Here is a 72,089-nt window from a genome sequence, read left to right on the forward strand (position 1 = left end):
ATATGGGCCTTAAGTGTTATAATCATGCTCAATGTTGGCTGCATTTAATCAGCATTTTATGCTTTTGGCAACAAACTAATGATAGACAATGTATTTAATGAGGTTTCTTTGTATGTGAATATAAGATGAGGGGCTTTTCCCCCATGCTGATTGGGGAAAAAGAACTTATACTGCATTTGAGTAAATATGGTATGTTGTTATATTGTAAACTATCTAAAAAAACACAATAATCTAAGGAAAAATAATTCAGATTTGCTGTTTCATTCATCCTGGAGTCATTATAATTAAATACATGACTTTTTCAGATTCATAAAACAAAATCAATTTTTCTTGAACATCTGGATAGTGCCTCCAATACTTCATTAAAAGTGATTTTGACACCTGAGTTAATGTTCACCTGAGGTAATATTTCTACACCTGAGTTAAATTTTTTTAGCTAGTTAAAAAATAGTTTGCAGGGCTGTCAAATGGGAGCTCCATAACTAAGAGAAGCTAACAGCAGAATTTCAGAAGGAAGGATACATGGAGTAGTGGAACCATTAAAGACCATTTAAAAGGCAAGGGGGGCTGTTAGCACCTGTGGAATGAAGAATTTAAAAGGGGTCTGGTAGATTATAACACACAATTAAGTCAATTGACTCCTTCAGTGCTTCCTCAATACAAATGTAGTGGCTATTGTTAGTAGTTGCCTTTAAACTTTGGATGGACCAAGAATCAAAGGGAGGTGCAAGTGCACCACTTCACCCCACCCTAGACGGTTCTTGGCTCCCAGATGGACTATTTTATGACTTAGTCCTACTGTTCTGGTAAGGGGAAGTTACGTTTTGAATCTTGTGAGACTGAGAGAAATCTGGAGCCCAGGTATTCTAGTCAAATTCCAACAAGGCATGGCCCCCATCTAACTATTCTGGACAAATGCTTGTCACACTTCTTGAGTGTGTGCTCTAGGCTATAGTGAAAAAGGTTATCACTTGAGGCAGCATTACCCATGAGGTAAGCATCTACCATTTAAATTGGATCCAGAGGCACCTAAACTGAAACCCTGAGTAAGAAATTTGAGGTCTAGAAAGGAGCAGAAATTCAAAACAATATGCAGTATTAAGAATTCTTGCCAAACAGTAGAATTAACATTAAATTAAAATATTTTAATTGAACATATACAGGCCATGAAGTTGCATAAAGTTCCACATAAATTGAAAGCCCTTGCGCTTACTGTTTCTTTCAAATGTACTAAGCTCTAGGCAACTTCCTACTCAGCACCTGGGCTTTCTGAATTGTCCCTCACAGATTATGTAGGGAATCCAGCGTCTAACCTGTGTCTTTGAAGCAGCCTCCTATATCAAGGCTTCAGATTTTTAAATAGGCAAGAAGCTAAATTAAAGGAGTTTAAGGGTAGATGTAAATCTTGTTTCAAGTAACTTGACAAAAGTCGCACAGGTCTCAAACCAGCACAAAATCAATCATGTAAAAATCCTGTGAGGATTAAGACAAGAGAAAAGGCCTGACTACCCATGAAGGCAGACCCTAACAGCCAGATTAAGATCTTAAATGGATTTAGGTGCCTATGTTCAAAATTTTTCCACTTTGTTTGAGCCCCTGAAAACATAGTAGATTGGTCTTTTAGTGACTCAATGGATGCATCTACATGTGCAAGTAATATTATTTAGATTTACTGCTCAGTAAATTACTGCACAGTAGATCAGGCCTGGGAACATGCCTATATGTACACCCTGTTGGGAGCAGATTTAATCCTTATAGCAGGGGGTCTCAAACTGTGGGTCATGACCCCCCTGAGGGTTGCAAGAAACTTAAAAGGGGGCCAGAAACTTCCCTGGGGGTATACACAGTGGCATGGAGAAGTGGCACATGGGGAAGCACAGAGTGGTGGATGGCAGCAGCGGCTGCCGCATGCAAGTTCCCTGTCCCCCACCACCACCATTCATTACTCAGGGTCAAAGTATCACAACGTTTGAGAACCCTTGCCTTATAGGATTACATAGATCCAGGGCTGCTCAGCCCTTTCTCTGACCTCCTGCAGTAGCTAAGGGGAGCTGCAGTTTCTGGCTGCAGCTGGGCAGGTGCCAAGGGCAGGCAGGCATGGGTTTGTGGTGGGGGCGGGGGGGGGGGAGGATAGGCAGGCACAGCCTGGTTATGGTCTCCAGGGGTACACTGGAAGGCTCAGCCTGGCAGGGGATGCTCTTCCAGGAGCCTGTGGTGAGTGCACCATGGATGCTCCCTGCTCCCCCCAAACAGTGGTGGACAGGGCACTGCTGTAAGGCACCTGTGGACCACTTCCTTCCCAACCCAACCCAGTAGGACCCCTAACCCTATATCCCAATAAACCATATGGTAAACTATGTGTCTTGTGGCTCTGCACCAGATTCCCCACTCCCACAGTGCACCCCCAAGACTACACAGACTCCAAAATGTTTCCATTCAATAAGCTTTATTACCCTTCATCACAGCACTCTTCCTGCTGCCCCCACCAACAACAGCCCCTTTGAACCCCAATGCACACTACCAGTAAAATACTCTCTTCCTTATGCTACTATTTACAGGAGTGTGATTGGCATAGTTTGGGGGAGGCAATGGTGGGCTATGGACTAGTTATGGCATGGAGCTTGGGGAGAAGTGTCTGGCACCTGGGCCTCTGGTGGCACCACCACAGGTGTAGACACTGCAGCAAGGCCAGCAGCCCAGAGGCTCAGCCAGGGGTGAGAGCAGTTGCTGATGAGCTTGACCCCCCACTCCTCCATGGGGCTGGGCCCAGTGGAAGCTATCTCCCAAATGGCATGGGGGAGACCAAGGGCACCAGCCCAGGCAGGCAGCACCATTGACCCAGGGCTGGGGTCTAGAATGCTGATGGGGCAGTGGGTGGCTGCCAGGTGGCAGGCAGGGCCAGGGCTGGTGGATGGGCAGCAGGCAGCTGCTAGGTGGCAGGTGGGGCCATGGCTGGTGGCTGAGCAATTAAGGCTGCCAGGGGTAGGATGCTGTTGAGCACCAGTGGTCCTCCTTCATGGTCGCCACTGCCTGAACCACCATGAAGGCCTGCTGCTTCTAGCAGTCACCATCCTCTTGAGGAGGGCAACATGCCTATCCTTGAGTTCTAGGACCCAGGCATGGTATGCCCACTCCTCCCAGTCCCTATCCTGCTCACGGGCAGCCCACTCCTGTTAATGCCCCTGCCTCTGTTGCTTGTGAGCACCCCTCTCCCAGTTGTGTGTGATGTCTGCCTCATGCCAGGCCTGTGAGTTGGCCAGCCACTTGTCCATGATGGTGATCTGCTAGTCCAGCAGGAGGGTGTGGTGTTGTGTCTGCCACTGGCAGAGGTGGCACATGCAGAGGCCACTGGCCATCAGGGACTCTGTCCCTGACGCTGCATCCCTGGCAGTGGCTGGTACCTCTTCCCCATGATCAGCTGCTGGACATGCAGAGCAAGAAGAGAGAGGCTCTTTGTGAGATTTTGCAACATCTCAGAGATAACATGTACTGTACCAAGGGGCTGTGCACCGCCAGCCTCAGATCAGGTGTCGTGTATGCACAAATGCCCAGGGAACATGATAAGTTGGCTGGGCAGCCCCTGCCATAGGCATCCACCAGCCAAGCCCTCCACCTTTATCCCTTTATTGGAGCAGCTGGCCCATTCTGGATCCCCTTCTCAGGCTGAGCAAGGGCTGGCTCCTTGCAGCAGCTGCCAGGGATGCTTTGGGCCAACTCCCCCACTTCTCCTGCAGGCCAGGCAGTTTGCTCTCATGGGATCAGGCTCATGCCAGCCAGGGTTGGAAAGTGAGGGGCTTCTGCCCAGTTGGGATGTGGAGTTGGTGATGCCCCTGCCCTCCTCCCAGTGGGACTCTCCAGAGCCTGTGGTCCAAGCATTCTCCTGCTGAGAGTCCCCCAGGCATGCCATAATGAGCTGTTTGAGCAAACTGAGGGGTGCCTAACTCACTATGTTCTCCTGTTGCTGATCACCGTGGTGCCCCAGGTGCAGCTTAGAACCTGACACAGGGCCCTTAGCTTTGATGGTGCCCCAAGCAAGCCTGCTGTTCCCTGCAATGTGTATCTCTGTCTGGAAGGGTACTTCTGCCTACTCTACAAGTGCCTGATCCCTGCAGATGAGGAGGAGATTACCACTGCCATTAATAAGTTTCTCTTCATGTGACAGGCCCCTGACTGCCTAGCTGGCAGGGTACTGCCTGCTCAATAAAGTTCTTCACTGCCTCCCACTTTCCTGCATGCTGTGGGAAGGAACTCCTAGGGGCAGGGGGAAGCTCACCCATGCAGGGAAGGGTAGGGAGGGGAGAGGGGTTCCTCACCCCCTGTGCAGGGCATCTGACACCAGGTGTGCAGCCAGGGGGAAGGCAAGTGAAGTGGAATGGGCCCAGATGGTATGAGCCACAGTGCCCCCTACCTTCCCCCAAAGAAGGCCTCTTCTGTGTATGTAGCTTACTGGCTGGGCATGGCAGACAGTCACAGAGGTTGGCCTCAGAGCACGGTGGCAGGGAGGTGTTTTGACTGCTGGTACGGTGCCAGGGGGTGGAGGCCCAGCACTTGGCCATATGGCCAATGGCCCCCTCTAGGAAGGAGCTGTAGCTGGCCATGGGTGGCACCCTGCCTGCCTTGTCTTCCCCAATTTGCCTGTGTACCCACAGTTGCCAGGGTGCCAGCCCAGGCTACCTACACTGGATGAGGAGCAGAGAGCATGCTGGCTACTGGTGCTGCTGGTCTGAGGGGCCCTCCTCCAGTGGCTCCTCATCAGAGCTGGGCCATAGTAGGGGCTCCAGAAGGCCACTGGTGCTTGAATAAATATACCTTCCATGGCTTGGGTCCCTGGGAGCAAAGGTTCTGTCCAACTCAGGCTTGCAAGGCATGGTCCTGCAGGTTACCCCGGACAACCTGTTGTGGTCATTTACATGCACCTGTAGTATGAATTTTTGCTTTATTTTTTATGTTTATTTGATAATAGTTTTGCTTTATTTATTATGTTTAAATGATAATAGTATTAAATTGAATCCTCTATGATTGTATGAACAACTAAGACTCTGCTTGTTCTCCAATGACATGAGTGAATGAACTTTGTATGGCCTGTGTACGTGAGTGTCTGTGAGAGAGGGTGAATGGTGAAAGAATGCATGAAAACAGAAGAAGTTTTAATTGATTGTGTAAGCAACAAGGCACCAATGTATGAGTTACCAGACAGTAAACTAATTAAGCTAATTAATGGATGGCTGAAGAACTCATCTGTGATCAGGTGCAAAGAAGAAGGAATTTTGCATATCCTGCCATTTGAACTACACAATACTTCAAGGGAAAGATACCAACTACAATGCTTCAAAGACACAATGCTTCAAGGCAAAGATCAAGACTGAAATACCTACTCTGAGATCACCAACTTTACTGGAAAGACCTCAAGTTGAGATAACCAGAAAAAAAACAACCTCTAATTAAAGACTGAGCATTGAAAAACCCCAATGCTGAACAAAGACTTGAAATCCTTATAAAAGTGAGATGCAGACAAGCCAAGATGGGGAATCCACTCTCTGCAACGTCATGGAGCACAGGCATGCATGCCTGTATATCCCCAGTCATATTCTCAATAAGCCTGGACCTGGCCGTCCAGTGCTAATATTGAGTTACATCTGCTGGTAACTATAACATCTTACTGGAGTGATTTTGTCTGTATGTCTGTCTATGCATGCTTGTGTATGTCTGTTTGTATGACTGATGTGTCCAAGCTTATGTATCTGCTTCATATCATTTTGCCTTATCCCCTTTTTAAGGTCTCACTCTTAATTTGAGCTATTGGCAATTTTAAGTAACACACCCACCCACTGATCCCAGAGGGCCTTCACTTTCATCTAGCACTGCCACCTGGAGTTATTATGCCCACACTGCATAATGCAGGCTGTCACCTCTTCATAGATGTGGGCATTGGCCCACATGCCCCAGCTAAATTGCAATTGCACCTCAGAATCACCCCAAATGGCCACCAGGTCCATAGTCTCTCCCACTACCCTGCTGGGGCCCAGGCTGATCAACCCAGGGTTGCAGAGAGAGGCTGTGGGCTGCCTCTGCCAAGGACTTCAGGTTGGTGCACTACCAGGTCCATTGAGCAATGCCAGGGGCTTGCTCAAGTGCTGGAGTTGGCATGTGCTTCTGCCACAGAGACACAATGCTCAGGGGCCAGAGAACAGAAAAAAGAACCCTCTGGCTCAGGCAGAGGCTGTGCAATACTGCTACTGCCAAGATAGGCCCAACAAAGAAGCCCTCAGTAGCCAGGAGCAGGCATCAGAGCCTCTGGCTCAGTCTTGTGATGTGCAGGACTGCTGGTGCCAAGACAGGCCCACCAAGGAAACCCCCAGTGGCCAAGAGCAGGCAGAAGATGGCCCTGAGGCCCAGAGGGCAGTCCAGGGAGATTAAGACCAGGCAGGGGCTGCAGAGGAGCCATCCCTGACCCTTGGATGGAGGGGTTATCAGTCACAGTGCTCTGTCCCTGACTGGAAGCTTGCCCTCTAGTGGACTGGCTGACCAGGAGGAAATTTGTTCCCGGTCAGTGTTTACATGTGTGCTAGTGTACTTTAACTAATGAACATTAAATCTAGTACTGCTAGGCACCTATACATGTGCCAGGCATCTGCTCCAACGCATAATTATTGGTACACGTCAGAGCATGCTAATTAATGCACTCCAGCAGTCTCCTTGTCATATCTATTCAGCATCCCTGTCCTTCAACATGGTAGCAAGGGCACTTGAACTAAAGCTTGCCATATAAGCTTTAGTTCAAGCACCCCCACTGCCATTTTGAAGTGCAGGGCACTGAATAAACATTCATTAATGGTTTTAAAGATCTTCAGCGGGTAGAAGAGAATTGAATTTAGACACATAAATCCAGCTGGATATTTACCAGATAGAATAGGATTTGGCCTCAAAGGAATCGGTGGAAAAGCAGAGGAGGGCATTGTTGTGAAAATAATAAAAAAATAAATAAAATAATTGTGAAAGGACTTTATAGTCAATAGTGTAAAAAAAAAATAAAGGTTTTTCAAGAGTAGATGGCCAGAAATAACTTCTGAGATCAATTATCATCATAGCAAGTGAATGAAAAGCATTATTTAGAACTCTTGTGAAACAGTAAAAATATTAAAAACAAACAAAACAGCTATTTATATCTAGTTTAATTAACCATATGCATGACTTAAAACTACAGAAATTTCCATGTAAGCTGGCTTTTCTGCTTGGACAATACTTGTTGATACTTAGTCTTGCTTCTTCTAGGCAGTGTAAATTTGTTCCTTCAGAACTCCATGCTACTGTATCTAGACTGCTTTCAATAACTATGCTAGCTTGTGCATATTATAGTGAATTCTGCTGTGTCATGTAAACATAAACGTAATTAGGAAATTGTGTTGGGAGTATTCAAACTGTGAAGGGGCAAGCATTACAAAAACAAACATCTAAGATGCAAATTAAATTAAATACAGTAAACTCTGGTAATTGTGACACTTAAAGGAGAAATGCAGATAATGGTGAATAGCCATTTATGTCCAAACATCAAGAGTGAATAAAGGGGGTGGGAAAGGTGGAAACAGGGCAGAAAGAGAGAGGGAACCATAAAAAACATAAAACAAAATAAACAAAGAAAAAATCAACAGTGAATTGAATGGTAAATTAGCCCATGGACAAATCACCCAGTATTTATTCTAGTTATGTTAGTATCAATGCCACCTTTTGGAAAAAAAAATATTTAGAAAGTTTACCTCCTAAAGAATGATCAGGATATTTAACAAAATTAATGATATATTGTTCCCACATGTTTCATTGAGTAGATATCCAGTACTGGACAGATCAAAAGCAATTTTCAAGTAATACCCATAAAACACATCATAGTCCCTAACAAGCGTCCTTGATCAGAAAGATAAATTAAATTGCTTATATTCAGTATATGTCTGATTTGATATAAAAACTGAGTTATGTGACAGTAGTAATAGCTGTATTTTACAAATGGGACTTTACCATGTCAGTGTCTTTCAGAAAATGGTAACGAGAAAGACACATTTTCACTTGCAATGAGGTTTCCTGCCCACGTATAACTTTTTTTAAAAAATTGCATTCATGACTGACAAAAGAAAGTTAAAGTTTGGCTCAGCAAGTGGGCGGACGAGAATCTGATGGTGTTCAATGCTGATAAATGCAAGGTTCTCTACCTTGGGAAGAAAAACCCGCAGCATCCTTATAGGCTCGGCAGTACTATATTGCCTAGCACTATGGAAGAAATAGACTTGGGGGTGATCATTGACCACAAGATGAACATGAGCCTGCAGTGTGATGCTGCGGCTAGTAAAGCGACCAAAACGCTGGCTTGCATCCATAGATGCTTCTCAAGCAAATCCCGGGACGTCATTCTCCCCTTGTACTCGGCCTTAGTGAGACTGCAGCTGGAGTACTGCGTCCAGTTTTGGGCTCCACAATTCAAAAAGGATGTGGAGAAGCTTGAGAGAGTCCAGAGAAGAGACACGCACATGATCAGAGGTCAGGGAAGCAGACCCTACGATGACAGGCTGAGAGCCCTGGGGCACTTTAGCCTGGAAAAGCGCAGGCACAGGGGTGATCTGATGGCCACCTATAAGTTTATCAGGGGTGACCACCAGTACCTGGGGGAACGTTTGTTCACCAGAGCGCCCCAAGGGATGACGACTAGGTTGAATGGTCATAAACTACTACAAGACCATTTCAGGCTGGACATAAGGAAGAATTTCTTTACTGTCCGAGCCCCCAAGGTCTGGAATAGTCTGTCACCGGAGGTGGTTCAAGCGCCTACATTGAACACCTTCAAGAGCAAACTGGATGCTTCTCTTGCTGGGATCCTATGACCCCAGCTGACTTCCTGCCCTTTGGGCAGGGGGCTGGACTCAATGATCTTCCGAGGTTCCTTCCAGCCCTAATGTCTATGAAATCTATGAAATAGTGAACAGAGAAAGATACTATAACAGATGGTCCTGGACTGAAGTTTTATAATATACCACTGACCTAGGTTCTCTCCAAGGGGCACATGTGTGCAGCTACGCACAATTTAAAATCTTGCTGTGCACTAACTTAATGCCGCGCACCTGTCCGGAGAGGAGCTGGGTGCAGAACATGGCAGAGGCACCAGGGCTGGCATGGGACACTTACCGAAGGTAAGCTCAGGCAGCAGGTCCTCCCCAAAGCAAGGTGGGGGCAGGGGTGGGGGCAGGGGCAGAGTGCCTCTTCGCCATGTGCCTCCTCACTCCCTAAAGTGAGGGGGGGGGGGCAGAGGCTGGGGCTCATAGCTGGCACCAGGGAACTGCTCAGCCCTGATGCCATGTGCCTCCTCACTCCCCAAGGCGAGGCAAAGCAAGGTGAGGTGATGGTGGGGCAGGGGCTGGATCTGGGGACTGGCACCAGGAAACTGCTCTGCCAGCTCCAGGGAACTGTTCTGCCAGCTCTGAGGAACTGCTCTGCTCCCTAGCCCTGATGCCATGTGCCTCCTCAGTCCCTGTGAGGTGGGAGTGGGGGCTGGGGCTGGGGTCTGGTAAGGGCTCCAGATGCCGCCTGCAGCACTGGCAGCTGCCCTACCCAGAAGCTGTGCACACTGGCTGGGGCTGGGGCCCTCCCACTGGTGTGTGTGGCAGCATATCACACTATCGCAGGTTGAATGGGCTGGGCTTGGCCCCATGTGGAGTCTAGCAGGGGAAGCTGCAGGGCAGGCCAGATGCAATTAATTGGACACCTGCCTGTGGGCTGGATTAATTTGCCTGGCAGGTTAGATTTGGCTTGTGGGCCTGAAGCAAAATTCCCAGGTTTTGTTTTTTTTTTTCTTTTGAAATACATTCCCCACCCCTTCCCCTAACCATTTCTGACTTTCTTTCTGCCCACTCTATCCCTTATAAGTGATTACAAGTAGTACTAGGTAAGCTAAGTTCTTGTATCCTACTATTGTAATAAGCCCCTTTTTATATTGTAAATAGTGTCCTGTTATGTTTGTATTGATTTTTTACTGTTTTATATTGTATTATATTGTATTCCTATCATTTTTCCATTGATTTTTATTGCTTCATATTAATACTGTGTGGTTTATGCCTGTGTCTGTAAAGTAATGTCAAGTTTCTATTTATATGTCAAGCTTCCACCTTGTGTCCCCTGCCATATACAATATGTTGCAACTATGACTCATACCTACCCTTCCTATGTAAACTGGTTTTCCTTGAGTGCCTGAAACAAAAGAGTGAATGAATGAGTGAAGCACAATGCTAGCAGGACCCCCTACTAAATCACCCCACCATCAAAACCAATACCTGGACCAACGGCCCAGCCATTGGAACCACCCTCAGCATTCAAGAAACAAAAGATGAGGCAACCCACCATTGTACCAAGGCTGCACATGCTCAGTATGAACATCTGGAACCCTCTGGAACAGGGCAGACCTTGCCTGGACATGCCCTCCCCTTAGGAGATCAGAGGTAGTCTGCCCCATAAAAGCGGTAGTGAGGACTGACTTCTTGGGACACCATCTTCACCTGGATCAGACATGCTCCATATCACACTGCCTATCAACCCAGAGGCCATGCTGATGACCTCTGATGAACCCATGGGGGTTCCCTGCTGGAGAAAGACCCCAACTGGCCATTGAAATCCCCCCTCCTACCCTGGATAGGTAGTTACCACCCCCACCCAGTCTTCAGCCAAGGACTTGGACTCTGTTTCTCTTTCCTACCTGGACTCCAACCCTTCCAGTCAGTCTCTTTCTCTTGCTACCATTGTGTGTGTGTGGGAACCAAGCTGTACAGTACAATGTTCATTTAATAAAACTGTTATTTGTAACCCTGAGTCGGGTTTTGCTTTACTATGGTTCCAGCCCTGCTCCAATCTCTGCTTCTTGGCCCTCTAACTTCTGTCTCATTTCTCCCTTTCCTGCTTTTGGCTCACCGGCACCTCCAACACCTGTCCCATGCTCCTGTGGCTCCAACCGTCCTGAGCTCCTCTCTTCCTGCAAACTGCTATTTCTTTGCTATTGCCTCATCCCCACTGCCTTTTCCCCTGATCTCTGCCACTGCTATTGCCTCATCTCCACTGCCTTTTTCCTGATCTCTGCCACCTGCTCTTTAGTTACCAAGCACCCCAAGCATAGGTACCACAGGCACCAACACACACACACTCACCTGAGTCATTGTTTAACCTGTGTGTATATGTGTATGTATGTGTGTATTGTATATGATTTCATGTCATTATCACTAGGGTGTGTATGTGCTTGAACTGGTGATATGTGTGCATGTGCAGTTGTATGCCACGCCCTCCTGTCTAACAGCATTATATTGAGATCCTGAGCATTGGCCTGACCCCACAGAGCAACAGGCTGTATTTTGCCCACTCCTGAGATAGGACTTGGGGTTCCCTTCTTTGTTTGTGTGCAGACTCCTACTGTCTTCTGTAACAGCTCTTGAAAGAATCTTACATGACTGATAGCTCGTCAGTGTGAAATAACCGCAGTTCCCCATAAATACATTACTTTGTAATAGCTTAGCTAACTCTAATACTTATTCTTGCAGCCTGGAATTCTAGGATATTTTGAGTTCAATGCTTCACCTCCCAATGCACTCCCCAGCCCCTTTGGGCTCCAGGCCCCTGGCTCTGTTCCACATATTATCCAGGTAGCCTGGGTTCCCTGGGTTCCCTAGCCCAGGCAAGGCTCCTCTCCATCCATCCCAGTCCCCTGGGGGTCCTGAGCCCAGACAAGGCTGTTCACCCTTCACTACAGTCCCAGGGTCCCTGACCCTTATAGGGCTCTATGCAGGGTGCCTCTCAGGCACCTGTGGCTTCCAAAGCGATGCACACCAAAACGGGGAGGAGGGACCAAAGAAGTGCGCTCATGGACTGAAGCGGCGTGCTCACAGGCCAAAGCAGCATACTCACAGATCACTACATCTTAGAGGAAACATTGCCACTGAGAATATCAAAATGAACTACCTCCAGTAGCGAGAGCATAAACCCAAGAGGGTAAGTGGATTTTTTTCTAGTAACCAATGATTTTATCCAAAAAAAAGACTGATGAAATCAAACACTATTATGTGTATTACCGTAGCATATAGGACTGCTTTTCAGGCATCAGGAACTGTGCTTCTGCTGGGAATTCCTGTTCCTAAAACATTTGTTGAAATCCTGGTCCTGCCAGGTCAATGGCAGATTTATACCTAAGTTCTATAGAGCAGGGTTTCAAAAGATGTTGGTTCAAAAGACTGTGACTCTTTCTACAATAGTACAATGGAGAGAACACATTAGGTACAAAAGGAGAGAAAAACAGAAGGATTTTTTTGTATAAGCAATAACGTCAGATATTTAGTTGCATACTAGTGGATGCCACATATATCTATATCTCCTGGGTATATTGTGAAGTAGAAGGCTGAAGGCCAAGTACTATCAACAAACCAATCAATGATAAAGTGTTGTTCTCTGATATAACTGCACTTCTGTAACTGTGTTATTGCTTGTGTTATGGCTTTCATAAAATATAGGAGGAACAATTGGCTGATGAGTGAGGACAGGTGTGATTATACCATGCATCAAATCATATGTTTGTCAGACAAATTTTGCCTTTTCATAAAACTTATCTGATAAAAAGGCCAAGTGGGAATGCATCTGGCATATCATCAGCTATCTCTATATTATGGGAGAGATATTACCAAACGTATGAGGGTACAAAGGGGACTTGTATTTTGGAAAAATTGAGAATACTGATCATGAAACTTGGCCCATGAAGCTTGTAAAATAAGTATAATAAAAGTGATTTAAATTAATATTATATCCTGAATTCTGATAGGAAACAAATGTATCATCACATAGAATTTATTATAAAATATGAAAAAAATGACCACAACCGATACAAAATGTTGTAATCTGAGTTACTCCGTGGCATACTAATGGTCTGTCATGGAGTCATATTAGGTCATATTATATTTTTTTCCTAATGCAATTCAAGCATGAAACTTGGCAAAGAGAAGAAAATAATATTTACCACCTAATTATTGTTTTCCATGATGGCTGATTAGCAGGAATCCTGGCTTTCTCTGATAAAAAAAAACAAACAAACAATTTTTGGATATGAAAAAGTAACCCCTAAGTCACATTTTTCTGTGATTTAATATGAAACATGACTAATATATATATAGTGATGGTTCATTTTAATCACAGAAAAATGTGGATTTGGGGTAACTTTTTTAAATCTGAAAATTGGGGATTTTTTTTAAATCAGAGAAGACCAGGATCCCTGCTGATTAGTAACATGTTAACTGTGATTTTCAAAATTAGCAGGAAATTTTGAGTGATTTTGAGTAATTTCAAATTACTCAATTTTGCATTATTTATAATTCTATTTCACCCTCTACAAATCCCTAAAAATCTATTACTTTCATAACACACCATTATCTTACCCTTATGCCTAAATCCCAACAACAATTCAGCAAGAATGATAGGGATACCCTCACATATTTTATTAACAATTTTTCAGGGTTTTCATCAGAATGGAATAAAACTGCCCTTGGTGTCTAAGTTTACTCACTGTTCAAATAGATGGAATAGAAGCTGGCACTTTAGTTCCTTAAATTTGTATACTTTTGATATTAATGCTATTAGTGATCTTTCTACCTGAAGCAAGGTGTGTTATTTTCAAATCATGCCTTAAAATACCTTAATAGGATTAAAATACATAATCCCAATATATAAATTATAAGAATGATGGTTTTGTGTTGCTCTGGTCACACTAGTGTAATCTATGAATGTGAAATTCAGACTAAAACGAGCTCCATGTCAAATAAACATATTTTTCCTAATATATCCATGTTTTCTGCCTTTCCCTCAGTTCAGCTAAATAGCATCAATAATACTGACAAAATATCATTGAGCGCATGGAGATTGGGTCATCCAGTCACTGATACATCATTGAATTCCCACCTATATAACTGTTGCAAAGATATGACAATCTAGATCTTCAGTATCTTTGGCGGTAAGCAGAGATTCTGGTTTTCTCTGATAAAAAAATCCCAAATTTTTGGATATAAAAAAATAATTAAAATCCATATTTTCCATCGTTAAAATGAAATATATATATATTAGTGGCATTTTATTTTAATCATAGAAAAATGTAGATTTGGAGTAACTTTTTTAACCCAATATTGGGGATATTTTACATGAGAGAAAACCAGGGTTTCTGTTGGTAAATAAGATATTTGGAAGATAGGATTAAACCCTAAATTTGTTGTTTGATCTTTTGGGCTAAGAAGCTGATCCCTGTGATAGCATATCAACTTTTTTCCAGTAGCTACAAAGCACATTGCTGTTTTTTTTTCCTTCCTTTCCTTTCACTTATTATTGTGTACAGTTGTTTTTTCTGATAATTTATAATTGAGGATATATATTTGTTCCTCATATTTGATACTGAAATTAAAAAAAAAAAATCTTGTCTCAATATTTTTTTCTAGATTTGGATTATTCTTTGAGACTCAAAGGCTGCATCCAGAAAAGTATGGATGTTGAGTATGTGGTGCCACAGACCCATCTGTGGCACTGCACACTACATATGCAAGCTTTCCCCACACTGCTATTTTGCAGCACAGGGGGGTTTCTTGATCCCAGCAGATTCCAAGATCAAAGAAACTCACACCAAAAAAAAAAAAAAAAATGCGGAGTGGCTCATGTAGTGCAGTGTGTGCTGCCCAAAGCCAAAGCCTGGCCAGCCAGAGCCACACTCTAGAGAGCTGTTGGCCAGTCTCCCTGCTGCAGAAGCTCACAGGACCCAAGGTAAGGCTGCTGGGCCAGCACAGTTCCTGGCCCCAGACTCCCCTACCTCACCTTCGGTGACCTGCCATGAACCAGAGTGAATGTGGCATGGGCATTCCCTGGGGACAAGCAGCAGCAGCACAAGGTGTGCCACTGCTACTTGTCTCCAGGGAAACACACGTTCCTGCTCATGGGGACACAGCCCAAGTGTCCTTCTGCAGGACATAATTCTATATTTGCGGGTCTGCCTTTGTAAAGCATGAGTGTACTCCCTGACACACACTTTTAGATACACCTTAAGGGAAGGGGTTTTTTGCTTCCCATGAACATATAGTATAACAGGATTAATCATATCATTTATGATTATGAATAAAAAAGCTTCAGATTTTCAGACATGAATTCATTTGAATTTGTGTCCAAGGAAAGCAGATTTGCACTAGTAAAAATATTGGAGTTTCTGCTAAGAAGTGTTTTATGGTACAAAAAAAGATTTACAATTTATTTTAAAACTAACAACTGAAAAGTAAGAAATCAGGTATTTTTTTAATATATGATAAAATTTGGAAATATTTTATAGGACCTTTCACTAACATAAGTCCATTAATATGATAAAAGATAAGACAATCTGTCTTAGAAAACAGGAGAAATAAGATTCAAGAGCTAGTCATTCAGGACACCTGTTTGCTAAAAAAAATTAGTATCAGTGCAGTCATCAGCTCTCTGTGCCTTAAAGAAAAGAAAATAAGAAGAAATAAAGATCTTTCCTCAGAGTTTCTCCTTTCTTGTAATGGGTGTTCATGACCAGGCTTTAGGATCCTGTCATAAGAACAGAGAAGATGATCCTGATAGCTAGCTGGAAAGGATTTGCATGGGATGATTCTATTGACTATTCTAAGTGTGATAGGAATTCTCTCCTATGTCAGAAACTAAGTGTGCTTGTACACATGCGGGGAGGATGCTCTGATGTATTGTATGAGCAGTGTGCTGGAGCAGACTTGATTAGTCTGCTGGAACATGCTAATTAGTGTGCTCCAGCTAGCCTCTGTATCCCATGTATCAGCATTCCCGTGCTTCAAAATGGTGGTGGGGGCACTTTAACTAAAGCTCATTTGATGAGCTATAGTTAAAGCACCCCCCCACTGCCATTTTGAAGTGTGGGGACGCTGATACACCAGATGCTGGGGATGTTTTAATTAAAGTGGTTCTCAGAGCCATTCTAATTAAAATGCCTCCAGCCCACAGCATGTGTAAAAATGCCCTAAGTCCTGAAAGCATACAGCACCTTAGTAAAATAATCATCTCACATACCATAGTTGCATACTTATGGCACATGATTATGGGTGATGGTGAGAAACCAGTCACTCCTTACCAGCTCAACAGAAGGAATTATTCTTTATTCCTAAACAGTAATATTCCCCATAGGCAAACAATTTAAAAGTCATTGGGTGGCCTATGACTTAACTGGAAGAGGTAAAGGAAATAAGAGTTCTAAGGAAAACTGTGGTTATATTAATGTATTGCTTGTTTAAATACAGAAAGGGAAAATTTCCATTTATATTTTCTTCATTCATAGATAAGTGTTCCAATATTTTTTTTTTTTATATAGAGGAGGTACTCTGGAGATTAATTTGTCTTTTCTTCTGGTTCTTCTGGCACTCCCCAGTTTCTATATCCCAGTGGGAGGAAACTGTCTACCTGAACCCCTTAGAAACTTGGCAAGATCCCAACCTCACAAAGTCATTTTCATGTTGCATAATTAGAATACAAATTGTTTTGCAACTACTGCTAAACATAGTGATATGGAGCTAAGAAAATCATGGTAGCAGCTGCACTTCACTTCAGCAGTATTTCAAGAAAAGTAAAATTAACAACAATTATAAATAAAGAGGTCTTATATTGCCTAAAACAAGAAAGGATAGTGGAAAACTTGATGATAAGCAGGGATCCTGATTTTCTCTGATTAAAAAAAAAAAGATCCCCAACTTTGGGATTAAAAAAGTAACCCAAAATCCAAATGAGCTGAACCTAGAATTCTCCAGACATCTCTCAGAGGCTGTACAGTCAAGGGAAATGGTTGTCATGGGTGACCTAAACTACCTTGATATCTGCTAATAGGAGCAGTCAGCTAGATCCAACCATTCCCATAGGTTGTTCACCTGCATTCAGGACCTTCACCTAGCACAGGAGGTATATGGTCCCACTAGGGGAAACACCTTACTGGACTTGGTGCTGGCTACAGGGGATGACCTGGTGGGGGATCTACAGACACAAGGTAACCTAGGGGACAGTGACCATCACTTGATTAGATTCACTCTCCAGAGTAGGGTGAGAAATATAACCAGTAGGGTGGAAGTGCTAGACTTCAGAAAGGATATCTTCAGAGTGCTCAGGAGATTTGAGTAAGACACTGAAGAACAGGAGCACTGGAGATGAGAGTCCAGGAATTGTGGTTGTTCCTAAAGGGAGCAATCCTACAGGTGCAGGAGACAATCCTATTGCACAGAAAAGTGGGGAAAGGTGCCAAGAAACCCTCTTGGCTGAACAGGGAAACCCAGGAAAGCGTAGGGGCAAAAAAGAGGCATACAAGCTGTGGAAACAGGGGATAGCTACCAAGGCAGAGTATACTTACTTGGCCCACACTTGCAGGGAGTCAGCTAGGATGGCCAAAGGAGAATGAAACTTAGGCTGGCAACAAAAATTAAAGACAACAAAAAGTCCTTCAGGTATATAGGGAGAAAAAAGAAGTTGCCGCATAGCATAGGACCCCTATAGGACAAACTAGGGCAATTAGTGACAGATAGGGAGAACAAGGCTGATCTCTTCAATTAATTTTTTGTTTGCATATTCCTGAACATGGATCAGGAAAAATATTCCAATTGGACCATAGACAGGCACAAAAGGAACACCAGCCCACCAACTGTTAGTACCAACTTGGTAAAAAAGCACTTGGAAGGACTGAATGTGTTTAGGTCAGCAAGCCTGGATGTTCTTCATCCAAGGGTGCTGAAGGAATTGGCCAGTGTCATAGAAGAGCCACAGGCATAGCTGTTTGAGCACTCATGGTGCTCTGGTGAACCATCAATGTGGTGAAGAAATCAGTAAAGCTAACCGCACTTTGTCATGCATTAACTTAGTGGGTAGTGGAGGAACAGGTCCAGGCAGGTGATACTTTCTCTCTATTTGGATTGGTCAGGCCACATATGGAGTAATGTGCCCAGTTTTGGGTGCCACACCTCAAGAGAAATATGAACAACCTCAAGAGGGTTCAGAGGAGGGCCACTCGCATGGTTAGGGGCCTGCAGACATAGCCCTATGTGGAGAGATTGAGGGACCTAGATCTCCTCAGCATCTGCAAGAGAAGGCTGAGAGGGGATCTTGTGGCTGCCTACAAATGCATCAGGGGGTGGCAGCAAGGAATAGGAGATGCTCTGTTTACCAGGGCACCCTTTGGAGTAACTAGAAACAATGGCCACAAACTGACGGAGAGCAGATTTAGGTTAGAAACCAGGAAGATCTTCTTTATGGTATGGGTTGCCAGAATCTGTAATGGGATTCCAAGGGAGGTGATGTTCTCCCCTACCTATGCATATATTGAGAGAGAGAGAGGTTTTAACCCCTCCACCTTTCTCTAGATATATTTATCTATAGATATATCTATCTGTCTAGAGAGATAGGTGTTTCATTTTTATCACAGAAAAAATGTGGATTCATAGATTCATAGACATTTGGGTCAGAAGGTACCTCAGTAGATCACTGAGTCTGCCCCCCTCCCCACCCCCACCCTGGGCAGGAAAAAGCACTGCGGTTAGTTGACCCTAGCCAGGTGCATGTCTAGTCTCCTCTTAAAGACCCTCAAGGTAGGGGAGAGCACAACCTCCCTTGGAAGCCCATTCCAGATTCTGGCAACCCTTACTGTAAAGAAGTTCTTCCTGGTGTGTAACCTAAATCAGCTCTCTGTTAGTTTGTGGCTGTAGATAGATATATATATATATATATAGAGAGAGAGAGAGAGAGAGAGAGAGAGAGAGGTTTTATTTTGATCACAGAAAAAAATGTGGATATATATATAACCAAAATAAAGGCCACATCCAGATGGTAGTACCCGTACTGTACAGTAATATGTATATACAGTAAAAGCTCTGGTATCCAGCATCCCCCAGGAATGGGGGATGCCGGATGACAAAATATGCTGGTTAATTGAGTGGCCTGGGCCACCGCTTCTCCTGCCATGTCTGGAGGGTCCCTCTGCCCCTCCTGCCTCATCACCGCTTCTCCCACACACCCTGCAGGCCCTGCAGGACAGGGAGGTGGGCCCCACATAACCTGTTATGCCCCCAGGCCATAGGGTTGCAGCAGTGCAGGTTGCTTTGTCCTGGGCCATGGGGGCTTGGAGAAACTGGAAGTGCCACAGTGGACACTTCCAGTTTCACTTTACCTTACAAGCTGGCATGCCAGTTAATTGAACATGCCAGCTTGTAAGATGCCAGTTAACAGAACTTTTACTATATATTAGTGACATTTGATTTTAAGCATGGGAAAATATGAATTTTGGGTTACTTTTTTAAATCTAAAAATTGGGGACTTTTTTTATAAGAGAAAACCAGGATCCCTGATTGATAACTTTCAGAGGAAATAGGAAGCTTGATCAAAAAATCAATAAAGAAAAGCAAAAATCAAATAAGCTACATAAAAGTAAAAAGTAGTCATAATTTAAAGAAATTATCACAAGATTTAATAAATTCTGTTATATCTTGTAAAATTATGAATTCTTATATTTAAAGCATGATTTGTTTACTGATATATACAGTGGTTGGCTGCATCCACGAGTGTGGACGTTTGTTTCCCCAGGGACAAGAAATAGTGCTACACCGTGTACCATGGCTACTAGTCCCCAGGGAATACCTGTGCCTCATGCCCTCTGTCATGTGGCAGGTTAACTCACGTGGGGTATGAGGGGATGGGAACAGCACTGAGCTAGAGGTTGGGGTCATCATGATACAGCATGAAATATAATTGTTTTAGTAGTGACTTTCTCAATCTTGATATGACAGAAACAAATGCCTTCTATCAAAATGATAGTCCCTTGGCATGTCAACATAAAAATACATTCTGAGTCCAGCCTCTCAATGGAAGTATATTCACATAAGTGAAACAACTATATTCTGAAAGGAGTGACAACATTATAGATCACATGTTATTGTTGGGCGGGGTAAATTCTGAAAAAAAAAATACACTGTATGTATCTGATTTTTTTAATTGCCTCTTTCTTGCTGTTTGATTTAATGCTATTTTCTCTGGCAGAAAATTAAAGAACCTGTGACTTTGAAAAACTTTTGGGTGTTTTTCTCTGATATTTATAAGATTAAGGTTCCAATCAAATGACCAAAGTGTAACCTGATGCTTATTTGGGGATCACCTGGGATAAATTATAAATGTTCAAGGCTGTTCTAGGTTGCAGTGGAGTCACTTCACAGAGGCTTATGTTTTTGTAAGGGATGTATCAGCTTCTAGAGAAGACTATAAAAGGAAAGCTTGATATATGAAAGTTATTCTTGTAAACACTATGTAATTAATACTACAAAAAACGTATTTTGTGAGAAACAAAATCTGAGTTTTTAACAAGAGAACAGCCATCAGGAAGTTTTTCCTAATTTCCAGAATACATATACATTATTGGCAGAATTCTACTTCCCTTTGTGCATTTAAATGGCAATTTTCTTATTATGTGAATAGCACCGCCCTATGGTGAGTAAAAAGATTGAGACTATGGAAGTGAATGTAGCCTAAGCATGTATGGAAAGGAACCCACTGGATAATCAGTGACACCATTACATATGTGCACCATTCTGGAAGTGTAAGTGCATATGAAAGGGTCATGAACACATTTAAAAAAATGGAGTCTCCTTTAAAGGAGAAAAATGTGAAAAACAATGGCTTTTCCCACAGAGTTCCAGCCTGCAAGGGGTTGCTCCACACATACCTCCCTCCCACCCCACACACGGGATCCTGGGGTGGGGCACAACAGGTCGGGAGTGAGAGGCACTGGGTTGGGACTGGCCATCAATTTTTACAGATGGGTCCTGGTAAAAAATAGTTTGAGAACCACTGATCTAGTCCAATCCCCTGCCTAAAGTAGGATTATCCCTATCCAAACCATCCTATAAATCCATAATCTAAACTCTTCATAAAACTGCCATCAACTGCTATGCAACACAAGACATAACTTCCTTATCTACCACAGATAATGCATGAAAACCACAGCAGTAAATTTTCTATTTCTATGAAAGCTTGTTAACAGACTTTCAAAAGATCCCAGGTAGAGGGTCGTGTCCTCCTACAGAGGAAGGCAAAAACTCCTGGTTTGACCATGGGGTAAAATTCCTTCCTTGGCCTCAAATATGGTGATCAGTCTGACCCAGAGTAGGATGGCAAGACCCTCTAGTCAGGAACCTGGGTTTTGGTCCCCACACTCTAGTCAAAATACCTAGGCTTGGCTGCAGCCAACACCCAGTGCCTCCAAGGAAGACCTAAAAACACCCTGATACATGTAGCAGAAAGTTAGGGAGGATGCAACTAGCACAACCCAGAAGCACGACAAATACCTATAGCAGAATATAGGCATATCTATGACTATATCATCCTCCACCAGTGGTTGTCCAACCTCCTCTTGAACACCTCCAGTGATGGAGAGTTCACAACTTCCCTAGGCAGTCTATTCCACTGCCTTACTATTCTAACAATGAAGAAGTTTTTCCTGATATCCAATCTAAACCTACTTTGCTGTAATCTTAAACCAGTGATCCACATCCTCCTCTCTAAAATAAGAGAGAAAAGGTTCTTCCCTCTTCTTTATGAAAGTCCTTCAAGTATCATGTCCCCTCTTAAGAACCTTTTCTTCAAACTGAACATCCCTAGTCCCTTCAGACTCTCTTCATATGACTTGCTTTCCAAGCCCTTTATCATCTCTATCATCCACTTCTGTACCCTTCTTTTCTGGCCAACATATTTACAAAACCTCTTCTTGTTGTCTTTAGCCTCCCTCACCAGGTACAGCTCATTCTTTGTCTTTTCCTTCCTGATTTTATCCCTGCAGGTTCTTGCTATTTCTTGGTATGCTTCCTTGGTGATCTTCCCATTTTTCTTTTGCATTTGAGGCACCTTAGAAGATCCTTGTGCAGTCAGATTGGTCTCATGCCATTATTCTTGTGCTTCCATTGTATCAGGACAGTTTCTTTTTGAGCTTGCAATATAGTGCCCTTTACAAGCTCCCAAACATCCAGTGCACATTTATCCTTTAGTTCATTTTCCCATGGTACTGTTCCTATTAATTTCTTTAATTGGATGAACTCTTCCTCTTTGAAATCTAGAATCTTTTAGTTTTCTGACCTCATGGATCAGGATCTGGAATTCTATCATATCATGATCACTACCTCCAAAGTTGCCCATCACTTTCACATCCTCTACTAGGTTTTTCCTATTGATCAGGACAAGATCCAAGATATATGATCCCCTAGTTGTACCCTCCACGTAGAACAGAAAATTGTCCACCACACAAGTTAGGAACCAGGTCAAATTGTGTTTTCAAATTATTCTTTATTTTTAGCTGAAGAAAAGGAAATCTGTTTTGCCTGACTGTGTGATCACTGGGCACTGTTCAGGAAAGCACAGCATAGATTAGATAGGTTGCACACACAGACACCTACATATATACACTCTACACACAGTCAGACACCTTTTCCAGCATAGGAAAACATGAAGTGTGCTGGAAAGGTCAGTGCTGCCAAGTCTGGGAGGGGAGCAAGAGAGGAAAGAGGGAGAGGTGTCAGTTACCTGCCACTCAAGCTGAGATACAGCCTTTTTCAACCAGCCATGAGGCTTATGCTGGTACTGGGAGCAAGGAGGTTGCAGCAGTACCTGAAGCTGCACCCCATCTGACAGCAGATATGATGATAAACCTCAGCACCGGCAGCATGACAACAAGAAGCACCACAGTCTCCTGCATCCCAACTGCAGGTCCCAACGTGAGCCTCCCACTCCCAGTATTAGAGAAATTCAGTCCTGAAGTAGGGGACCTCAGCTTGATAACACATGAAATTCTGGGGTAGGAGGGGGAAGCAAAGTTTGTGCTCCACACCCCTCAAAGTTCCCCTAGAACCAGGTCCCCTTCCCCAAAAGGCACTGCAGAGGAGACTGTCGGGGCAGCTGGCTCAGATCCTCCTGTTGTTGTTCCTCTCCCTTCTGAGGAAGAGGATAAGGCAGGAACCCCACCTGTACCCCAGAAGTGATGGGGTAGTGTGGTCTGGGATAATTTTGAGGTGGCAGATGATCTCACATATGCTACCTGCCTGCACTGCTGAGCCAAAACCAGCCAGGGCAAGGGAGAAAAATGCATGAGCACCACAGGGATGCTGATGCATCCCTGAAGACACCACCCTCTTGCCCTTGCTTCTTCTCAGCCTGGCACCAGTGGGAGCATGTCCAAATAGAAGTCCCTCTCTCAATCAAAAGTCTCCATCCCCCTGAAGCGGAAGCAGGCCACCCTGGAACAGTGGGGGAAAGGCAGGCACACAGGGGGGCATGTTCCCAAGGTGAGCAAGGTCACCCACAGCACTGGGGAGATGCTTGCTGTGGATGGCCAGCCATTCTTCTTGTTGAGCAGCCAGGGTTCAGGTGGCTTATGACGCTCATGGCCCCATCCAGGAGGTTGATGACATGAAGTTCATAGGCTTGTCTGTGAAAAGTGGTTTGTAAATTGCCTTTGAAGATCAGGCCTGAGATTGGAGACAGATAGTTGGCTGTTCTTGTCTTGGATACATTTTTAGTGTGTGCTCATGCTGGTGTGTAGTTGTTGCTTCATGTTTCCTACGCATTTTCCATCAGGAATATATATATGTGGTGTTTTATTTTCATCATAGAAAAATTTGGATTTTCAGTCACTTTTTTTAATCTGAAAATTGGGGATTTTTTTTTTTTAATCAGAGAAAACCAGGATCCTTTCTCAATAACAAGTCAAGCAAATACAGAGTAGATGAAAGTACAGTAAGGTGAGTACAAAACTGTTCAGGTCATTGTACACAGTTAGTAGTCCTCAATGGCTAATTTCCAGCTGATAGGAGGTAGTATGTGGGATTCCCCAGGTGTTTGTACTGGGTCCAGTATTGTTCAACATTTTCATTAATTATATGGATAATGGGATTGAGTGCAACCTTAGCAAATTTGCAGATGATACCAAATTAGGTAGAATTATGGACACTCCAGAGGGTCCATAATCCAGAATGACCTGAATAGCTTGGATAAAAGGTCCATAATCAATCAGATGAGATTGAACAGGGGCAAGTGAAAAGTTCTTTACTTGGGATGGAATAACTGCATGTACAAATATAGACCGGGAATGACTAGCCAGGGTGCAGTACTAAAGAAAAAGCCCTGAGGGTTGCAGCGGACCATAATCTTCATATGAGCAAACAATGTGCTCTTCTTGTAAAAAAAAAGTCCACACTATACTCGTATTGACAGAAGTGTTACTTGTAAATCAAGGGAAGAGATTCTTCTGCTCTATTCAGTAGTAATAAGGCCTCACCTGGGGCTCCACACTTCAAGAAGGTTGTGGACAATTTTTAGAGTCCAGTACAGGGCAACACAAATTATCAGGAGCCTGGGAGACAGGATTTAGGAGAAAAGGCTGAGAGAACTAATTTTTTTTTTTAATTTTGAGAAGAAAAATCCTGAGGAAGGACTTAATAACAGTCTTCAAATACCTGAACAATGATTATATGCTTTTCCCCATGACTGTAGGAGACAAAACTAGGAGCAATGGCCTAAAGCTGCAAGAGGGGAAGTTTAAGATGGAGATTAGATTGTACTTTCTGACTAAGACAGTCGTAAGGGATTGGAACAGGCTACCAGGAGTAATTATAGAATCTCCATTCTTAGAAACTATCAAATGCAGGTTTTACAGACACTTGACAAGGATGTTTTAGTCTTGGATGATCCTGCCTTACACAGGGGGCTGGACTAGATGACCTTGTAAGGTTCCTTTCAGCCCTACTTTCCTATGATCCTATGTGGGGGTGTTTAAGAGAAAAACAAAATTTAAGAAAGGTTTATATAATTTTGAAACTCAAAATTTGAAGTATTGCTCTGTAGCAATGAAGACCATTCCTGCAGGAATCTGAAAATTTCCATTTGTTTTGTACCACTGAAAGTTAAATGTTGCCAGATAATATTGTAATACTGCAAGCCATTTTTTTTTTTTAACATTGCAGAAGGTCATTTAAGAAAAACTGTCCAGTTAGCCAATGACCATATTCAGGTATGGTACGATATGATTGTACAATAAATCTCAGATATGTACAGTGGAAAATACACACATATACAAAGTGAACCATCTTCTGAAAATTGATTTCGTGTTACTTTTAAATGAATGGCATCTCATTTATATACAATTTAGACACTAGACTTTTTTAGACAAGACAAGGTCAGCATGCGGTATTCAAATACAAAAATCCTCTTTATGATTTACAAATTTCAAATTCAGAGAGAAAGCCAATTTTAATGAAGGACTTCTAAATTGATGGGAATAGGAATTAATAGAATACATTTAACTCTGCCCTACTACCTTTTTATTCACATTAATCACTAATTAGAGAGTAGAAGACAAAAATACTAGAATTGATTAAGTGGTCCAAAATTTCAGACTTTTCTGCAAGGATCTATCATTCCTAGGCATTAAAATTCTTGACAAAGAAAATACACTTATAAAATTATTTTAAGTCCTTTAGTAAAATGAACAAAAAAAATTAGCAAAGCAATACTCCATCTGAAAAGGCTGTTCCAGCAAAACTGATTGATTTATTTATTGCAAAATATTATTGCTTTCAATGAAATAATGCATAGAACAATGAAAAATAGCAGAATATTCTGTTTTGACATTCCAGGAATGACACACTTTGATTTGATTCAAAATGTACTTTATGTATAAATAAATAAAGAGGGTCAAAATAAAAATATATATATAGTTTTAGAAACTGAATAATTCAATTTAACCTTTACAAAACATTTTTTTTTTAATGTTCTTCCTATTTAGGGTTAAAAATCAGAAATTTTCCTATGATGGGAAAATTATTTCCTGTATATCTCTACATTAAAAACACTCAATAAAATTGGAGACATGACTGGGGTTGTAAAACCTCAGTACTTTATTTGTAAAATTACACAATGATTGGATAAAAATTATGGAGAAAAAACATACACAATTTAAGTGAATCCTTTGAATTAAGAAAATCACTAAAAGAGTGGATTATATATTAATCATGAGTTTTTTGTTTTTTATTTGGTTGGTTATTTTGAATATTGTAGCATAACAACTATAATGTTTTTTGCAACTTTGATCTGAAGATGCAAAAAAAAATGAAGCCAAGGAGTAAATTGTCCACCTCACTAAAGCCCTAGTGAGATCATATTTAAAATAATTTTGAGCTCAGCTCATGAGAAAATACTGGTGGTATTTCAAATTGAAAAAGTAAACAAGAGTACTGTAAATCATTAAGTATTCACTGTCAAGGACTAGTGAACAATAGGTCATTCAGAAATGTTGGTCTATCTTGAATCTTATGTTAATTGCAGCCAAAAATTCTATAGGTATGTGAAATTTCACTTTTTCAATACCCATGAGGAAAATACCTTCTTAGAAGTTGGTTAGATGACGGCATCCACCCCTTCACAGCAGCTAGGTGTAAGCAATTTTTTTTTCTATCACCCATTATGCCTAGCTCCTTCCTCTCTTAGCAAAGCCCAAAATTCTCAAATCTCTGTCCAAAATTATGAGAGAGAAAAAAATCTCAAGTAATATTACTAGTTCATAGACATGAATCTTCTTGCTTTTTTAGAGTATTAAAAAATCATGTTTCTAGATGCTCCACCTGACTTTCCAACATCTTTCAATAAGTCTGATTAGTCATATGAATTTTTATGGCAAATTTATAAAAACACGTTTTATACCATCACAGACTCATTATGCTTATATCCTATGGTTTTGTTTCCTAATGCAATACATAGTGGAGTGAAGGATGGAAATAATGTTCCATATATTTTAAGTGTAACTTTTCAGACCTACAAAAGGTTTAAATCTGATTTGCTTTCATTTTGGTCAAAGACTTAAACTGGTTCCTGAATGCTACTCTTATCCCTAAAAACAGTACCATTTGTTTTACTTTTTAATTGCTTAAGTAACAGTAGAATATTAAAAAGAGCCAGCCAAAATAAGTACTGCCATAAGTAACAATGGCCTATTAGTCACTGCCAAGGACAATCCTGGTTAATTCCACTCTAATGTCTCTTAGCAAACACAGTCATAATTCATGATATCTAAACTTGTATAAATGATTAGTCGGCAGAAGGAAAGAGCTGCTGATGGTAGAGTTGGAAGTAGGGCTCGTGGCGGTGTGTCAAACTAAGGTAGCCCCTTAAAAAGGATATTCAGATTTGAGCATATATGGAAAGCAGACATTTGGATAGCTTTTCCTCTTTTCCCTTCCTCTTAATTTCAGGGACATATTGGTGCACATACATAGCTTGTTTTCTTTTTTTTAAGCTATTGTTCTATTATTTTACCTTCATTCAGTTCTTTGCATGTTTTTTTTTTCCCTTTGTTTTGTGCAATCTGTATTTTTCCATTACTGCAACTCCTTCTGTTCTTAAAGTCTAATTTTCACTTGCCCAAAGGCAAGGTTCTGGTTCTTGCTTCTTCCCCAACACTTATAGCACTTTTAATATTCTACTGTTCTCCATTGTATCTACAATCAGCTGGTAATCTTTTGCTTTTTTGGTTTTTTGAAAATTATTTCCATTCCTATTACATAAAAGTTAAGCATATTCTTCCAGTGAAACAGTCATCCTCAAAAGCAGCTAATGCAATAAAGAAAAACATTTACAGCCAATTTGCTGTACTTGTATTTGCTTTAATGTCTGCATGCCAAGAATATATAGGACACATGCAATCATAGAGTACCCAACCTATAGTGGCCTGATATTAAAATTAATTACTCAAAATCATCAAGGCAATTATGAGTTTCTAACATACATTAGATTTTCCATTTATGGTTTGAAGATCAACCTCTATGGGTTTACACAACGATTTTGGCTTTAATCTGGCAGTAGATGTAGTCAAACAAATACAAGGGCTTACTGCAATTCAACTGAATCTGGTATAACAAGTTTATTTTTTTTCTTGCAAGCACCGAGCCCACAGTAAGCAAAAATAAACTACAGCAGCAGTTTAATTTATGGATACATTACTGTGACTTAGTTTTGCTTACTTCAAGTTAGGAGAGGACAGATGACACAGTTAGAATAAGTTAGCTGATATGGACTTTCAAGGCACATGCACAAGTCACACTTAGATTAACCTAGTTTAGGTTGACATCAGGTTCCCAGATAGTATACATGTTTGGGAAGTTTAGATCAGGCACAAAATCTAACTTTAGTTCACTTAAGAGGTAAAGTATGTGGATCAGACTAACCCACGTGAAACATGTGTACACATTAGGAGTGCAACTCCCTGGGCTGGGAAAACTCAGCCACTCATTCCAGCCCCAGGGCTGCACTTTTCGTAACTCCCACCATGATAGGGCTATTTTTAGCCTCCGGAATCCTTCACTTCCAGATGGATAACACGCCCTGTCGACCAACCAAGATGTCCTTTAACCCCACCTCCACCCCAGTTTACTTAGATCAGGCTCTTAGTACCAATGAACATCTGCAAGTAAAGTGAGATGCATGATTGTAGATCAGGTCCTTGGAATGTGTGCACATGGTTTCAAGTGATAAATTCACCCTGCCCAGTTGAGGTGATATAATCCTGTGTCTGCTCATGCCCACAGTGTTCAATATTTCGCAATTCTCATATAAAAGCCATCTTTCTACCTAGATTATATATTAATAGTGCCTATCACTATAGCCCCTTATTTTTGCCTGTTATTATATCATGAATATCTCATGGTCTACACTTTTTTTCAGGGCTTGATACTCCAGTCTACTGAAAAACCGTTTCCAGCAACATACTTACGTATGCATAACTTTAAATTTCCAGGCAGATCCATAGCAGCCAGTGGAACTTGCAATATATTTAAAGCAAAGCATGTTTTTAACTGCTCTGCTGGAATGGGACTAAATATGCAGAAGCTTGCAAGATTAATGTTTTATACTTACAAAGAATTAATGCCACTTTGTAAGAAAGACATTGTCATCTGGAAGATAGACAACAATAATCCACAATATTCCAGTGATAGAACCACAACTTATAATTGCATTACTATAACATTTAGGTCATGACAGTAGACTACAGACGGTAATCTGAGTTAGTGAACACCTGAGTTAGCTCTGTTACCCTGTGGGGTCAGGCCAACTCTCAGGATCTCAATACTGTGCTGTTAGACAGTAGGGTATGACACAATTGCACATATACAAACACACAAATCAATGAGGTGCATACGCATGCACACTACCAGCTCAGACACATACACATTCAAACCAGCCTGGGCACATGCATATCTATCACCAATTCAAGCACATACACTATACACCCCAAAAGTTAGACACAGATCACTAATTCGTGTATCATGCACATAATGCTATATATATGTTTATTTATTTATATATACACACACTCACCACACTCATACTACAAACTCAGATACACACACATTCAAAATAACTAGTTTAGGTTCATGCACACCTATCACCAGTTTAAGCCCATACATGCTACAAGCACCAAATTTAGACGGAATCAGTTACCAGTTCCCAACACCTGCACATCCAATACACATATGTGGATTGCTAATGTATATATATATCAAACACACACACAATGATATCTATATCTATATCTATATATGTGTGTGTGTGTGTGTGTGTGTATTCACTAATTCACACACATACCGCCCACCTATACATACACACAAGTGAGTTCCTAAGTTGTGTGTTGTGATATGTATGAATGTATGTATGTGCTTGGTGTACTTGGGATACCTGGGGAAAGGTTAAGGTAAGAAAATAGAAGTGTAGGGAGTGAAAGTCACCGAGACCAGGATTAGAACCGGTAGGCTAGAGGGGCCTGGGTTGAAGAACTAAGGCTGGGGGTAACTTTAGGTTAATTGGTCTTAATTGATTAAAAGACAATGCCCAAAGCCTACAGAACAGGGGAGTGATGCTGGCACACAGGCTGAGGCTGGGACTGGAGCCAGAGCTATGGGGAGCTGAAAAGGTAGGTGAGGAAAGGGAAAGTGTGGGTGTTAAAGAGAGGCTCTGGATGTGGGGAGCCAGAGGATGTCTCCAGGGCAGCTAGAGAAGTTGTAGGGAGTGGTGGTAGGTGCTGAGAGCTGGAGAAAGGCTCCAGCTACTGGAGAAAAGTGCAAGACAGCCACGAGGAGCTGGGAAGCTTCTGGGAGGGAGGTGTGTGACTACAGAAGGTGTGGGGGAAGCCTGAAAACAGAGAGATGAACATCAGAAAATCACAGGAAAAGCAGCAGGAGAGACTGAAAGGTGTCAGGGGCAGCAAGAAAACTGAGAAAGGCAGCAGAACATCACAGGGAAAAGGCAGTAAGAGCATGGCAAATGGGGGGACAGCAGAAAATTGCAGGAAAAGTGGCAGGAGAAACTGAAAGGTGGCTGAGCCAATGGGACAGCAGAGAAATGCAGCAGAAAGTCACAGGGAAAAGGCAGTAGGAATTGAAAGGAGATCAGGAAACTAGTGGAGAGGGGTGGGGGCTGGAGCTGAGAGAGAAAGAGAGAATGAGGCTGGAGTTTAAGATAAGGAAGGGACTGGGATTTAGTAAAACATGACCCAACTCGGGGTTGCAACTTACAGTGGTTTTATTGAACAGGGGAGATGGTGACACAATGTCTTATTGGTTCCCTTGCACCCCTCCCACCCCCTTCCCTCCCACACACACACAATGGCAGCAGGGGTTAGAGAGGCTTGGTGCAGGGCTGAAGTCCTCTGAAGTCCAGGATGAGAGAGAGAGACAGAGAGAGAGAGAGTCCAAATTGTAGGAGGAAGTGTGCTGGTAATAGGGATGTGCAGTTTTGGGTGTCTGTAATGGTTGAAGTTGCTGGTTCTGCAGGGTCTTTTGTCTTTCAAATGCTGGGTTCTTGTCTCTGTTCCTGGGTGAGGTCCATGGTTCCTGGATGAATCAATGCAAAGTGATGGCCCAGTCATTACAAGCCATTCAGTAGAGGCCTGCTACCATTGCATTTCAATCATTCCCAATCATTCTCATTCATTCGGGAACCAATTTACATGGGAAGGGTACGTGACTCATACATTTGCAACATGGGATGCCCAGGCAGAGGACACAAGATGGAGGCTTGACATATAAAATGGAAACTTGACATGACTTTGGTTCACTTACAAACACAGGCCTCAACCATACAATATCCATATGAAACAATAAACATCAATATGAAATGGTAATAATACAATATACAACAGTAAGAATCAATACAAGCCTAATAATAATACAATATAAAACAGTGGAGTTCACTTATACTTATCTATAGGGAATAGAGAGGGAGAGAAAAAGAAATGTTTGGGGAAGGGGAGGGAATGCATTTTAAAATAAATAAAAGAAAAACTGGGGGTTTTGCTACAGCTCTATGCTTATTTTTACAGCACATAAATATAGTTCTTAAAGTTTCCAGTGAGTCCAAACTGATCATCTTTAGGAAACAATACAAAATGCGGTGGAGAAATGATGCAAAACGAAGGTAACTTTACCTAATCCAGTTGAAAATTATCCCTGAAACAGATCAAAGCTGTGTCATGACAAGCATTCACATGCAGTTTACACACCTCAAGCAGCAGCACATTTTGCCAGAAAAGGAGCCTGGCCAGTCAGAGTCACACTCTGGCTCCCAACCAGGCTCCAAGCAGCTGGCTCAGCACTGCTGCTGCCCAGCAGAGGCCCATAGGACCCCAGGTGCCAGCCCCAGCCTCCCCTACCCCACCCGGGTCACTTTGCCATGTGCCATAGCACATGTGCAGGGGTGTACTCAGAGACAAACAGCTGTGGCACAAATATGTGCTGGTGCTATTTGTCCCACCTCAAAGCACTCTTGACCTAAACCTGTGTTCATTGTTTCAACCCCCATTCTGTTGATATAAGTAGCAATGATCAGATATGATCTAATATTTCTTTCACCAGTAACTCTGTACTCATGTTACACTAGGTTGCTGTTGTGTCAGACATTCAGCATCTTTTTTTTTCTATCTCCCCCACCCCCAATAATTGGCCCTGACATATCAAAGATGTTACAGCCTTTAAATCAAAACTAAAAGCTCACTTTTTCCTCTTCTTTGGCTTTCCATCATTAGATTGCATTGCATGTTGCATTATTAAATTATTATAATTTTTTTTGTGAAGCACATTGAGATGTCTTGGCAAGATGAGGCAAAATTGAAATTAAAGTTGTTTCCATTCCATGCTCTGACCTCTTCTACCATGAATGGCTCCAAACCTTAACAGGGCAAGGAATGTTTAAAACTTTGTTTACCTTTAATATTTTTAAGATGTTTTGACTCATACATGGCATCTTTTGAAGTAATTTTTAACTGTACAAAGTAGATGTAAGAGACCAAGGGCACCTATACATGTGATGCAGCTCTGTTCTGATGCACGCTAATAAGCACACATCGGAGCAGACTCAGTTAATTGAGTCTGCTCAGAGTTTGGTGGAGAATGCTAATTAATGCACTCCAGCAAACTTCAGACATCAGGTGCATTCAGCATCCCTGCACTTCAAAATGGTGGCGAGGACATTTTAAGTAAATCTCATTGAACGAGTTTAAGTTAATTCACCCCATCACCATTTTGAAGTGCAGGATGCTGAATACATGTGGCTCTGTGGGTGTTTTAATTAGAGCATCTCTCAGAGCCACTCCACTATAAATTAGTGTACCCCCTTCCACCCCGGCGCACATGTATAGATGCCCTAACATTTTGCTTCTGTAGTGTTTTACACACCTGTGAATTCTCTTTTCTCAGGTATGAATATTTTTGTACATAAAAAAGTGGGGATTCTGGCTTAAAGTTCTGATTAATATTCAAAAGATTAATTTACCAAAGACAGGGATCATATTCTATTTTTGGTTTTGTGCTGGAAATGTAAAAAAAGGAGGGATATTTTAAACCTTTTGTTAACTACCACTAAGCTTCCAAGAACATCAAAGGCATAAACATATAATTTAAAAATATGATTAACTGTGGTTTCAGGGCCCTAGGCATTCTGTTACCTTTGAAACAACATGGCAAATTCATCCCCAAGGTCTCCTCATTAAGGATGAATTGGGTGTATTTTTTGTCCAGTGTAGGTTATTTAGTTTTCTATAGCAAGAAAAGGTTTAGTTTGTGAAAGACTGGTCAATATTTCAAGAAATATTTACATTGAAATGCAATATGAGAGAAAAGAGCCTTAGCAGAAGTGTTAAACAGCATTGCCAGTCAAGGCTGATTCAAGGACAATTATGTACCTGTTCGGAGTTATTTATTTGGGGTGTCTTCCTAAAAAAATATTTTTGCTCTCCTCTTCTAATGCATATAATAAATATTTAACCCGTAAGTAGTACTTCTCTTCTGGAAATATCAAAGCACTTTCCCAGATAATAAAATTGAGTTTCAGAAAGGCAAAATGACCTGGTGGCATTTGCACAAAAACCCAGGGATAGAGATGAGAATAGAATCCTATTTTCCCAAATATCTTTACCTAGAAAGATCCACTTTGCTGAATTTAGAAAGCAAAGAACTATGTCTGTAGACATGCCAGTGCCTGAAGACATATGGGACATATGTTCTAACATGCTGTAATTACTTACTAAATCGAGTCTGCTGGAACATGCTGATAAGCATGTTCCAGCAGACTCAGTTTCTCGTGTACTTAGTATCCCCGCATGCCAAAATGGTGGCGGGGGCGCTTTAACTAAAGCTCATTGAACATGCTTTAGTTATAGTTTCCCCACTGCCATTTTGAAATAAGAGACACTGAATACACATGGCCAGGAATCCCGGTTTTCTCTGATAAAATATCCCCTTTTTTTGGTTTAAAAAAATAACTCCAAATCCACATTTTTCTATTGTTAAAATGAAACACCACACACATACATATATATATATATATATATATATTCCAGAGAAAATCAGGATACCAGCACATGATGCTGCCTGAGGACCATTATAATTAAAGCACTTTCCCCATCCTCACCACCACCATCTCTAGAACACATGTAAACACACCGTATGATTTCAGGAATACTCTAGGGGAATGCCAAAAAGAGAAGGAGAAAAAAAAAAAATAAGCAGCAAAGAAGTTTTGAGGATGATGGAAGGCTAGTTCTTCAGGAAGGCAGCATCCAACTGCAGGAGAAGATCAGTAGTGTGAGAGCCAAATGGAGAATGGGGCAGTCTGGGATGCCATAATTGACATAGAAAAGGGTATACATGGGCAGCAGTGACCATAAGATGATCAAGTTCAGAATCCTGATGAAAGGAATAAAACAGAGCAGCAGAATATGGACCCTGGACCTCAGAAAAGCAGACTCTGACAGCTTCAGGGAGCTGGGAGGCCAATCTGAGGGGACTGGAGTCCTGGCTGTATTTTAAAGAAACCTTCCTGCGGGTGCAAAAACAAATCATCCTGACATGCAGGAAGAATAGAAAATGTGGCAAGTGACCAGCTTGGCTCAGCAGAGAGCTCTTTGGTGAGCTTAAACACAAAAAGGAAGCTGGAAGTGGAAGTTTGGACAAACAACTTGGCAGGAATCTAAAAATATTACTTGGGCATGCAGGGATGAAGTCAGGAAGGCCAAAGTGCAATTGGAGTTGCAGCTAGCATGGGACATGAAGAGTACCAAGAAGGATTTCTGCAAGTATGTTAGCAACAAGAGGAAGTTCAGGGAAAGTGTGGGCTCCTTACTGAATGGGGGAGGCAATCTAGTGACAGATGATACAAAAATGCTGAAGTATTCAATGTCTTTTTTACCTCAGTCTTCACAGGCAAGGTCAGCTCTCAGACTACTGCACCAGGGAGCACAGTTTGGGGAGAAGGTGAGCAGCCCTCAGGGTGAAAGAACAGGTTCGGGACTATTTAGAAAAGTTGAATGTGCACTAGGCCTGTGCGAGTTGGCAGCAATCTGATCTGGCTTTGGATCTGGCTGCTTTGGGTGGCTGTGATCTGATCTGGAGCTCTGGACTGGGTTTCCGCTTTGATCTTGGCCAAAGTGGCTCCGAAGCTTCGGAGCCGCCTCAGAGATCCGGCCATAGGGTATAATGGGGAATCAATGAACTATCTATAACTTTGGGGGATTTTTGTTTGATTTGGATGAAACTTTCAGAGGTTGTAACCTCTGCTAAGAGCATGAAATCTTCCAAGTTTCAAGAAGTTCAGTGCAGGGGTTTGGGAGGAACTGTACACCAAATTCTTGAAAGCCAAACTCATGTCACAGCTGTGTGTTACAACACAGGGGAGTCAAAACTGCAGAGGTGGTAGCTCTTACTGAGGCTACAAAGCCTGCCAAGTTTCAAGAAGATCGGTGCAGGCGTTTGGGGGGAGCTTCCCCTCAAGCTGTGGACAAAAAAACTTGTACCATAGGTGACACTGCATGTGTTAAGGTGCAGTGGGGTGACAGCTTCAGGGGTGGTGGCCCCTGCTGTGGCCATGATGCCTGCCAGCTGTTGAGGAGATTGGTGCAGGGGGGTTCTGGGGCCCTTCACCCCTAGCTGCTGACAGGAAAAACTCGTGCAAAGACTCTGTCTTGGGGCAATTTATTGTCTGTATTGATTCTTTCCTCTCCTTAGCCTGGTTTTGTAGGTGCTAACTGATGCTCATTAAGTCGTTATGTACTAGCTAGGTCCTGTGTATTGAACTGGTCCCTGAGTGAACCATGACTGATTGATTGGTAACTGGTAACACTTAGCAGCCAGGCCTGCCCTCCCTGCCCCAAGACAGTCCCACAACCACCCATGGCATGAGTTTTGCTTGTCTGCAGCTTGAGGGGCAGTTCCTGCCAAACCCCTGCACCAATCTTCTTGAAACTTGGCAGGCTTTGTGAGTCTAAAAATATTACTTGGGCATGCAGGGATGAAGAGCTCTTTTATCCCTTTCATCAGGATTCTGAACTTGATCATCTTATGGTCACTGCTGCCCATATATACCCCTTTCTATGTCAGTTATGGCATCCCAGACTGCCCCATTCTCCATTTGGCTCTCACACTACTGATCTTTGCTAATTGTGTGATAAAGACTGCTATCAGCCTCCTGGCTGGCTTGAACTGTCAGTTTGCTGTAGACAGTATGACAAATCAGGGAAGGAGATTGAAAACCTCTGTATCATCAATGGATTCATGCACTGCACCCCGCCACCCCCTCCACACACTCTTGCCTCAGAGTGTTAGCTCAGGGCTGGGGTCTGGTAACACTCCCACCCTACCCCTTGAGCAGCCAGCAGGGGAAAGCCTGGGACAGTGCAGGCAGACATCTCTAATGAGGGAATTCTGCTGGATCCTGGCCATGCTCCCCTCCAGTTCAGCTCCCTGCAGAAGGGAAGGGAGGGCTGCTCTAGCACCCCTTGGCTTCTAACCTGAACCACTGAAGGCATGTGCCTGAATTTCCTCAATCCAGAGATAATGTCTGTCCAGTTGCAAATCAGTTCAGCCTAGTCAGGTTAGACTAACCTGCAAAGATTGAATCAATTCAGGCTTAGGCTTTTTGAATGTCCCTAGACATATTGATTAAAAGAGCTATACACAGGGCCCTTCATTTCTCCTACCCTTCTCCAACATGAATTTAAATTCTAAATCTGCTGCCTGCTCATCACCTAAGAATAGTTCTCCAGCAGGGCTTTTGATTATACAAAGAAACTTAACACTATAGAGAGGGCTTTCTTGCATTAGGAGATAAAGCCCATACTGTCATCATACAGTTTATGCACAAGTACCTGTTAAGACAATAATCAAGCCAAACAGAGAACATTGGGGAATTAAGACAACAGGGGCTATTGAGATATAATACCCTGATTTGTAACAACTACGCTCAGCATATGGAGCTTCCTTTGCTAAATTAAATATCCTGAGCCAAATAATCCTGATTTCTGATACCTTTCCATTGTATTTATATTGAGGAAGGTGTTTGACTACAGAATCTACTCAAGGTAAAAATGTTTTGTTCCTGAATTTGAGTGGCAGACACGATCTCTTTGTTGGTGGTAGAAATTACCAATTATTTCATTATATGTAACAGTATATGAACAGTTTATAGAAAACAAAAATTAAAACAAATCTTAGGTTTATAGACTGCTCTGAAAATTAGATAAAAACATACTCTAAGGTTCTGTTAAGTCATCATTTTAAATTCTATGGTAGAGATTTAGTTTTACAGTAGGTGGCACTGGATGGTCCAACAGGTCCATAAAAATGCTAATGTTTATTTAATAGATTCATAGATTCATAGATTCATAGAATCGGATGGGACCTCAGTGGGCCATCTAGTCTGACCCTCTTCCCCTGGCAGGCAAAAAAAGAGTCATCAACCCTGGGGTCATGTGATCCCAGCCAGGTGCCTGTCCAGTATTCTCTTGAAGACCCCCAAGGATGGGGTGAGCACCACCTCCCTTGGGAGCCCATTCCAGATCCTGGCAACCCTGACTGTGAAGAACTTTTTCCTAATGTCCAGCTGAAACCTTCTCTCTAGTAGCTTATGGCCATTATTCCTTGTCATTCCAGGAGGTGCCCTGGTGAACAGATGGTCACCTACTTCATTTTGCTCTCCCCTTATGAATTTGTATGCCACCACAAGGTTCCCTCTCAGCCTGCTCTTGGAGAGGCTGAAGAGGTTAAGGTCCCTTAGCCTTTCCTTGTAGGGTCTTCCCTGTGTAGTGCGTAGGTTTGTCATTACCCTGAAATAGAATAGTTTTCTGAAAGCATACTGTTAGGTTTACAATAATTTGGATTTTTAAGAAGTATTAGCTTTACAGCTGAATACAAGGCATGACCTGTGGCCTAGTAATGCAGCTGACCACAAGGCAGAATGATAGCTAGGCCTTTGCTTGTGTCAAGTAATCATTTTAACTGCAACAAGCATTTTCTGAGTTAAAAAGTGAATCTGTGTCTGTGTGCTAAAAAAAATCAGCTACAGCTAGAAGTAAGATAAGACAGAGAAACCATTGTTTGAGCTTACTGGTTGTGTCCTTGAGAAGTATCTTCTACTGTGTAAGGTTTTGTTAACATAATGTTACTGTTACTTAACTTTTAGCTTTTAAAAAGTGCTAGTTCAGCTTAATAGAAATATGCTGTTACAAAGATTTGTAGAGCACTGCCCCAAGTATTGCTTTTTGTTAACCATATAGTCTTGCTTTGTTGTAAGAAGTATAAAAGATCACCTCACCCTTGAGGGGGGGCCATTTTGCCTTTGCTGGCTTTATGGTCTTTGCTCGAGCAAATAAACAGCTGTCTTTCTTTACCCGCGTTGTCTGTCAATCAAATTACAGCTAGACAACGGACCTTAGGGAGGTTTCTCCCACCACACCTGCAGGCCTGTAATCGGGAGAGTGGCCCTTCTTTGTACCCTCTCCAAGTTGTCCTCATCCCGCTTGAACTGCAGCATCCAGAACTGGACACAGTACTCCAGCTGCGGTCTGACCAGAGCCACATAGAGGGGGAGAATCACTTCCCTGGACTTGTTTGTGAAGCACCTGAGTGGGAGGGAGGACAGCATGGCAAGGTGCAATTGGCTCTGCCAACTACTTCATCACATTGGCGACTCATGTTCATCCTGGAGTCAACAGTGACTCCAAGATCTTTTTCTGTCTCAGTGGAGCTGACAAGGTCACCCCCAGCCTGGAGGTATGATGGCAGATCTTCCTCCCTAGATGCAGCACCTTGCACTTGTCCTTATTGAATTGCATCATGTTGCTCTCTGCCCACTTCCCCAGCCTGTCTAGGTCATCCTGGATCTGGTTCCTCCTCTCCAGGGTGTTAGCTGCACACCATAATTTTGTGTTGTCCATGAATTTAGACAGGGTGCTTCCCACCCCCTCATCCAGATCACTGATGAACATGTTGAACAGCACTGGTCCAAGGACTGAGCCCTGAGAGACTCCACTGCACGCATCTTTCCAGGTTGACACCGACCCAACCACTACCACCCTATGAGTGTGACCCTTGATCTAATGCGCTACCCAGTCTACCCTGTAATCATTCACGGCAAATATCCTCTGTTTATTTATAAGGATGGTATGGGAAACCTTGTCAAAGGCCTTCTTGAAATCCAGATAGATAATATCCACCTTGACTCCTGCATCTAAATTTATAAATTTTATGAATTATTGTAGAAGTTTTCTATGAGAACATTACTGAATGCTATTTATTAAATTGAACCAACAAAGATGCAATACTGATCATCAAGGCAGATTTCTTTATATAGTGCATACTATTAGCTTTCATCTCTATATTACCTTTTTCACAGTAAACTCTTTCCTTTGTGATTTTGCCTGCTACACACTCATCTATCCCCTAATACATTGTGACTCATTTTTTTAGCAATAAATGTTTATCATTTCAAGATATTCACAAATATTTTTTTTTCTGGACCATTATTGCTACAAGATCACCCTATCATACCATATCTATACTATGTCATTTGGCATTGATTCATGTCTATGAAATAATAGAATGAGGAATGTTTATATGGTCCACTTAAAGCACTGTCACTACATAAATAACTTTCAGCCACCTTAAAAGCAGAGTGAATTGCTATTTAGAAGTATTCTCATTGACTGCATGGGCCCCTAGAAATCTGTTACAGCTTCAAGAAAAGTACTAACAAAGCAACTTGTCACTGGAGTCAAAACATACACTCCCATGACTTCTGAATAGTTTAGCTGTTGTCTTGCCTTGATAAACACTTCAAGAAGTATGTAGTAGGAAAATATTTACAAATGAATGCCATATCAGCCAAAAGAAGTTGATAATTACTGGCATTTTTCAATGCAACTGCAATACATTCTCATTTAATTAGCAAACAATTTGTCCTTTGCAAGGAGAGCAAAATAAAAAGACAGACAAAAAAGAAGACAAAAAATTTAAAAATTAAAACTCATATTTTAAATTATGGAATAATTAAAATAAATCTCAGTTAAGGAAAAGATTAAACTGGGTTGAATATGTTGTACATGGATAGAAAGTAATACATTGGTAAAAATGCTAATGGAGCACTAGAAACACTTTATAGTAAAGTATGCATAGCATATGGGCTATTTTTTCAAACAGCCTAAACACCCTTAAATTAAACCCATTTCCCCATCCCTTTCATCTTTGCATGTTGTACCATTATATGAATTATATAATTTAATTTTCCCATGGGGCTCATACAGTATCTCATGCAGACATGTATACTTCCAATGACTATATTTTAATTCAAAATATATTTGTGTTGAGGACATTCAAGAAACAGAAGTCTGGTGACTTGTTTCCCCCAAAGAGGCTTTTATGAAAAAACTAATTCACATTTATTTACATTAAGTTTCTTAAAACTGCTTTCTTTTGTCTATGATGAAATTGTAACTTCAAAAGAATCCAGTTATAAAAGGTATTTGTTGGACCACTTGGTAAACTGTGTGCTCTTAACCAGCCATTATTTGTCTACTTATAGGTATCACAATAAAATGTTTGGTCTAAAAAGTGAAAACCTAGCTTCAATTTATTTCACAGCAATTTTTAGCAAGGAAATATATTTTGATGTCTATTTTAAATTTATTTTCTTCATTTAAATATTAGTTGAGCTAGTAACTTAGATACGTAGTGTCCATCAAAACAGTTCAAAATAAATATTGGCATTCACAGAATTAAGATATCCATGTTAAAAAAAAAAAAAAATCTCTTAATTCCTGTCTCTTTCTTGCCCTTCTCTACATCTCTTTTTCTATTTCAACACATTATGGTTGACAGAATTAATGCCAAGGAAACAAATTAAAACAATAACAACAATTTTTTCTATATTTTAAAACAAACTGGAGCCTTGAGTAGATTTGGAAAAAAAGCTTCAATAAGAAATGGTTCCTTTTCTCTCTGCAGTCCCCAACAGGCTTGTGATTTACTAGTTTGTGTACCTTTTGTGAAAGCCTATTCATGCTGTTTTAGCTTTTCCTCCATTACTTCTTCTATAACCACCACATGCCTGCATAGCCTTGTGTATATGAACTTTAACTAGCTCAAAGTCAGTTTGCCTACAAAGAAAAAGTGCACGGAGTATTCATTTCTGTTGCCTTGGAGATACCATGAGGAAACATTTACATGTTCTACAGTGCCCGGCTGGAATATTCTTACTTAAAAATGCCTACTGGTCAATCTGTCGTATTTCTTGGTATTATACAGAATAAAAATATAGATAATGTTTACTACTGGATGTAACTGTATCTGTCCATGTCTCTTCACAGATTAACAAAAAAAGTATTAGGTCTATACCCCAAAAAGCTTTTAATCTGAATTAAAAATAACACAGCCCAGCTTGTTAAGTTAAAAATATACATACTGATATATCTGTCTATGTCTTCTTATGATAAATATTTCCCAATTTCAAAATACATTTTGATAAAGAAACAGTAGTAGAGTTCAAGATTTTTTTGCACTTCTAAATTCATTTTTCATCAAAAAAGCACTTTCTTCAAAATTTATTTTTTTCATTTTTCAAATGCCCTTTTATAGCCTTTCTTCATTCTCAATCACAGTAAAAACCATGTTTAAAATTGTTAGCCAAGTTACAAAATATATTACAATATATATTGGTCGATCCACAGTACATAACATAAAGTTGATATATAGATCTTAAAACTAGAAGGGACCTTAATAGCATCTAGCTTTATTCTCTCAGCTCTCACATAATGTAGAGATTTCCTTCACACAGTGATATTCACACATGCACCAGTACTCTATTCACACTAAATTAACAACAGCCTATCTATTCAAGTTAGATGACTGTTGCCCAACTTCCCAGCCTGCTTTGTAACCCTGCATTAGTCCTAGTGACCGCCCATCATTGGCCCCAGGTGGGAGAGGCAGCCTGAGATTCCTTTCATCTGGGGCACAGATCTGGGGGCTCTCACCCCTGAGAGGGCTGCCAGGCTGTGCCGGACTCCTTCTGGGAGTTTGGCCCCGGATCTGCACTGGATGACAGGAGGCTGCCACTGCCACCTGGGACCAGTGCTGGGCATAGCCTGTACCCAGCGCCTGGGAACACAAATGCTGCTACTGACCCCAGACAGCAGTGGCAGCCTCTTGTCATCTGGGAACAGATCCAGGGGCCTGCACCCCCGGAAGGGCTGCAGGGCTGTGCCGGACTCCTCCCAGGGGTGCAAGCCCCGGATCTGTGCCCCAGATGAGAGGAGTTTGCCCTGTCCCCTGCGACTGGCACTGGAGTGCAGCCCAGTAGTGGGAGGTGGACAGAACCGGGGCTGCACTCTGTGGGGCTGGCAGAGCTGATTGGAGTGCAGTGAGCCAGAACTCCACTCCAATGAGCTCCACCAGTCCCACAGAGTGTAGCCTGCTGGTGGGAGGCAGACAGAGTCAGTGTTGCGCCCTGCCTCCCTCTGCCAGGCTGAGGTCCATGGGGCTGGCGGAGCCGACTGGAGTGAAGCCCAGCAGCGGGAGGTGTGCAGAGCTGGTGCTGCACTCCCATCAGCTCCACCAGCCCCACAGAGAACAGGCCAGTGGTGGGAGGTGGGGAGAACCAGGACTGCACTCCCTGCTTGGCTGTGGATCTGCTTAGAGTGCAGTACTAGCTCTCCCCTGCCACCCACCACAGGGCTGCTTTGAAACTCAAAACTTTCAAAATGTTTCAAGTGCCCTTATTTCGTTTTGAAGCTGTTTTGATGCTTTTTGTTTCATTTCAATTTCGCTGTTTTGAGTTTGAAACACATTGAAACAGCTTCAAAACAAAGTACTTAGTGAAATTTTGCACCGCCCTAGTGGCCAGGTGCCATGGTGCTGCAGGTAGAGGTCAATGGACATTTTGAGACAGGAGTATGGGATATTGCAAGCTTCATGGGGATGTCTTCTAGAAGCCTTTGGAAAGTTTGAAGTCATGGGGGTGGGCTGGCCAGTGAAGCCCTAGTCACTCTGAAGCAGAAGCCACAACCAGCTGCAGGGAGAGGGAGGGCCATGCACCAGGGCCTGCACCTATGTGCACCCACTGTTCTATCCATCCATCCAATATTGTAAAATGGTAATTTTAATCGTCAAACTATTTAAATGAACTCAGTCAAGTGCCTTGCAAAAGTTTATTACTCTATGCTATTCCCTTTTATTAACAACAACAACAAAAGCAAGAAATATCCTGTTAATTAATATTAGCAACAACAAAAAATCTATGATAGGTAATAATATTACTTGGGAGAACATGACAAAAAACCCATTAATTACCAAGTTACTGTTGCTTTTTCCATAATTATATTGTTCTTTTAACGCTCTTAATTACAAACGGTTAAGACTGGTGCTTAGTGAAAAAGATTGGAAGAAATACCTGTATTACTGGAAGCCCACTGACTTTATAATCAGCTTTGTAAATTGTGAGCTGTTGAAAGCCTAGTAGTTTAAAACTTTGTGAAATATAGATTATGTCAAATAATAAAAATGAAAGAAAAGTAGGATTTGTTCCTTCAATTCTGGATGTATAATTATGTAATTGAAAATAAAATACTGAGTTAGTGGTTCTTTTTCCTTTTTTTATTTGAATAAAGGATTTTTGTTTCCTCTTAAATTTCCCTCTTTTCCCCGATAAAAGCAAGCAGTCTCTGAGAGTACAGGCATAACTTACATCTTTATAGTCTGTTAATACAGGTAGTTAATAATTACAGAACCATAGAAAATTAGGTTTGGGAGGGACCTTAGGTGATCATCTAGTCCAACCTCCTGCTAAAGACAGAAACATCCCTACCTAGATAAATGTTTACTAACCTTCAATTAAAAATTTCCAGTAATGTAAATTGCCCAGCATCTTTGGAAATATTTTTTCCCATTTCTTATTGAATCTTATAATCTAGAAAATTTGCCCTTTCATCCATTTCATTCATCATTCCCTGGCTGTAACTGATATACATACTTTTGTCCTTTTCAGTATGGTGAGAACAGATGATAACTATTTTCTTTAAAACTTTTTGAAGACTGTAATTAAACCCACCTTGAATCTCTTCTTCTCTAAACTAAATAACAAGAGTTCTTTCAACATCTCTTCATATTTCATGTTTTCTAAACCAACCTTTTTTGTGACTTACTGCTGGACTCTTTCCAATTTGTCCACACTTTTACTGATGTATGATACCCAAAACCAGATAAGGTGAGGCCTCACCAGTTGTGAATAATTTAAATTGTGGGTGTTCAACCTCTAACCTGTGGGCCAAATTCAGCCTGCTAGAGCCATGGCATCCAGCCTATGTGGATCCACATGGGTTTTAAAATTTAGCAGTGGGAGAGCAGTGGAAAATCTGAGGGGTTGGAAACAGTGCCACCTGGGCCATTGCTGTGCAGCAGGATCAGGGCTGGGCCTGCCCCACACACTTCCAGATCGGGACAGGCTGCTTCCCATTCCCCTGCTGCCCCACATATCTGGATCAGCACTGAGATGCTTTGCCCCTGCCCCCACATGCATCCAGATTAGTGCTATTCTGTATCACCCTGCCCTGCCCTGTCCTACTTCCAGGCAGACAGGTCAGTATCAGGCTGAACCCCACCCTCCCATGGTTGTATCAGACCCCACCATGACAGCCCCACAATTGAGCCCTCCAGTGAAATCTGGCCCATAAATGGACCTGGAACTGCCCAACTGGCCCACAGGGTGAAAAGGTTGGACTAAAAAATCATTTGCCTTAGCCTGCCTACAACATTCCTTTTACAATATCTTAATTTGATTCATTGTGTGTTTGCTTGTTTGTTTTGCGACAATACTATAATTGATATGATGAAAAAAATATGTTACTTCATTTTATTAAGCAAGCTCTGCTAACAGCCTTCATTTACTGGCAGTGACAATGGTATCATTTCCAAGCCCCACTTATTTATAATCTACTGCAGGATCAGAACAAGTTCTTGAATCTGATCCTAATAAAAGATAAAGACCCATTTCGGTGATATGTTAGACTGGAAAGTGACCTTAATTTCCTCATGCAAATCTATTTGAATTTCAAGTGATACAAACAAAATCTAAAACAGCCCTTTTATTTTTACTAAGGACAAAAGAAGGCTGTATACATAGAATTATTCTTTTTTAATGAGCGAACAGAAAACATGCTACACTTGTTCTGAGAACCAAATTAGTAGGACCCTAATAAATTCAAAGAAGCTCTGTATGAGCTACATGTATCATGTAGTTTGTAACACTATATGTTTTTGTTGTTGTTCTTAGACTGAATATCACAATATTATACTTGACCATGGAGTATCCCAGTTATCTAAAGATCATTAATCTGCAGTCAGTACAGAGGAGGCAACCAGTGTCAAAATAATAAATATTAAAATGCTTGTTAATCAACATATTTCTTGACTTGGTTTACATCAGGGATATGTCGTTATGGCTTTTCAGGCCTAGAGCTGGTCCAGGGAGGACAGAAAGTAGAGATAAGAGAGTACTCCCAGGGGGGACAGAGTGAGGGGTAGAAGAGTAGTCTTAGGGAATAGAGTATGCAGAGCATAATCCCAGCGCAGGCAGAGTGAATTCTCAGGAAGGACTAGTAAAGTTACACAATAAAAACTATGGCACCAACACAGACCCCAGATTGATCAATACAGATCAAACATGAAATGGGCAGTCCCTAGTATATATTACATTTATTGGGCAATTGACTGGTCAATCACAAAATAAATTTAAACATGCTACGCATGTGAAGTGATGTTGTATGCCACCAGAAAAATGGCAAATCAGCTATGACAATGTTGCTTGGAAATTGTAAGACATTTTTGTAGCTGGTTTCTATGAAGCTTTTATTTGAACATGTGAACATGTGGCATGTCACATGTAAGGTGCTGGCATTTGACCAGACGCTCCTGCATCTGAAGGTAGACTGCTCTCTCTCTCCCACCATTCACCACTCTTACTCTGTAGATGCTATGATTCCATGTCTCCCTTTGTCCAACAAGCCTTCAAATTTACTTCTTTAAGGACCATCACAATCTCTTTCCTGTGAGAAGCAAAGTATAAATAGACATTCAAGGTGATAATTGTATGTTTTCCTCACATCCAGTTGTAATCTGAAGTGGGTGGGGAGCAGAATTTGTTTGGAAAACTGCACATGGGGACAAGATAAGGAGAGAAGAAAATCATATACAGAAAAGCACTTCACAAGGTGCCCCAGGGAACTTCAAGCTCCACTGCTCCTGCTTCCCCCTCCCCCCCCCCCATTTATATGGATCTCCCCTGTTCTGTGCAAGTGTTAGGTGAGCAGCTTGTTTGCCTAGGGGACCTCAAAGGTCACTCATTAAGGGCAAAGACAAAGGTGCATGAGAGGGGCTGACAGCCCCAGGCAGCAGCTCCAGCTCCCCTCTCTGGCAAGTGCTGTCAGAGCAAGTTCCTAGGACATATTTTTTTTTTCCTTTCTGAATAGCTTGCCCTGTAATTGTGAACTGGGTTACATAGTGCGATAGTTTCTGTCAAGCAACATATAACGCTGCTTGATGGAAATAATATCTGCCAGGGGTTGAAGAGTTAGAATAATTCTTCAAAGCCTCAAATGCAAAAGATGCAGGAACACTTCCAAAATTAAATTAATTTGAACATGCTTAACTAATCCACAGCAAGATCAACAAATATCCTCTTAAATCTTTTGGAATGTTAAAAAAAAATCAAGAATTAGCTGGTGTACACAAAATAGTGGCCTTGATTAAATCCATAAATGGATATATGAATGTACAAAAAGCTTGCTAACCAGGACAAGCAACTCTTCCTCACAAGAGTGCATTCACAGATGGACTTGATCAAGAACAGCTATTGTGCTTTAAGATTTAAACTCTACCTTAATCTTCATTAACAGACAACATCTATCTTGTATGTATTATAACATAGACACATATACATACTCTTATTCCATGCATAAAAGTTAAAGGGAGCAATATGCAAGAACAGATAGATAGATAGATAGATAGATAGATAGATAGATAGATAGATAGATAGATAGATAATACGAGGGGTGAAAGAAATATACTTCAAGTCACAAATGTCATCCTCAAAGCTAATCTAAATTAGATCCCAATGCAGTCAATGGAGAAAGTTTGTTGCTTTTGTTGTTGCTGTTTCTTTTTCCCCTGAAAGTGATGGAACAATCTATCTATCTATCTATCTATCTATCTATCTATCTATCTATCTATCTATCTATCTATCTATCATTATTATTATTATTATTATAAGGAATAAAAATTGTGATATTTGGTTTTATATATAACAGCTTGTTTTTAATATACCATATATGAGAAATAAAAAGTGTGTACACAAAATCCATAACTGTTCTTTATTACAGCAAGTGTTCATATTTATGTATTGCTCCCTTTGCTTGTAGAGGTGATTGCAGAAGTGACTACCTTTGTAGTCAGCTGGTCTCAGGGAGAGAGCTAGCAGTCATGGCTATTGTCAGATACTGTTAAATGAAAAGTTAACAATAGATGTAAAGTTCTTCCTTTGGTCACTTAATCAATTTACTACCCATTTTGTACTCAACTCTGTAGAACACAGACTTTCAAAATATTTATGTTGTACACTGCTGAAAGAATTGCTAAAATCTAAGGACTGGTTTGACTTGAAAAATGAATTGAAACACTCAGGTTTTGGATGTGCTTAAAATGTAAGCCACTTTTATAAGGCCGCTAGCCTCTATAAAATATTGGACAAAAAAGAAAAAGTGTCAGGCCATCTATTTCTGGAAAGTCACAAGGGCTTGCACTTAAAACCTCCGTATTTTGAGTTTGTTTTACATTTCGGTTTTGTCCCATCACTTTCAGGGAAAAAAACAAACAGCAACAACAAAAACAACAAACTTTTTCCATTGATTGTATTGTATTTAGATTAGCGTTGAGGATGACATTAGTGGCTTGCAGTATATTTCTCTCACTCCTCGTACCATTATTTGCATGTGTTATCTTTGCTGCTAGAATTTCAGGAAGCTTCATAGCTTGTGGCAGTGAATTCCACAAGTTAAATATGTATCGTTTAAAAAGTATTTTCTCTCTTTAGTTTTAAACCACTCACCTGCTAATTTCAGTAGGTGCCCTCTAGTTCTAGTATTCTGAGACAAAGAGAAAATAGTTCCCTATTCACTTGATCCATACCCTTCATGATTTTATATAGTCTATCATATCCTTCCTCACCCTTCTTATTTGCAAACTGAAGACTCCTAGCCTTTCCTAGGATAGCAACTGCTCCAGGCACCTAATCATTTTGGTTGCCCTTCTTTGAACCTTTTATAATTTTACTACATCTTTTTTGAGATGTAGGGACCAGAATGTTACACAGTATTCTAGATGTGAGTCACCATAGTTTTGTATAATGCCATGATGATGTAAGTATGAAAAGCTTAGTTTGCTTTTTAGGGAGGTTTTTATTCATGAATTAGAAACCTTAAACTCATGCATAGACCTGTTTAACCTTACTCTGCTCTAATTGTAGGTAAATATTACACAAGGAACTTAAGTATTGAAATGTAAAGCAAGACCTAAGCACTACCTTAAATGCTAAAAGTTAATTAAAAGTATAACTTACCTTGAAGGCTCCTCTTTAAAGAGGGGGACAGCAAACTACCTGAGAACCAGGTATCCTTGTTTTCTCTGATAAAAAAAAAATCCCCAATTTTCAGATAAAAATAACTATAACCCAAAATCCAAATCTTTCCTTGATCAAAATGAAGCACCACTATATCTATATCTATATCTATATCTATATCTATATCTATATCTGGTGTGAGAACTGACTTGTAAACTACTTGCAAACTGCCCTGTTTGTTCTATGCTGTCTCTTAGGGGGTCTCTTTTTGTGCTCTCCTTGGCCTGACCTAGCTCCACTTCTTTGTTAGGGCATTTGTCAGCACAGAAAATAATCACTCTGAAATCAGGAGTCACAAACTGCTCAGGGCACATAGCCCAAACAAACAGACAAACAAATGGTCACCAAACACACAAACTAAGCTCATTTTCTTCAGGGGGAGGATCTGCTACCTGGCTCATCTTTCTTTGCTTGCCACCAGTGCACCACTTGCAAACTGCCCTGTTTCCTCTCCTCTGTCCCCTTGAACAAGTATGGCGCTGGGGGGAGGAGTGGGGGAGGAACGGAAAGGTGGTTGGTGTAGAAAATGTGGGAAATGTATACTTTTTACTAGGGGTCCTAAAATAGCATCTTCCTTATTCCTCCACTCAGGATGCTTACAGTATATACAAATTCATTAAATGGAAACTAGGAAATAACTAGACTTTATCAAACATAATGATGATAAAATATCCCAACTAATAAATACTCCCAAAATACCATCTGGGAAGTTGCTACCCTACCCAGTCAAAGCAGGGCTAAGAAGTGTGTTTTTTTGGGTAGCTGGGGAAGATCTTGACCCACCAGCTTCTGCTTCGGTTTGCCACTGTTAGGGCTGGCACTGAAGGGTGCCAGGGTAAAACCAGGGGTGCACCACCTCATGCCACCATCTGGCTCACTCTTACTATTGAATTGTCTGTGCTGTCTGATGCTCAGGGTCACTGCTGAATTCCAGCTCAGGGTCTTCCTAGTCTCACCACTGAGGGTTTACCAGATTCTGAGAGACTGCTCCCTAAGAAGGACTCCACTCTAGGGTCCCGTTGGGTTCTCCAGACTCTCCAGCCCTAAAGCTTTTTTTTCCTTGACCATTCTAAAGGTCTTCTCTGCTCCCAGTTGTCACCTGAATATAATAGAATCTTCTCACCGTGAATACCTATTGATGGTATGCGAATCCATAGTGGAACAGAGGACTAATGTCAGAGCACATGATCAAAACTTATATACCACATTTTCTCAAATCTAATTCCTTTAAGCACCTTGCTTAAAGTACAAGAAACCTGGGTTCTATGCCTTTCTAAAGCAAAGCATATTTGAACATATATCTCCCATGTGTTGACACTTGGTCTCTGTACCAATGGTTTTTCTGTCTGTTTTATCCAATGTTCATTGGATAGAACAGATAAGTAATTTCTTTCCTATAGTAGACAAGGACTAAAGCCATAACTCATTTTTATAACTTATCCTTTCTAGGACAGTATTCTTAGAATCAGGATCCTGGTTTTCTCTGATAAAAAAAATCCCAATTTTCAGATTAAAAAAATGCATGTTTTTCTGTGATTAAAATGAAACTCCACTAATCTGTCTATCTATTTGTACATCTAGATCAATAGTGCTGTTTTATTTTGATCACAGAAAAATGTGGATTTGGGGTTACTTTTTTAAATCCTGTAATTGGAGGATTTTTTTTTTTTAATCAGAGAAAACCAGGATCCCTACTTATCATTTATCTACACATGCACCACCTTACTTTTTTTGCCTTGGCCTCAAATATCCTCCATACTTGACTTCCCTGTTGGGTCATTTTCAAGAGAACAACCAGAGTGGCCTTGGGAATGTTTAGATCATGGTCTAGTGGTAAAAAACATTTGGCTAAAATATAGTAAATAGATTTCAATCTCTGGTGAAGAGGACCAACACTCCAAATCTCCAACTTTCCATTGGGGTAAAGGTTCTAGGTTTTCCTAAACAGTCATTAATTATGCGGGGCGGGGGGTGTTCTGTTTTGTGACTAAAGTGTCAGGACTTACACAGCCTTATACACATGCCTAAGTGATTCTATTCTGTCTTGGAGTCTTTTAGGGTCATAGTGCAATGTTTTGAGTATGGCCTGATTTAGAAAGGTCAGGAAGGGCCAACATAGCTGATGCATGTAAACAGAATCCGTTCTGAAGTATTAAAAGCTACAGTTATGTAGCTACATAAATGCTATTTAGGCATCTAAAGTTGAAATAAGATTTAGCTCAATAACTGTACATTAGTGAACACATAACTTCAAAAAGTAGGGGGAGCATTAAAATGTGTAGGTACCAATCTCTAAAGAAACACAAAATATGTCTCTGCTTCTGATCAGGAAATTGATATTTCCATTAAGTAGTGCTCAACAGAAAAGCCCCTTGGAATAATGCTATCACTTTTAGTTCTATATTGCTCTTTTCCCACAATAAATATTTAGTCAAAAATTTCATTGTGCTAAAGACAGTTAAATCCACAAAGTTTCCAAAACTATGTAAATAGTGTCTTAGCTTTTTAAAAATGTGGTTAATCCCATTTATTTTTATGGGACTTCATAAAAATGAAGCCATTCCTCATGGGAATACTTTCCTGAATGAGTACCTACAAAGAGTACATCCCCTTTAGGGGCTCGATACTTTTTAGCACTTTTCTTTCCTTACAAATGTTCTTTCTAGTAACAGTGTAAGATACATCACATCTTTACCATAATTTCATTCATAGCCTCTGCTGCCTAATTGAAACCTATCAAAAGCATATGTGGACACAGGTTGTTAAGAAAGTGTATGTATCAGGTAGCACAAGACCCATGTATTTTTCTTTTATTACTGTATCTTGAAAAATGCTAATTTATTTACGCATCATAATCTCATCATCCTAAAATATTCAAGATACAGGGAAAAAATTAGAAACAAACATTTTGCCTCTTAGGCCCAGACACTTTCAGTAATAGTACATCTATTGTTTAAACATTTCCCTTACCATTTTTAAGAATAATTGTTTAAGTGTCTTTTAAAACTTTTAAAAGTAGATAATACTAGTTTTCTTACCTCCCCCCGCATCCCACCCCCAAGTATGAGTACTGTTCAAAAGTTCATTGTAGTTCCTATCTCTGGGGACCTTTTTTTAAAACAGTATCTTCCATTTTTCAAGTTAACATCCATTGTTTTTTGTCTGAATGCCTTCATTTTGAGTTAATGTGTTAGTGTGTCTCCTTCCTCAAAAGTAATAGTGTAAAATAAAATGAAGGACCTAATGATTTCTTCAAATAGCTGTGAGTCTCATGTGCTCATTTAAAAAGGCATGACTAATTTCACTCTCATGTCAATACTATAACAAAAAAATGTTTGATTGCTATTTAATATGATATTTTAGAAACTACCGACATAAGTGGAACTAACATAGTATTTAACCTACATTGCACAACAGAAAAGGATTTACTGTAGAAATAGCAGTCTTAATATACTTGTGGACCCGATTATATTCCACTTGTAAACATTTAAAAGATAATAAGCTAATAAGTAACTGCCAAAATGGATTTTGCTAGAATGAGTCATGTCCAAGCAAACAAATAGTTAAAAGTTGACCGTAAAAAGGAATGTTATAAACCATCCTTCATATTCCCTGGTTACAGAGCAAGAAGTAATAGTCTTCAACTGTAACAAGGGAGGATTAAGTCAAATTTTAGAAGAAACTTTCTAGTTCAGCAAGAATAAACATGGGAATGGATGTTTGCAGAATATTTATCATTGGAAATTTTAAGAAGCAGGTTAGAAAACATAATGTAGGGTAGCTGAAATGCAATTGATCTTTTTTTAGGGCAGGAGGAATGAAATAATCATGCATGATCCCTTCTTGTTTTCTACATTTTTGTTTGGGGTTTTTTTGCTACATAGCTTTAAGGTTAGTCAGAAAGGGCCATAGTATACTGAGTGCATCAGAGAAAGTGAGAAAATGAGGCAGACTTCTTTTACATGGATGACACCCAATATTCCAATTGAAGCAGTTTGTCATTTTTGCCTGTAGAAATAAGTATATGTTCTTAGCCAAATAAGATTAAATGAGGACAAAACTGTACTTACTGCCCCAGGGGTGCTCAATCCTTGACCTGTGGGCCAGAACCACGTGTTATATGAATCATCTTGTGGATCTCCCTAGGGGCTTGAATATTTGGTGGCAGGAGGGTGGTGACACTGCTACCTTGCTGCCAAATTCTTGGACGAGTGTGGAACCCCATAGGCTGGATACAGTGGTCTACACACTAGAGCAGGCATGCACGGAGGTACAGGGCCCATTCCTGGTGCTTGGGAAGTGGGAAAGCAAGGGGTCAAATCCAAGTACACAAGTCCCAATCTAGGTGATTCAGGGTTGGGAGTGGGATCCTATGGCCTAATTCCAGTACACAGGGAAAGAAAGGGGTGGAATGAGACTTAATCCCAGCATATGAGGCTGGGTGGCAGTGGCACAGGAGCTCATGAATTGATCCTGACATGCAGTCCCTGTTCCCATTCCATGGGGCTGGACAAAGGTGTTGTAGGGTCCCAGGACCTCCACCCAGCATACAGGGCTGAGCAGGGGTGGTGTGGGACCCCAGAGCCCAATACTAGGATGTGGGAGTCAGCTGTGACAGTGTGGAACCTAATCTGAGTGTGTAAGGCTAGAAAAAAGCAAGTCAAAGCCCAATCCTGGGGCATCAAGGCTCAGTCCACCTCATCAACTAGCCCCATACTTCTTATCTGCTCTGTAGGGACAAGACATGGAACAGTATTCACACTATGCCTTAATTAAGTGTTAAACACAACCCAAATCTTAGCCATATGCCATGTGGTGATAGAGATATAGATTAATATGACAGGAGAAAAAAAGGACTTTGTCTGTTGTGGAAATCTCTATTTTTTTTTCTGGTTTTATATGTAACTGGTGTGCACCCAAAAATCTTTTGTTTAAAAATATTTATTGTGGTTGGGGGGTGTTGGTTGTAGGCATGCTGGTCTAAGGACATAGTCAAGCAAGATGTTTTGAGTACTGTATTTCATCAGTCAAGGTTTGAAGCCAAAATATTTACCTTTAAATTTCTACATCAACTTATACACCATATCAGTACTTCAGCAGGACCCCACACTGGTGCCCTGCCACATGGGGAGATATTGTGCTGGCATCTAGGTGCTTCCCCAGTTCAGACTGAGGCCAGACCAGGCCCCAGAAGTGGTGGCGGGGGGAGAACATGAAAAGGCACCAGGGTCAGCCTCCAGGGAATCCATGCTATGGGAGTACTGCAACTAAAACTAGTGTTACTACAGCAATAGCACCTGTATCCACTGTGTAGACATCCAGGAGAAGGTAAGGATTTGCTCCCCCTTCCCTTCCCAGCACTCCCTGCTGATATTCCCTCCCCAGCCCTGCTCAAGGCATTGAGGCATTCACTGTGTCTCTGGCTGTATTTGATGAGCATAATGTGAATCTTGGCAGAAGAACATATTTTCCCATTGCCCCTAACATTCTACTGTGTTGTTCTAAAGTTTTTTGGTTTTTTTTCCAACAAGTCTCATAGAGTAGTGATTCATAGATTCATAGAGTCATAGACATTAGGGCTGGAAGGGACCTCATGAGATCATTGGGTCCAGATGACCCCAGCAAGATAAGCATCCAAACACAATTTGAACGTGTCCAAAGGAGGTGCTTGCACCACTTCTGGGGGAGTCTATTCCAGACTCTGGAGACTTGAACGGTAAAGACATTTTTCCTTATGTCCAGTCCAAAATGGTCTTCCAGTAGTTTGTGGCTGTTGGACCTTGTCTTCCCTAGAGGAGCACTGGTGAACAGACATTCTCTAAGATCCTGATGTACATCCCTGATATATGTATAGGCTGCCATCAATCCCCTCTGAACATATGCTTTTCCAAGCTGAAGATTCCCATGCCTTTCAGCCTCTTCTCATGATCTCTTGACCTCTGATGATGCTTATGGCTCTCTTCTGCACTCTCTTGAGATTATCCACATCCCTTTTAAAATGTGGAGCCCAGAACTGGATGCATTACTCCAACTGTGGCTTCACCAAGGCCAAGTAAAGTGGGAGAATGCCATCATGCCATTGATTAATCTGATTTTTGGATTCATATTCTGCAATAGAATCTCACATTAAGTGTGAGCCTCTCAGAAGGTAAACTGTTCAGTGAAAAATTGTTGAGAAACTGTTACAAACTGGATAGTCTTCTTACCGTGTTCATAGAATCATACAAATGTAGGGCTGGAAGGGACCTCCAGAGGTCATGTTGTCCAACTCCCTCCCTAAAGCAGGTTCATCCCAACCAAACCATTTTATACAAATCTATCATCTAACCTCTTAGCAAAATAGCACAATCTACCTTGACATAACACAAGACATAACATCTTAATATGCCGCAGGTAAAACAAAGAGACCACAGTAGCTAACATCCTGATATTGTAAAGGTTGTTAATATATATAGCATATTAATTGAGATATCCCAGGAAGAGGGCCACACCTCATATTAGAGAGGAAGACAAAAGCCCTACAGTCCAGTGTGATCTGGCCATGGGGTAAAAATCCTTCCTGACCTGAAATATGGGAAATGGTCATAAACTGAGAAAAGGGGCAAGACTTTCTAGCCAGGAACTTCTGGGTTTAAGTCCCAGCAGAAACATTGGCACACCCCAGTCAAAGTCCCCAGTGTTGACTGCAGCCAACAATTAATAACTCATAGAGGTATTAGTTTTTAAAAAAACCCCTGACACATCTTGCAATATGGCCAGACAGAAATTCCTTCTTGGCCCCATGCAGTAGGCAACAAAGCCCAGAAGACAGGGAGATGCTCAGTAGCAATGGATAGAACTAATCTCTTCTTGAACACCTCCAATAATGGAGAGTTCACAACTTCCATAGGCAATCTGTTCCACTATTTCAATGGTCTAAATCTACATTTCTGCAACTTCTAGACATTAGTGCTTATCGTACTCTTTGCAGCAAGATAGAAAAGATGTTTTCCCTCTTCTTTATTGCTGCTCTTCAGATGTTTGAAGCCTGCTATCTTGTCCCTTTATGTGCCTTTACCTCAAGCCTATTTCTTTTAATCTCTCCTCATATGACTTGTCTTCTAAGCCCTTTTTCACTTTTGATGCCTGCACATGAACTCTCTAACTCTTCCAACTTCTTTAACTTATCTGGGTCCTTTTATTATGGGGGGCCAAAAACTGTACACAATACTCTATATGAGGCTTACCTAGTGTCTAGTAGAAAGGCACTGTCACCTCCCATGTCATGCAGCTAATGCTTCTAATGATGAATCCCAAAATCTGTATTCACTTTCCGTATAATTTATAAACACATTGAACATCCTGGAACCCAAAGATATATACCAGGGGAACTCCACTCAAAATAGCCTGCAATTCTGATATGAATACGTTGTTCACTATTGCTGTTTGTTTATGATTATCGCTTATTGATATGGTTATTGCCACTTTATAGTATTTTGATAGTATTTTTTTTCAGCCTACATTTTTCCAATTTGTTTCTGAGATGGTTATGTGGGACTTTGTCAAATGTATTCTCAGTGAAGTCCAGGTGGCTATAGCCACTGCATTCCCTTCATCTACCCAAATAGTTACTCTGCCAAAGAAGAAGATCAAGGGTTTTTTTTACACACATTCTTCTTAGTAAATACATGCTGGCTGCTTGTGATCACCCTTACCTCCAAATGCTTGTAAATGGATTTTGTTAGGATATGATCCAGTAACTTCCTTGGTATTGAAGTGAGGCCAACCAATCTGTAGTTCCCTGGACCTCGTTTATTGCCTTTTTTTAAAGAGGGGAACTATCATGGCCTTTCCCAGTCCACCCGTCTCCCACAACTTCATGAATATTATGTCAAGGGGTCTGAGATCATCTCTGCCAGTTTCTACAGTACCTTGGGATGAAGTTCATCAGGCCCTGCTGACCTGAATTCATTCAGACACATTAAAATCTCTCGCACTGTCTCTTTTACTATATCCAGGGATCCTGGTTTTCTCTGATAAAAAAAAAAAATCCCTAATTTTTGGATATAAAAAAGTAAGCCAAAATCCACCTTTTTCCCATGTAGTGGTATTTCATTTTAATCATGGAAAAATGTGGATTTTGCCTTAGTTTTTTATATCCAAAAACCAGGGAGGTCAGATCGATTTGTTTTGTTTTGTTTTGTGTTTTTTGGTGGCCTATAATAAATTCCCACTATTATAGTGGTGCTGCAACCTTCACCTTTCATCTTCACCCAAATTAATTCTGCACTGCTATCTTCTTCCTCTCCTAACAGGGAACAAGTATATGTGTTTTTGACATATGAGGCAACATCACCACCTTTTCTCCCAACCCTATTCTTCTGAAACAAAATGTAACCTTCAACATTGATACTCCAGTCATAAGAGCTGTCCCACCAGGTCTCTATGACAACAATCATGTCATAATTCTTTTCACAGGCTGAAGCTTACAGCTCATCTTGTTTATTCCCCATACTTCTTGCATTTGTGTACATACATAGGATATAGTTTGCATTTCAACCTCCTGGCTTCCCTTTAACACCACTTGTTGCTTTCCTATGGCTTTCTTGCCCTTTCCTAGAGTTGAGTTGCTTCTTTTTGTCTTTTCACCTCTAGACTGTTTTCTCTGTTGCTGGAGGGTTTTCTTCACTATCCCCTGTATAAAACCTAGTTTAAAGCCCTCTTTACTAAGTTGACCAGATGATGATCAAAAATGTCATTGTTTGGGCATGTTTCGAGTTCTGGTCAGATGGATCTTATCTTTTGATAGCAGTCTTCCTTCCCAGAACATCCTTCCATTGTTGAAGTATCCAAAACCTTTGTGTTCACACCCCTGCTTCAGCTACATTTTTAATTCCACGATATGATGATGCCTGGTGGGCCTTTGCCTACCATGGAGGGGATCTGTGAGAACATCATTTGTGTTTCTTGGTCTTTAACTTTCTGCCTCCTCATAAGAGACCCACCAACCACTACCACTCTTTTCTTTCCTCTTGGCACAGTGGTCCCAGACGCCCCATCCCTGGGGGCCTGTACTCCCTCCCCTCTAGACCTCTGAGTCCTCATCATGCCTCTCCTTTGCCTTTTCTGCACCTGTGCCACTGCAGAGTGCTTAAAAGTGGTTACTGATTTCAATCTGCTCCTCTTGGATTCTGGGGACTCTTGTTTTTCTAGTCATCACATGCTGCTACTTCTTATTTCCCTTTGACCTGTCTGGTATCAATCTATCATAACTCCTGTCCAAGTAAGCTTCATTCTCCTTGATGTAATTAAACATGGATATCCATGCTTTTAACCTTTGAATCTGTTCCTCCAGGGCAAACACCAGCTTACACTTGTTGCAGATGAAGTGGTCTTGGCCCTCTGGGGAGAACACAAACATGGCTGACCTGGCCTGCATTTGTGCTTCCTTTACTGTGGCTCTACATAAGCTATAAATATTTTTTTTTAAGCTTAAAAGGTAAAAAATGTAAAGGGAAATAAAAATATAAAAAGAAAAATACATTACAAAAACCCACATACCAAACACCCATACCTGGGCCCTCATGGATACTTGCACACATACAGTTTCCTGGTCCCTGGCAGTCCTTGGCTTCCTCCTAGAGCAAACTTCCTAGGCAAATTCCTTCTCTATTTGCTACTGAGCAATGAATTCATCTGCTTCAGCCATTGCTTTTGTCACAGTGAAGTTTCAATATTTTAGAAAGTCTCCACAATGTCAGTGTCTTTAGACAGTTCTCAATTACAGATGTGCAAGAGCTGTGAGGAACAAGAGACAAAACCTGCTTAAAATCTCCTCCTGAAGCCATGACTTCTCCTCCAAATGGAGCATTTCAGTGTTAATTATGTCTGAAATGGTCTGTCAAGGTGCACACACAAAGTTTGTTCTAAGTAGGTGGTGGTAGTGTGTCAGGTGAAAATCAGGCAGAGATCTGCTTTGTATGAAATCTCAAAGTGCTGGAAGCCCAACACTGCCTGCCAGATTGCTTAAGGTTTCATAGGTGGCATAACACATGCACTGTATTGAAAAATGTTTTTCTGTGACTGATTTTTTATTAATTTCTCATAATTTTCCACAGATTTTTTGATGAATTTTGAATTTTGTGCACATCTAAACTCTATAAGCTTTAAAATGATATATAACATATGGGGATACATTAAGCATAAATACCTTAAAATATTCTTAGTCCATCTGTTCCTTAGCATATTGATTCAACCCTAAAAATGATAATGTAAAAGTCCTATGTTTTTTATCCTTTTCTACAGTATAGTGTCACAGATGATTGAGCTACAGTAGTAACCTGAATCTTATCTGTCCAGAACCAGTAACATTTTGTTCATTACAGTTGGGGTGAGGACTTAAGACAGAGAAGTGTTACTGTGGCCTAAAACATGCCTATTTTGGGCTGACCCAAGGTAATAATAAAGAAATAGCATGGCAGTGAAAGGCTGTCATCCAGTAAGTGAGGCTGGTGCAGTGACGGTAGTCCTCATGAGGCATAATGGCAAGATGCTATAACTTACTATGGTATTGGGGTAAGAAATGCAGAAAATAGTTGTCTGGTTCACTAATGAATATCAATAAATCTAAGTACTTGAAAGAAAAGAAAAGAAAAAAAAAGCGAGTGGGAGAGGTGAGGTGAAGTGTTGAAGGGTAATTATCTATGAGGTGTTCAAATCAGCAGGTGTGGAGCTGTGTCAATGGATTACCATCTGAGATGTTGTGTGAGCAAGTGATCTACTTACTCCTGTGTAAACAGATGATTAATTTATAGTGCATTTTCCCAAATTAATGCTAAGTCTCTTACCCCCTTATACATTTTGTTTATTTTGTTTTGTTTGTTTCTACTTATTCAGTGTTTCCAAGTGAGGAAGTATTTCCTACTCCTGAAGAAAAAGGCTTAGTTTTCTCAATCATGTTTATTAATTTTAAGAGTAACCTTAACATTTGGAAACCTGGCCCTTTCTGGAAGGGCATTCTTGGCATTATCTATGCCAATAGTGCTTGACAGAACTGATTGAGTTGGTATTTCTAAACACTGCTCTGAGTAGAAAGTTCATAAAGCCTCAGAATGTATTGAGTGACTACAAACTACTTCCCAAGCACTAAACAAATAGAATATGTAACAATTTATTCTCCTCTAATTTTAATTTTTGTACTTTGGGATTACCATTATGTTTTAGGAATCAATTACCACTCCGTATATAAGGGATATAAAGTTATACAGATGTATTGAGTGACACAACTCCTCTAATGTTTTCCCGATTTCTCCTGTCACACAGAATTTGTCCAATGTTACTTCATAAAAGTAGGCAAAATGACTACAGGCTTATTCTGATGTATGTGATAGTAATATAGGGATTATGATGTTTATTACTTCCTCCCTCTATCCAGCAGCCAGAACTAATCAAATTAATCTTTACCATGAAAGAAGTTGAAGTACTTGACATTTTTCTTTCCTCCCAGCTCCCCCTGGTTTTCTGTCCTTTTTTTCTAGACAAATGTATGTCAGTTGCCTACAGTAAGAGTTAAACCTTTGCTCAGCTTGCTGTTGCCTAGATTTCTTTAGGTAGTGTCTGACCGCTCTTACTGTAGCTCCAAATAATTCCTGACCTTTTAAAAGCTGCTTCATTATGGTGTTTATGCTTCTTTGCATTAACATGATTTGCAAAATATGAAAGATGATATTCACAAGAAGTACAGTAAATGGAAAACATAATGTTTTCATCTCCAATTGTCTGAAGGGCCAAATCCATTTCTGTATCACCAAATAGGTGTCTTAATATGATGTTTAATTATACAGAGGTTTTAAGTTATAAGATATCCTGTAATCATCAGCTAAGGCTGCATTAACTATTCTGCTTTCAGTCTTAAGAAGTTCTTTGCAGAGTGTTGGGGACAAGTCCTGGTGCTAGTGCTGGAGAGGCCAAATAGGGGCCGTTCTCTCCTTGATCTGCTCCTCACAAACAGGGAAGAATTGGTGGGGAATGTAGTAGTGGATGGCAACTTGAGCATCAGTGACCATGAGATGATTGAATCCAGGATACCGAGGAAAGGAACAAAGGAAAGCAACAGAGTATGGATCCTGGACTTCAGAAAAGTAGAAATGGCTAACTGGGTGCATCCTGACAAGTGTGCATGTGCCTTTTGCAGCATCTCAAGCCCCTTTCAGAAGCTGAAAGAGGCATGTGTGGGAACAAAAAAAATTCTCCATGTTGCAAATTTGCAATGCGGGGGCAAAATTAGACCCCTTGATATCCAGAGGTCAAACGATACCTGGGGTGGGGGGGAAGCAGGGCAGAGCAGGGTCCCAGACTGTGCCTTGAGGAAACTGGAGGCTTGGTCCTCCACAGAGATGCTCTGGTAGGCAGCCAGAGCATCTATATGGATGGCCCTAGCCCCAGTGCTGAAGCATGCTGCCTCCCTGTGTGGGGCAGGAAGCAGTGCAAGCTGCAGGGACCTGGACCCAGCTCACCAAGTAAGTAGGGGGTTGGGGAGCTGGAGGAGGGGAAGGGGACCATGGGGGAGGCCCCATTCATTTCCCCAACTCCCCATTTTTCCTCCACCCTGTTCATTCCCCCCTCCCCCTGTTTGTTCCCCCTGAGGCTGGAGACGAGCAGGGGAACATCTCCAGCTAATTTCCAAGAGCTTGTCATCAGCTTTTTGCTCATCTCCAGCCCCCTGCTCATTCCCCTGCTCATTTCCAGCCTTGGGAGGCTGGAGATGAGCAGGGGAATGAGCTGGGGGCTGGAGACAAGCCCCTGGAGATGAGCTGGAGACTTCCCCTGCTGTCTCCAGCCTCCTGCTCATTCTTCTGCTCTCTCCAGCCACCTGCTCATCTCCAGCCTCCCAAGTCCAAGAAAAGCAGGTGAATGAGCAGGGGGGCGGGGGGTGAGATGAGCAGGGGAATGAGCAGGAGGCTGGAGACAAGTCCCTGGAGATGAGCTAGAGATGTCCCCTGCTGTCTCCAGTCTCCTTCTCATTCTTTTGCTCATCTCCAGCATTCAGAGGCTAGAGACAAGCAGGGGAGTGAGCAGGGGGCTGGAGACCAGTGGCAGGGCTTGGGGGGAGATGTAGCTGGTGGGGGGCTGGGACCTTGCAGGCAGGGTAGTTTATGTGCTGTGGGGTGGTGGCTCTGTCCTGTGGAGTGCAGGGGACCCACCCTTCCTAAGCAGTCACCACCCACAGTCCCCCACTACCTACCCACACACTGACTTGCATCCCTGGACATCCCTTCACACCCACCTACATCCCCCCACCCCACTCCCACCTTCCTCCGGTGCAGGTATGGTATTGAGTGGTGCAAGGTGGTGCAGCAGGGAATCTCCCTCTCTCCTGAGAGGGGGCAGCAGCAGAACAGATGACAGCAGTAGCAGCAACAATAGTAGTGGTGGTAGTAGTCATCCAGTTCAGCCACTCATGGTGTGCTTTAGGTGAAAGTAGAGGTGAAGGCAGGGGGTGGCCTGCCAAGGCAGCTCGGGCAGGCAAGGCACATTTAGGTTCTGGCAGTGATGGTGGGGGAGGGGCCCACAGGAAGTGCAGTCTTCCTCCCCAGCCTGTCCCCTCACCGTGGCTTGGTGGTGGGCTGGGCAGCGGGCTAGAACAAGACTGCAAAAGCTGGGGTGTGTTTCTGGGGTGCAGTGCAGTGCTCCCCCCCCAAGAGGGGGCAATGGCATGTGGCATGCAGCAGAGGACCCCTCCCATGGGAGGGACAGCAACTGCAGCAGCCCAAGGCAGAAAGGGGTGCAGCCAACTTACCCCAAAAAGCTCTGAGAATAAGCCAGCAGGTGGCAGTAACCAGAGGCAGGAAGGGGTCTGGCCATCTTCTCCCCAGAAGCTCCTAAGACCCAGCTTGCAGCAACAGCAGCAGCAGCAGCCTGGGACAGGAAGGGGTGTGGCCAGCTTCCTCCCAGAGGGTCCTCCCCTAGAAGCTCCTGTGGGTAGTAGTCCTGAACTGCTGGCCAGGACAGGTTTTTATACTCCTGGGGCCAGTACAGGTGCTGGACCCAGGATCTAGCTTCCTCTGGCTGCAGATCTGAAGGAGCCAGGAGGGGTTATTTTACCACAGGTGTCACAATTTGCTCCACAAAAAAGTGCATGTTCAAGCACTTGTGCTGAGGCAAAAAGCCCCAGCTCAAATTTACACCTCTTCTATTTAACCTTCTGTAAGCACATGTGCTTGCATGGGTGGATGCCTCACCCAGGGAACTCATAAGCATGATCCCTTGGGAGGCCAGTCTGATGGGAAGAGAAGTACAGGAGAGTTGGCTGTACTTTAAAGAAACCTTACTGAGAGTGCAGAAACAAGCCATACCAATATGCAGGAAGAATATCAAGTATGGAAGAAGACCAGCTTGGCTTAGCAGGGAACTCTTCAGTAAGAGAAAACAAAAAAAGCAAGCTTATAAGAAGTGGAAGATTAAATAAAGAACTAGGGAAGTATGTGAAAGTATTGCTTTGGCATGCAGGTATGAAATCAGGAAGGCTAAAACACAACTGCAGTTGCAGATAATAAGGGATGTGAAGAGTGACAAGAACTGTGTCTACAAGTATGTCCTCAACAAGAGATGTTAGCACTACTCTCCACCAGATAGTGCTTAGGGATAGTTAAAACACAATTAACCCTTAAATGGAACATGAACATATGAATACAGATAACACAGTATCTTAAAATCAGAGTCTAACTTTATTCATAGTTTCACAGTTTCATAGTTGGTAAGGTAGGAAGGGACCTGAGCAGATCATCAAATCCAACCCCCTGCCATGGGCAGGAAAGAATGCTGGGGTCAAACGACCCTGGCAAGGTGTCTATCTAGCCTCCTTTTGAAGACCCCCAGGGTAGGAGCAAGCGCCACTTCCCTTGGAAGTTGGTTACAGATCCTAGCTGCCCTGACTGTGAAGTAGTGCCTCCTGATATCTAGCCTTAATCTAATCTCCATCAACGTATGGCCATTAGCCCTTGTTACTCCCAGTAGTGCTCAGGGGAACAGGGACTCTCCTATTGCCTGCTGGTCTCCCTTGGCCAGTTTATAGATGGCCACCAGATCCCCTCTCAGCCTTCTCTTGTGGAGGCTGAACAGGTTCAGGTCTCCTAGCCTCTCCTCATAGGGCCTGCCCTGCTGCCCCCTGATCATGCAAGTGGCCCTCCTCTAGACCCTGTGGTTAGCCTTCCTGACTGCATCCCCACATTGGCGGCCCATGTTTATCTTGGAGTCTATAATGACTCCAAGATTCTTTTCTGCCTCTGTGCTGATGAGAAGGGAGTTTCCCAACCTATAGGTATGCTGCTGGTTCTTTCTCCCTAGGTGCAGTACCCTGGACTTCTCAGTATTGAATCCTATCTTATTCTCATCTGCCCTGTAACCTGTCCAGATCCAATTGCAGTCTGTCCCTCCCTTCTAGCATGCACACTTCTCCCAACATCTTAGTGTCATCTGCAAATTTAAATAAGGTGCTTTTCACCCCCTCGTCCAAGTCACTGCTGAAGATGTTGAATAGTGCGGGCCTGAGGACCGAGCCCTGGAGGACCCCACTGCCCACATCCCTCCAGGTCAAAAATAACTCATCCACCACCACTCTCTGGGTATGGCCCTCCAGCCAATTGGTGATCCATCTGACTGTGTAGGCATTGACACCACAATCTCCAAATTTTTAAATGAGAATGGGGTGAGAGACAGTGTTGAAGGCATTCCTAAAGTCAAGAAAGACTACATCCACTGTGACGCCTGCATCCAAGGATTTTGTGACCTGGTCATAGAAGGCCACCAGGTTGGTCTGACAGGACCTGCCTCTAATGAACCCATGTTGGTTGCCCCTAAGCATACACTCCCCTGCTTGCCCCTCGCAGATGTGCACCTAGATAATTTTCTCAAAGAGCTTCCCCAGGACCAAGGTAAGACTAACAGGCCTATAATTTCCAGGGTCCTCCTTCCTCCCTTTATTGAAAATGGCCCTTTTCCAGTCCTCTGGCTCCTCACCAGAGCACCATGAGTGCTCGTAAAGCTGTGCCAGTGGTCCCACAATGACCTCTGCTAATTCCCTCAGCACTCTGATCATCAGTCTGATTTGAACATGTTCAGTCCCACCAGAAATTCTCTAGCTACATCCTCTCTGACCCTGGGCCTGGCTGTGCCTCCCCTGGGATCATTGGTGATCCTGGTGGGGGGGGATGACTTGGTCCCTGCTCAGAAAAATGGAGGCAAAGAAATTGTTAAATAGGTTAGCTTTGTCGTCTGGTGAGACCACCAGATTTCCAAGCATGTCCTGCATAGGTCCAATGTTACCTGGAACCTTCTTTTTACCTGCTATGTATTTAAAAAAGGATTTCTTGTTATCCTTGATCTGGGCTGTTAGTCTCAGCTTCATCTCTGCCCTGGCCTACCTAACAGCCCCCTACAATCCCAAGCAACAGAGGTATAGTCCTCCCTGGTGATGGCGCCTCCCTTCCATTGGGTGTATGCCTCTTTCTTAGCTTTGAGGTGTTCCTGGATGCTTTTGGTGAGCCATGGGGGCTTTGGTGCACTGTTGCCCCCTTTGATCCGTGTTGGGATTGCCACCCTTTGGACCTGGAGGATCTTCTCCTTCAGGAATGACCACTCTTGTTGGACTCCCAACTTCCCACCCATCTGGGACTCCCAACCCCTCAGTGCCTCCCCAACTAGTCTCCTTAGTTGGGGGAAGGGGAGGATGAGGTTAGAGGGAGCCTCGGAAGGATTGGTCTTTCTGTGGTCAGCATACTGTCCATATTATTTTCAATAGACCCATCACGAGCACACCTCTGAATTTGGCCTTTTTCCAGTGTCTTACTTTGGGCATTGTCAATTGGTCTCCCTTATCACCTTTTCTTAATATATCCAATCATTTCATCCCACAGATTCAGCTGGTTAGAGCCAAGTTCAGTTAATCTGAGCTGGTAACAAAATTCTTACTTTGTTGTGTTAGAAAATGTTCTTACAGTGATAGAAAAGGAAAGAAACATCATGCAAGTAAACCCAAAGTCCATAAGCTGCTTGCGACAGGCAAAGCCAGCTGATATTGCAGACACCAGGAAAATGAAAAGTTCAGATAATAATAAGGCTATACAGAACTTTAGCAATGATTAAATAAGGCTGAATATAAAAGAAAACTTTAAACAATATTGTAATTTACCCCTCTATAAACAGGTACACATTTAAAGCATAAAATATGACAAGCCACCCTACCAGAGGAGGATCAGGAAAAGTGTGAATCCTTTATTAAGTGGGGTCGGCAACCTAGTGACAGAGGATGCAGAAAAGGCTGAAGTACTCAATGCCTTTTTCACTTCAGTCTTCACAGGCAAGGTCAAATCCCAGATTACTGCACCTGGCAGTGCAGTTTGGGGAGCAAGTGAGCAGCCAACAGTGGTGAAAGAAAGGTTTGGGGTTCTTTAGAGAAGCTGGATGTGTAAAAGTCCATGGGGATGGATGGGATATACCCAAGGGTACTGAGGGAGTTGGCTCATGTGACTGCAAAGCTGCTGGCCATCATCAGTGAAGTGTACTCTGTCCAAGTTTGCGGATGACACAAAGCTGTGGGGAGAACTGGACATGCCGGAGGGCAGGGAACAGCTGCAAGCAGACCTGGACAGGTTGGACAAGTGGGCAGAAAACAACAGAATGCAGTTCAACAAGGAGAAATGCAAAGTGCTGCAACTAGGGAGGAAAAATGTCTAGCACACCTACTGCCTAGGAAATGACCTGCTGGGTAGCACGGAAGTGGAAAGGGATCTTGGAGTCCTAGTGGACTCCAAGATGAACATGAGTTGGCAGTGTGACGAAGCCATCAGAAAAGCTAATGGCACTTTATCATGCATGAGCAGATGCATGATGAATAGATCCAAAGAGGTGATACCTGCCCTCTATTGGGCGCTGGTCGGACCTCAGTTGGAGTACTGCGTGCAATTCTGGGCACTGCACTTCAAGAGGGATGCAGATAACCTGGAGAGGGTCCAGAGAAGGGCCACTCATATGGTTAAGGGCCTGCAGACCAAGCCCTACGAGGAGAGACTAGAGAACCTGGACCTTTTCAGCCTCCGCAAGAGAAGGTTGAGAGGCGACCTTGTGGCTGCCTATAAATTCATCACGGGGGCACAGAAGGGAATTAGTGAGGTTTTATTCACCAAGGCACCACTGGGGGTTACAAGAAATAATGGCCACAAGCTAGCAGAGAGCAGATTTAGACTGGACATTAGGAAGAACTTCACAGTTAGAGTGGACAAGGTCTGGAACGGGCTCCCAAGGGAGGTGGTGCTCTCCCCTACCCTGGGGGTCTTCAAGAGGAGGTTGGATATGCATCTAGCTGGGGTCATCTAAACCCAGCACTCTTTCCTGCCTATGCAGGGGGTCGGACTCAATGATCTATTGAGGTCCCTTCCGACCCTAACATCTATGAATCTATGAATCTTTGAAAATGCATGGCAAATGGAGAAACACTTGGAGGAGTACTTGCAGGAGCACTTGCAGGAGAAAAAAAAGTGAGTAAGAACAGTCAGCCTAGATTCACCAAAAGCAAGTCATATCTGACCAACCTGATTACCCTTCTATGATGAGATGACTGACTCCATGATGAGATGACTGGGGAGACAAATGGATATGATATAGCTTGATTTTAGCAAGGCTTTTGATATGGTCTCCCACAACATGCTTGCAAGCAAGTTAAAAAAATCTGTGTTGGATGAATGGACTGTAAGATGAGTAGAAAACTGGTTGGATCATCGGGTTCAGAGGGTAGCAGTCAATGCCTCAATGTCTAGGTGCCAGCTGGTATAAAGTGAAATGCCCCAGGGGTTCGTACTGTGGCCAGTTTTGTTCAATATGTTAATCAATGACCAGGGAGATTGGCTACAATTTATCCTCAACAAGTTTGCTGATGATACCAAACTGTGGGAAGTAGTAGATAAGTAGTAGATACACTGGACTGTAGGGATAGGATTCAGAGAAACCTTGACAAATTGGAGGACTTGACCAAAAGATATCTTATGCAGTTCAATAAGGACAAGTGCAAAGTCCTGCTCATAGGACAGAACAATTCCATGCACCACTACCGGGTGAGGACCAACTGGCTAAACTGTAGCTCTGCAGAAAAGGACCCAAGTTTACAGTGGACAGTAAGCTGAATATGAGTCAACAGTGTGCTCTTGTTGCAAAGAAGGCTAATGGCATACGGGGCTGCATTAGTAGGAGCATTGCCAGCAGATCTAGGAAAGTGATTCTTCCTCTCTATTCAGCACTAGTAAGGCCACAGCCTGAGTACTGTGCCCAGTTTTGTCCCTCCCCCTCCTGCACTACAGAAAGGATGTGGACAAATTGGAGAGATTCGAGTAGAGGGTGATAAAAATGGTTCAGCAGGGGCTGGGGAACGTGGCTTATGAGCATGGACCCTGGTTTCCTCTGATTTAAGAAAATCCTCAATTTTCAGTTTAAAAAAATAACCCCAAATCCACATATTTCCTTGATTAAAATGAAACATTGGGGATTTTTTTTTTAATCACAGAAAACCACTAATCTCTCTCTCTCTCTCTCTCTCTCTCTGTATTTATATATATATATATATATATATATATATATAAAATTTTATATATATGGTTTCCCCTAAGCATACACTCCCCTGCTTGCCCCTCGCAGATGTGCACCTGGATAATTTTCTCAAAGAGTTTCCGCAGTACCGAGGAAAGACTAACAGGCCTATAATTTCCTGGGTCCTCCTTCCTCCCTTTTTTGAAAATGGGGACCATATATATATATATAGAGAGAGAGAGAGAGAGAGAGAGAGAGAGAGAGAGAGGTTTCATTTTAATCACAGATAAAGTGCATTTGGGGTTACATTTTTTTAACCAGTTTTTGTTTTTTTACTTTTTTAACTTTTTTTTTTTTTAATTAGAGAAAACCAGGATCCATGCTTATGAGGAGAGGCTGTAGGAACTGGGTTTGTTTAGTCTTCAGAAGAGAAGTCTGTGTTGGGATTTAATAGCAGTCTTTAACTGCCTGAGAGGTGGTTCCAAAGAGGATGGAGGAGAATATTCTCAGTGATGGCAGATGGCAGGACAAGCAGCAATAGTCTTAAATTGCAGCAAAGGGAGGTTTAGGTTAGATATTAGGAAGAATTTTCTTACTAGGATGGTAGTAAAATATTGGGACAGGTTACCCAGAGAGGTGGTGGAATCTCCATCCTTGGAGGTTTTTTGACCTGGCTAGACAAAGCTTTGCCTGGGGTGATCTAGTTGGGGATGGTCATGCTTTGAGAACGGAGTTAGATTGGATGACCTCCTAAGGTCCCTTCCAATTGTAATTTCCTATGATTAAATCATTAATTCTTAAATCATTAATGATTAAATCATTAATTCTCTGATTCATCTTGTTTTGACCTAATTCAATCCAAAACAGCTCTGCTTCTAATAAGTAAAGCAGTCATATGGAACCTAATCATTCAAGCAATAAAGGTCAAATCCATCTAAAGTTTCTATTGCTTATTTCTGGAATCTATTTTCAATAAGTAATAAGATGCACTCTCTACCACTTTGACTCAACTTCAGACACAACTTACAATCTAAAAAGAAGGTCAACCCTCAGGTATATTTTTCTCTGACGTGAACTTGCATTACTTGCTTTATTAAATAACACAACCATTGTATGCCATTTTTTCTGTATGTGTATGTGTGGGTGGGTGTTGGTGGGAGAAGGGGGATGGGGATCAGTAGACTTTCTTGTGGTAATTAGGAGTTCCTAGGTCTCTGAATGCTAGTATCTGTGAGGGAGAAGGGACTGTCAGTGAATACACTGAACCTGTGATCTGGGTAAACACTCTTATCAGGGCTAATTAGCCATTCAAAAGTACCGCATATTGGTATATTGACCACACACACACAAAAAGAAGGAAGCGCAACAAAAAACAGATTTTAAAATCTGATTGTATTTTGTTTCCCCCACTCCATTTGATCAATGTTGCAGGGCATAATGGTCTCCAATAAACTTATTAAAAGCTTTTAATGTATTCTGTGTTGTCACAGTTTGAGGGTTCAAAATATTTCCTTCCCCAAGATCCACTCATTTATACTAACCACAGAGGTTTGTTTTGTAAGTGGCTGATTAGGAGGGATCCTGGTTTTCTGTGATTAAAAAAAAAAAAAAAAAAAATCCCCAGTTTTCATTTTTGTTAAAGTAACCCAAAATCCAAAGCCTCCTGTGATTAAAATGAAACACCACTATGATCCCTGGTGATGATATGGTATCCAGCCCTTCAAAGTATAGTGCCCACCTTCTGAATTTTGAATAAACCATCTAGCACAAATGCAGCTGTATATCATTTCCTAGACATTATGTGGATGAACTGCCTAGGTATTGCCTGTTTCATTTTTGCTTACATTAGAAGAGTTTCCTGATGTGAACATCTGTTTTTAGGTGAAGAGCTAATTCTCAAACAGTGGAAATGACTGCAGACACCATCAGTGCAACCTAATTTATCTAATCTCACTGGGGGCTCCAAAGGCAACAACAATTACTAAAGCTAACAATCAGGCTGTAAGGTACTCTTAGGTTAACTACTCAAACAGCTTGCATACTTGAATCAAAGTCCACAGTGGCAGTCAGGGGGGTGATAATTAAGTCCCTCAGAGCAGAAAAAACAGTCAGAGCCCATTTATCTTCCATCAGGCATCTAAGCATGTAGTAAGTGGAGTTCCCACTGATGACCTCTTGAATAGGTTGTTTCACAGCAAGACTTGAATCCATGACATCTTCTGGGCTCCATACTCTCATTGTTCTTTCTGCTTGTGTAAATCAAGATTACAATTTAAAAACATTTATTTCTGTTAACCCACTTGTTGGTTCATATGCAATTAATTTCCCCATGGCAAACATATGCATGTCAGATAGCACGGTAGAGCGTAGAATGTATTGCTGAAAAGTTAACATTATATCATGGGATGGTATGAATAAATAATTTTATCATAACTGTAATACAGCAGCAAATCCCATATTAGGGTGTCTTTGATTTTATGTACTGGGACTGAACAATATTAGAAGAGATGAAGATCTAGATTCAAATTGTTTCTTACGTTATTTCAGTGGTACTTCGGCTGGAATTAGAAGCTTAAGCACCAAGGAAATTGGCTTACTGTCAGGCATCTAAAATCTCAAATAATAATTAAATCTGCTAGGTGCCTCCATTTTGGACAATAAGATTTGCAACCACATAGGGCGTGTCTACACATGCAAGCATGTGCGCTTGCAGCAGCTCAAATAGAAGCGGTGCAAATATGAGCCAGGGCTTTTTGCCTCAATACACGTGCTTAGACATGCACTTTGTTGTGGAGCAAATTATGCCACTTGGGGCAAAATAACCCTGCCTGGCTCCTCTCTGATCTGCAGCCAGGGGGGGAGCATGTCCCCAGCTGTCCCCAGCAGCATGAAAAGCTGCCCTGTCCTGGCCCCATCAGTACAAAAAACTGCCCTGGCAAGTAGCTCAGGGCTACCCACTCTCAGGAGCTTCTGGGGCCCAGCCAGTTGGTACCTGGGGATACTACCACGCACCCTTTACCTACTGCAGCAGTCTGGCAGTGGGGGCTGCTGCCTGGCTGTGACCTGCTGCCAGTAGAGGCATCTGCTCCTCTGGGCCAGCTGCCAGTGGACTGTGGCTACAGAGTTGGCCTCTGTGCGGCACTACTGCCATGTGGGCCTCCTAACTGGCCATCTGGGCAGCTATCACCTGGAAGATGTTCCAGGTGTGGTGGCCTGCTTTGAACTGTCAAATCATGTCCTCCTAGCCCCATTTGGCCAGGAGGTCAGCCACAGCCAGCTGGGTTCAAGGGGCTAGCTGTGAGCAGGCAGGTTCTTGCCACTGGGCTCCCTAGCAGGAATTCTGGTGTTCCCTATTGAAAAACTGAAAAATTCCTGATAAAAAAAATAAAAAATCCCAAACTCACTCTGTAGAATACCCCAAATTCCATGTTCCTCCACAGTTAAAACAAAAGACCACTATAAAGAGACAGAGAGGCAGAGAGACAGCAATTAGTTGGGCAAAGTTTTATTGATGTAACTACAGTGTTAAAGAAATTTTGAAAACTATCAGTGTCGCTATCATCATATTAAAGTAAACTCTAAATACACGTGTCATGAATTCATGAATACATGAATATATGTTTTGCTGCCCTCCCACAGTGGATACAGCCCCCACACAGGGGTTATGCCCCCCCCCCCAGGAGACACAGCACCCATACAGGGGTGACAGTCCCCAACAGGGGCTACAGCCCCACACCGGGGTTACAGCCCCACAACAGGGGCTACAGCCCCCACATAGGGGTTATGGTTCTCACACAGGGAGTGCATCCCCCCAACAGGAGTTACTGCCCCCCAACAGGGGCTATGGCCCCCATACAGGAGATGTGCCCCCCCCAACAGGGGTCACAGCTCCCATACAGCATTTACAGTCCCCA

This window comes from Alligator mississippiensis, chromosome 1, assembly GCF_030867095.1.
Source record: "Alligator mississippiensis isolate rAllMis1 chromosome 1, rAllMis1, whole genome shotgun sequence".
Lineage (NCBI taxonomy): Eukaryota > Metazoa > Chordata > Crocodylia > Alligatoridae > Alligator > Alligator mississippiensis.